General features: G+C 32.7%; 3 protein-coding genes across 3 annotated transcripts; 1 reads left to right on the top strand and 2 right to left on the bottom strand.

Annotated features, from left to right (window-relative positions):
- The first annotated feature begins 17646 nt into the window (after window positions 1–17646).
- Window positions 17647–26797, top strand: LOC127866489 (carbonic anhydrase 2-like). Its single transcript, XM_052407036.1, has 7 exons — window positions 17647–17747; window positions 18172–18345; window positions 20346–20494; window positions 21099–21191; window positions 22519–22582; window positions 24792–24949; window positions 26039–26797. The coding sequence occupies exons 1-7, from the start codon at window positions 17651–17653 to the stop codon at window positions 26291–26293; spliced, it is 990 nt and encodes a 329-aa protein (XP_052262996.1). The 5' UTR covers window positions 17647–17650; the 3' UTR covers window positions 26294–26797.
- A 14368-nt stretch (window positions 26798–41165) lies between these two features.
- On the bottom strand, window positions 41166–43494 carry LOC127866685 (uncharacterized). Its single transcript, XM_052407429.1, has 3 exons — window positions 43339–43494; window positions 42451–42567; window positions 41166–41822 (listed from the first exon to the last, which is right to left on the bottom strand). The coding sequence occupies exon 3, from the start codon at window positions 41814–41816 to the stop codon at window positions 41388–41390; it is 429 nt and encodes a 142-aa protein (XP_052263389.1). The 5' UTR covers window positions 41817–41822; window positions 42451–42567; window positions 43339–43494; the 3' UTR covers window positions 41166–41387.
- Window positions 43495–47434: 3940 nt separating this feature from the next.
- LOC127866841 (uncharacterized) lies at window positions 47435–49042 on the bottom strand. The gene is made up of 2 exons (XM_052407677.1): window positions 48539–49042; window positions 47435–48010 (listed from the first exon to the last, which is right to left on the bottom strand). Exons 1-2 carry the CDS (start codon window positions 48834–48836, stop codon window positions 47964–47966), a joined length of 345 nt encoding a protein of 114 aa, XP_052263637.1. The 5' UTR covers window positions 48837–49042; the 3' UTR covers window positions 47435–47963.
- Window positions 49043–59340: the final 10298 nt, after the last annotated feature.

Genomic DNA, 59340 nt, shown 5'->3' with positions numbered 1-59340 from the left:
GCCTCATTTATGCTTATCTTTAAAGGAATGAAATGTTACAAATCTTCATTTCATGTGCCTTTATGTAATGTAATATATTTTTTAACCCTACATATATGTTTACATATGTTTAAATTATTATTAATTTTTGCAATATGTATATTTATCACATGCTTTTCCCTGTTTCCCATGCAATGCAACCATTACCTACTTTTTTATATTACACATGTGTAATACAACTTTTGTAAGCGTTTTCATTGGCTTAGTTTTCGTTTATTGACCAATCGCATTGTTATTTTGCCGTCACGAAATGTAAACAACATTCGGGATTTATCATTATGTTTGCGTAAATATTTATTTAATTTGCACATTTAAAAGCGTGTGATCAAACAGATCTGACACTCTTTGTCAAATCATACCATATTTATTCAACTCGTCTAGGAAATTCGTTAGTAAGCTCGCCAAAGGCTCGCTTTCTAACAAAATTCCTGAACTCGTTTAATGAAATATGGTATGATATGACAACTCGTGCCAGATCCTATATATATTCCATACTTGGTGTAAAAAGCCGCCCTCTTTAGGTTAATTTTCCATGACAAGCATATTAATAACAATCGCTCTCAAGAATATGAAAATTAATTAATTATCCACGTATATGCAACAGAAAATGTTTGCAACATAAGCTCTTGTTAAATCTGAATATATTTTAACCGATCGAACGTTTCATGTCCTTTTTTTAACTTTACACGCGTTTTTTGATTTGCATTGAAGGTAAACCTCCGATTATAGCTCATTTGCCGACTGCATAAATTATATTGCCCTTTTTATGCTAGTTTTCAGTTATATCTCCATATCATTTTCGTGGACCTTAAGTTTAACTGTTGGCCTTAAGATGCATTACAGTGACCGGCAAGCTAATCTATACAACATTCGATGGCAAATTAAAAAAATCAACGAACGAATCTTTCTTGAACCATCACGGACAAAATAAGTTAATGATCGTTTGAAATACCCCAGTTTAACGCAGCGTGAAATTTATATGCATCATTTCATAAGTTCTTTTCAGCTTATACACAAATGCCTTATTGTCGTTCAAAAACAGCCATTCGCACGTATTGCCTTTAGGAAAACGTGTGTTAGATCAATCCGTCGATAGCCTAAGTAATATTGAAATTATCGTCATCTTCTTTCAGAGTAAGAGGGAGAGAGGGAAAGAGTTAAGGAGCGGTATAAGTGCATACTTGTATTTGTACATCGTGGATTATAAAGCAGATACAACATCGTATGAAACTTTAAATACTAATGAATCAGATAGTTATCTCTTGAGAGGTTTTGATTTTTAAATAGTACACAATATCACCGGCAGGCTGAGGATATTACACTGGAGTAAAGTTGAGGTCATGCGAAAGAAATTATTTTTTTCCTTAACTTTTGTTTTCATTGCTTTGATATTGGGAACAACTGGACAAATATAGTTTCATAAAACATATCTGTTTGCGGCTGCATGGAGAAGTGTTGAGGAAGTAGGTATTTGAGAAACATTCGCGGTCGGAAAGAACCTGAAGTAGAAACTGAACTAAGGACTTGCCTCTCATTGCTTTAAACATGACCGTTGTTCTTCTGCTGTGCATCATCGCGTCGCAATTGACCCTAGTGCTGTCCAGTGCAGGTATGTACAGTTTAAATTTTTACTACAATGAAGTCATAAATACATATTTTATACATTATGTTTGAACTTTATATATATACTTTGAACGTTTTCTCTTTTTGTATGACTTTTATAATGCATGTACATTTTACTGAATCTAAATACTAAAGCAGGAGTCAGCTTTTATGCACTTATACATATATTTTTAGTTTTTCATTTGCCACTCATAAGCAAAAATATCACAAACGATTTATATTCCTAATTCTGAAGCTCGTTCTGAGAATACTTATATTTGATAATAACGAATTCATTGATATCCAATGGACCTTAAACGTTAGTTTATATACATTATTCCATATTTGCTTATTTGACCATTCCTCGCATTGTTCTAGATCAATAAATAATGTATTTAGAAGAGGTTTAAGTAAAACTCCAAAATTAAGCACGAAGGAAATGTTAAACATCTAAGGGTTTTTGTTTGTTCTAAGTCGTAAGTCTCATAATATTTTGGTAAATACCGACCAGGCCTTAAGTAGCATTGTTTGCGTTATAATTATTGTGAGCATAGCATATGATAAGATGTTGTTTTTTCATAAGGGGACATATATAAAGTGAAAATTGCCTACTACGTTGTCCTCTGACTGCCGAGATGTTTCGGAAAGCTTTTTTTTCAATATTCAATGCCTCTGCGTCATTCCGACAACATGGAGGGCACTTTATATATTTGAATAAGAGTTATAGGGGTTACTTATTTAAATACAGCATCAAAACAATTTCAATTTTAAGACATCTTTTTTAAAGATTTTTTTAACTCAGCGTATTGATTTGATGCAAAAATCATTTTAAAACAAAAACAATTAAAATATGCAATTCGTTAGTTTCCGTGTTGTTTACAGTATGACTGTATTTTTATTGCGTCAATATTTAAGAAAGTAAATACAATTACTCTTAACTAGTGTATTGTTTTTAAAATCAAAATTAAAACAATCACTTTACACATGCATTATTTTAACAGACAAAACAAATTTAGTCAATTAAGGATATATATGAAATCCAAACATCCCGAAAATTAACTCTTGACGTCAATTTTGGCAAATTTGTAAATACTGACATACACGATAATCAAGTTGCCCTGAAGTTTTAGTTATTGATTGCCGTTTGAATTTAATGCGCTGTTTCAACAATATTGTTACCCTAATAGTCCTTTTTGTTAAATGTGATAACTGAAATATAAAGTATGTAATGTGATATTGAAATAATTATTTATAATTGTTCAAATTTATTATAATACTTTACAACTGGTGAGGTATTTACAGATTTTTTGTCTATCATCTTTTGCATTAATTCGCATTTGCAGTAAAGCGTTTTTATTACCACTTTTTAAACGTTTTATCAGGTTAACTTAACTTCCAGATCAGCATCAACGTAAGCCTAAACACATGTTCTACGTGTCAAATCGAATTTTCTAAACTAACAATGTGTCAATTATGAAAAGAAACATTTTCGTTCAAGGAATTTGTAATCGTGTGCGCAAACCGCGATAAGATAAAACATTATTAAGGATAGAACATCGTTTTGAAATATATTGATGAATAAGATGTAAATTTTATATATGGTAATACTTATTTCATTATTATTTATTTTCCTATATCGATGTATAATCTTTTACAACTTTATAACTGTTTAAGCCCATTGCAATAAGTTATAACAATCTACTCTTTAAACAAATTATTTATTGCTTTGCCAATTGATGGCTCAGATTTAATGCCCTAGTTTTTAAGAAGTTTTCCCAGTAAAGCATGTTTTGATGATTGCATCATAACGGAATTGTTGGTGTACGCATCTACAAGGTAGCTTACAAACGCTTAATGGACAGATAAAAGTACGTTAGAATAACATACCAATCAATCATAAATACCACTTTCATTTTTACTTTCAAAAGTTTCAACAAATTTGCTTACAATAAAAAATGAGGTTATATAATAATACAAAGTTAGCCTTTTAAGGTCCAATTTCGTGGATTTCAGTTAATTGTAAAGCTGAAAACTAATATATGTTAATCCACCAAATATTTGATTTTTAAATTTCCTTTAAATTCCATCAATGACAAAAGACGAAGCAAAAAAACAACATTTGCGAAAATAAAAAATTATGATGTAATGTTCAAAATAAAGAAAACAGAGAGCGTTTCAACGGGAAGAAAATATTTTTAAATATTGATCCCCTGTTTCGAAGGGGAAAAACGCTAAACCGAATAGAACATGATTGTATGCATGACACATTTGTTCGGCGAATGATAATGTAAGATAAGTTGATAAAAATAAGATTCACAAACGAATAAATTTATTTTTAAATACATTGCTTATGTTAAACATATGCTATCACAGAGTCGATCGGTCCTCGGACAATGAAGTTTGCATCTGCTTACAAGCAATGGGATGGATTGAAAGATTCGCACACACACACAAATTATATTTGTCATCGCGCATGCGCCGACTGACAAATATACGTTCGCGTGTAATTTAAATATGGAACGGCTCATGCAAAATCAATCAGCTAAAACTGACATATAGAAAATGTAAAACTGGCAAAATCATGGACATTGTTACACACACATTTTCCAAAATGATTTCATGTGCTGCCTCACCAAGCATTCCTTAAAAATATGTTACTATATATGAGGTCCATCGATGTACACAGGATGAATAATGAACTTCACAATATGAATCGGAACCGGAAACGATTGTACTGAATCGCAAAGTGAAGAGATTAACTTTCGAATTGCGCAAAAACAAACTACTTCCATTGTCCATAGCAAAAGCCGATCATAACAAAAAGATAATAATGTATATTATATCAAATCAACTCATACAACATCACTGCCAAGAAATAGTTCCAACTGACAAAATGTCTTAACTTAAATGTCCTTAGATAAAGCTCAAATTTTTATATTAACAACTATTGATAAAGAAAATAAAGGAAACGAAACATACTGACCGCGTTCGTTAGTGAAAAATCAATAGAAGAACGTGTCGACCATTATCACCCTTCCCTTTCTTAGTCAGCTGCTACCGTTATATACACAGTTGTCATTAAGAATCATATCATAAGATGCAATATACGTACAAGAACGCTCGAATGACAGTGGCCTGGGTTCAATAAGCCCAAGTCTCTAAAACGAGGGGTCAAATGGATAATCACCCCATTACATCTCTTTTTCAATGATTGTACGGAGGTCTAAGCCGTTTTGCGTGTTAAATATACATATTTCGACAGGCTATCGTATCAATGTCTTGTATCTAAATTGTCTCCACTTGATATAAGTGGCTCTCTTCTGGATTGTTGTTCCTCCCACATCCCTAGCTGGAAACAACGCGTTGCCTTTTCGAATACATGTTCTCCCTGGTTTTATCACTTCGGATGTCCCTCCAGGATCCATAGCTCTTTTTCGATATGTTGTCTACCAAAGCATTGAACAGTTTTCTGTCTCGAATCAATTCCTTGACAAATATAGTTTTACTTTTATTTTGATGTTTATTTTAAATAAGTAAGATCGCATTAGCATCTTGAAATTACCCTTTCAGATGATTACAAATGTGGAATTCGTATCTCCATTATGGCTTGCAAGGCTTGAAAAGGATTCTCCGTTCTTTTATCCGTTATTATATCGCGCACGTTAAGTGCGCATATATCTTCAATGAACCGAACAAATTGACGCTAAACAAAACGAGGCTGCAATGACTATACAGGGACAACCAAATGTTGTAGCCTTTACCGTCCTCTGGCTGATCTAAGAGAGAATCTATAACCAATTTTCGAAAATATGTTTTAAGATGAAAAATGATCTTAATCTAAATACATTTCAAACCTTACACCTGCCGATCTTTATTGCAGCTATTCGCTCCGCAGCAATAATGGCATTATTTACAAAAAAATCAGCAATAAGAGTCTGAAATTTCTGCCAAAGCCCACACAAAGCAATTACTCACGAACAGACACACTCGAGATCGCATATGCATAACAATATTGACAATCTGAAATCGGAGATCTTCCACATTCGCCTTCATCTAGATTATTGCACACTGAACTACGGATCATGTGCACATTTATATTATGTTATATATTTTGAACCTGCAAATATGTTTTAATATGTTTAAATTTAAACGAATTTAAATCGGAATTTTAAATCTATGCATATTTTGACATGGATACATTTTTGTGAATTTTTGTCATTATTGTTATTGTAATAAATCACACAACATTTTTGTGTTAATGGGGCCTTTTAACGTTTTGGTAAATTGACAAAATAAAAAAAAGTTGTTTCAGATTCGCAAAGTTTTATTTTAGTTATGATATTTGTGAGGAAACAGTAATACTACATGTATGAACACTTACCATGCTCTAAAATAGTCATTATATGCATCTTTTGACGATTTAAAAATCTGAAAATTGTAAAGCGTTGCAACGCGAAACGATTAAATAATTTGGAGAGTTCTGTTGTTGTCGTTATATTTTGTGAAACTACGAGGATTGCTTATATAAAGTATATTTACATCCTTCATTGTATGTTTACGGATGGCCGAGTGGTCTAAGTGATAGACTTTTACTCCAGGACTCCAGGGGTCAGTGGTCCCAGCCCTGTTGAGTGTTAGTGTTTAAAAAAAAATTATTCTTGATTTTTTTTCTGGAGCTTTTTAGATCCAATGATCAATATAAATCATTTCATGTCAAACTTTTATGCATGCCAAAATCTGCGAATGGGGCCCTTGTAGTATAGTGTTTCAATTTTTTGAACACATATAATTTATTCCATTCTTGGTTTTAAAAGGCTGCCCTCTTTAGGTCCTTTCCCATGGCAGGCAACTTTAATAACAGTCGCTCACTCGAATTAACAATAAATGCAATATCCACGTATATGCAGCAGAAAATGTTCGCAACATAAGCCCTTGTTAAATCAGAATAAATTTGAACCGATCGAATGTTTTGTGTCCTATTTATTTTTATCTTTGTAAACGTTTTTGATTTGCATTTGAGGTAAACCTTCGATTAATGCTCACTTGCCGACTGCATTTTAAATTGCCTTTTTATGTTAGTTTTCAGTTATATCTTCATATTATTTTCGTGGAACTTAAGTTTACTTTTTGGCCGTCACATGCATAACAGGTATCGGCAAGCTAAAATACACTCAGATTTGATGGAAATTTAAAAGTTCAACGAACGAATCGAGAACACTCTTGGACAAAATAATTTAATGATCGTAAGAAATACCCCAGTTTAACGCAGCGTGAAATGTATATGCACCATTTCATAAGTTCTTTTCGGCTAATAAACACATGGCTCATTGTCGTTCAAAAACAGCCATTCGAACGCATTGCCTTTAGGAAAACGTGTGTTAGATCAATCCGTCGATAGCCTAAGTAATATTGAAATTATCGTCTTCTTTTTTCAGAGTAAGAGGGAGAGAGGGAAAGAGATAGGGAGTGGTAAAAGTGAATACTTGTATTTGTGCATCGCGGTTTATATAACAGATAAAACATCGTATGATACTAATAATACTAAATGAATCAGAAGCGTTATCTCTTGAGAGGTTTTATTTTTTTTTAAGTACAAAATATCACCGGCAGGCTAAGGATATTAATCTGGAGTAAAGTTGAGGAACTGCAAAATAAATTTTTTTTTCTTAACTTTTGTTTAATTATTTTAATGTTGAAAACAAAAGGACAAATATTGTTTCTTAAAATATCTGTTTGCGACTGCTTAGATATGTTTTGAGGAAGTGGGTATTTGAGAAACCATTCACAGCCGGAAAGAACCTGAAGTAGAAACTGAACTAAGGACTTGCCTCTCATTGCTTTAAACATGACCGTTGTTCTTCTGCTGTGCATCATCGCTTCGCAATTGACCCTAGTGCTGTCCAGTGCAGGTATGTACAGTTTAAAAGTTTACTACAATGAAGTCATTAATACATATTTCATACATTATGTTTGAACTTTATATATAAACTTTGAACGTTTTCTCTTTGTGTATGATTTTTATAATGCATGCACATTTTACTGAATCTAAATACTAAAGCGTAAGTCAGCTTTTGTGTATTTTAAATTTAAAAAATATGTTTTTATTCTACATTTGCTACTCAGCAGCAATAATGTCATTCACGATTTGTATTCTTATGCTGAGGATACGTATACTTGAGAATAAGGAATTCGCTGATATACAATATACCTTAAAGTTCGTTTATATACATTCTACCATATTTGCTTATTTGACCATCCCTCGCAATGTTCTAGATCAACAAATAATGTATTAAGAAGTGGTTAAAGTAAAACTCCATTAAGCACGTAGAAAATGTAAAACATCTAAGGGTATTTAGTTTTTTCTTAATCGTAAGTCTCATACTATTTTGGTAAATACCAAACAGGCCTTAAGTAGCATTGTTTGCGTTATAATTATCGTGAGCGTTTATTTTCACCTTTTTAAAAATAAATAGATATTTGTATATCTAATTAATAACACTCTTAATTTATGCAGAGCCAATAGCATATGATAAAATGTTGTTTTTTCAAAAAGTTAAAATTTCATTATTTGTTGTCCCCTGACTGCCGAGAAGTTTCGGAAAGCTTTTTTCAATATTCAAGGCCTCGGCGTCATTCCGAAAAAAAATAAGGGTACTTTAAATATTTGAATAAAAGTTATGGGGTTACTTAATTAAATACAGCATCAATTGAAAACAATTTCAATTTTAAGACAATTATTTGTAGATTTTTTTAAACTCAGCGTAATAGATTGATGCAAAACCATCACTTCATAGACAATCCCAGAATTGATAAATTGACCGCCGCCATATTGGCTATCACGTGTCCCTGCCGCCATCTTGGGACTGAAGACTTTGACAGATAATAGCGTTCTACATGGGTGACATGTAGAACGCTGTTATCTGAAACATTCCACACGTCATGTTTAAGGCCGGATTTGCTGTATTTTTTTAAAAGAAATCCTTTCAGTTATGCCTTTGTTTAAAACACAATTATTTCTTTATTGAATTTTTTATTCGAAGATAATTATAAAGGTCATTTCCGCAGTCTGAAGTCAACTTTGTGATTTTTAGCGTTAATAATTCCGCAGATGTTTATAAGCGAAATTTTTAAATATTTATGACCGAGATATACAATTTCTTTGAAAATCAGATATCTGCCTTTGATTAAAACATTATTATTTCTTTATAAAAATTATATAGTTCCAGATATACCCAGTAAGAAATTGTATATGATTAAATAGCGAGACAGATTTTTTTTATTGCATAGTACATATCTTTGTTTTTCTAAAGATTTATTATTTCTTTATTTATATTTCTTATTAAAGTATCATTTAAAGGTAATGTAAAAGCTCTAGCAGAAATAAAATTTGTGATTTTAATTAAAATTGGTCCGGAAATATTTATAAGCGAAACTCTGTAAGATTTCATGTAGAGGCAAACTTTTCTTATTAAAAAGTATATGGTTTAGTCTAATACTGTGTTGTTTTTTATTAATATATTTTATTTACAAATCGCTTTCAAACAAACATCTCCAGCCGGAAAATAAATTTGTGATTTTAAATTAACTAGTCCCGGGGATATTCATTAACGAAAATGTGTAAGATGTCAGAACATGGCAGGTTTTTTAATTGAAACAACATGACACAAATGTCGTCATACGTAAACTTAAATAGTCCCAATAATGTTCGCTACATTCCGTCAACGTATTAATTTCTTTCTTAAATGTTCACGATATAGTTAAGATTTAAAATAAACTATTAAAACACGAACGCAGTGATGTTTTTTTTTCGGTAATTACGGATTGTCAATTAAATTAATTTAATTTAATTTATTAATGGTAAAAAACACCATCTGCGACTGAGGAACGAAAGCATTCCCTCAGTGGGAGACAATGTCCCAATGGTGGATTAAACGTGTTAATTGGTATGTCTGTGACACCATATATCTCCACATGTGTAGATGCTGTTATTAAGATAAGATACCATGCGTCACCTTCTAATAACATGTCAAATGACAATAAAGGCCTTATTCATGATTAGTTTTATCAGAGACGTAGATCTTTGTGTCTGGTTTTATGACTCTTAAACAATGTAGAGGGACCTGCTAACAATATTTATTTAAAAACAAAAACAAAGTCTTATATGATTATTGTACCGATACCAGAAACCATCTAAATTTTCAAATATATTTATTAAAATCGGGTCACTTCGTTTTATTGTTCAGGGACCTATACAAACATAAAGGTATCTGCATTGTTCTTCAGTACCAAGATGGCGGCGCGAGGGGCAATAATCCGGGAGTAATAGATTTCTGGGATTGTCTATACATGCATCATTTTAACAGGCAACACAGAATTAGTCAATTTATGATAAATATGATATCCGAAAATCCCGAAAAGATACCCTTGACATCAATTTTGGCAAATTTGTAAATACTGACATACACGATAATCAAGTTGCCCTGAAGTTTTTGTGATTGATTGCCGTTTGAATTTAATGTGCTGTTTCAACAACATTGTTATCCTTATAGTCCTTTTTGTAAAATGTAATAACTTCAATATAAAGTGTGTAATATGAAATAGAAATCGTTAATTGTCCAACTTTAATATTATACTTTACATCTGGTGTGATATGTTACAGATGTTTGCTATCATCTTTCACATTTATTCGCAATTTGCAGTAAAGCGTTTTTATTCGCACTTTTTCAACGTTTTATCAGATAAACTTTACTTTCAGATTGGCATCAACGTCAGCCTTAACATATGTTCTACGTGTCAAATCGAATTTTCTGAACTCAAAATGTGTCATTTATATAAAAGAAACTTTTTCGTTCAAGGCTTTTGTAATCGTTTGCGCCGACCGCCATGAAATAAAACATTATTAAGGATAGAACATCGTTTTGAAATATATTGACGAATAAGATGTAAATTTTCCATATGGTAATACTTATTTCATTATTATTTATTTTCCTCTATCTATGTATAATCTTTTACAACTTTATAACTGTTTAAGCGCATGGCAATCAGTTGAAACAACCTAATTTTTAAACAAATTATTTATTGATTTGCCGATTGACGGCTCAGATCTAATGCCCTAGTTTTTGAGAACTTTTCTCATTGTAATATGTTTTGATGATTGCATCATAAAGGAATTTTTGGTGCACGCATCTACAACGTAGCTTACATACGCTTTTTCGACAAATAAAGGTACGTTAGAATAAAACACCAATCAAACGTAAAGATTACTTTCATTTTTACTTTCAAAAGTTTCAACAAATTTGCTTTAAAAATGAGGTCATATAATTATTCAAAGTTAGCCTTTTAAGGTCCAATGTTGTGGATTTCAGTTAATTGAAAGCTGTTAACTAATATATGTTAATCCGCCTAATATTTGATTGTTTTAATTTCCTTTTAATTCCATCAATGATGAAAGACGAAGTAATAAAACAACTTTCGAAAATCGAAAATTATGATGTCATGCTCAAAATAAAGAACACAGAGAGCGTTTCAACGGGAAGAAAATACTTCTACATATTGCTCGTCTGTTTCGAAGGGGAAAATACTATAAACCGAATAGAACATGATTGTATACATGACACATTTGTTCGGCGAATGATAATGTTATTTAGGTGATAAACATAAAATTCACAAACGAATTAATTAAGTTTTGAAAACATTGCTTATGTTAAACATATGCTATCACAGAGTCGATCGGTCCTCGGTCAATGAAGTTTGCATCTGCGTACAAGCAATAGGATGGATTGAACGATTCGCACACACACACACACACACACACACACACAAATTAATGGTCTCAATCAAATCGCCTGAGTGTAGTTATTTCAACAATAAATAATAATGGTGTTATAATCGACACCTTTCAAGTTTCTTTGCGTCATTGTTTAAGGTTTCACAGAAATGTTAGAAGAAAATAGCCAAAACCAATAGTTGCCCTGGTATAGCTGGTTTTAATATTACTGATAAATAATAAGATATTTTACTATTTAACGTTCAGGTGAGTGTGACAAGAAAACGACTGTTATTTGAGTTATTCAATAACATGTCTTTCTATTTTACTTAGTCAATTATTGAGATGCAATTGATATGTGATATAAATTTCGAAATAATCAAGTTTAGCACCGTTGAAATGACATATAGCGCCTTAATAGAAATCAAGCACAATAACAAACACTCTTTACGATACACTTATTTGCTACAAATATGTTTGTCTTTTTATTCTAATGAAACCTTAATATGATTCGACCGATTAAACAATTTACGCATATTTCCTTTCATTGTGACAAAAGTTTTGGATTTGCATTGGAGAGAAACCTGAGATTATATCTATTTAGATTGCCTTACTGATAAGAGTATTATGTCAGGTTGTGTATTAGGTATGTGGCCTTCAGCAATAATCTTCAATTGCATAACGAACTTACTGTATACTCCGTATAGCCCTGTCGTAAAGGCATATAGCCCTGTCCGTCCGTACGCCCGGCATTCCGTTTCAAGAGTTTTTAGATACTTACCTGATTGGTTGTGTATGAGTCTACCTACATGACTTACAGATCATTTTCAAGTATCGTTCCGGTCCATTGATTTTTTATAAAGTGACGGTCTTATTCTTTGAATTAATTCCAAAACGCAATCATGTTTTATTAAACAATCTTTGAACTTTAAGTTTGGAAAGTCGATGAGGTTTACAAACATTCATTTATCTTCATAGTTATAATAATATAATTAGATCAAATAATACTGATACATGTTTTTTTAGATTTTCAGATAAAAGTACAAATAGAACCCCTTGACGATGTCATTACTTTCCTAAGATCGCTTTAATTGCAGCCGTGAAGACGTCTTTATTATTTTCTAAAAGATAATTTATCATCAATACTAATAAATTAATACGATTATGTATAGTTTACATTTCGAATATGATAAAGAACAGTAAAGGTTTACTCAGGTAAATGACGTGACGATCGGATGCTTTTTAAGTGGGCTAGTTAAATTTCATCTTGTTTTGACAAGAAAATGGTGAAACCGGATACAATTTAGTCAAATGTTTTCATTCTAAGTGGGTTCTTACATCACAAACGATATGACTTATGCGAATATTCAGGAGCGCTAATGTTGCACGCTACTTACCCGCTAAAACGTACGATCGTCACCGATGAATGAGTTTGTGCTTTCACAGAATGTTGTCAAATTGTGACTTTTATTATAAATTATAAATCAAAATCTGTGCTCATAACCGAGATATTAGATTTTTTTTAAGTATTGCGTTAGAATAGGTCCCATGTGTTTTCACATGTTATCTTGCATGCATTAGAACTATACATTATTTCAGTGCATCCATATTTATATTAAAGTGATATTATGCAGGGGGGGCCTGCGTATACGGGAGCTCACCGCGTTTAAGTGAGAACGTTGTTGCAAAACTTCAAAGATGGCGTCGTTTTAGTGTTTTTCGTGAAGGAGTAGCGGATATTTTCATCTGGTAAGCAAGTTTATATTTATATTTCTTTTGAATGAATAAGCCCCTTCGGCTCTACGGTGTTTGTGCTCCCCTCGGTTTTTTGTTTCAATACCGTAGACGTCGGAATAAAAAAGTTATTATAGCAAAACCGTCGACAAATTTGTTGTTTAATTTCTTGACCTTCGAGAGGTTGGATGTTCGAATATCATTTTCTCTCACAATAAACAGTATTTGTACATGTTTACAGTAAAATATAACATAAATCACGATTATTTTATTATCTCGACGCGTTTTTATGTCTATTAATTCATTTAATGCCGAATTATAACGGTTTAACCCCCCCTTTTTGGAACTAAACTTCCTTTTAAGCACATTTCGGTACCTGACTTCCAAATGATAAACAGCTATTTCCTATGTTAGAAGGTTTTATGCGAAATAACTTTCGTGTATGAATTCCGCATTGGTGCGAGTGTTTTGAAAATCATTTTCACTCGAGAAGTTATCAAGTTATCTTTTTTTATTAATTGTTATATTATTAGTTTTTATTATTGTATGTTTTATCGCGTACTTAAAGCTAACATTTAGTGTGTGTAAAATATAAGACATTCGACGGTATTATTAACACAGTGTTATCCTTACCTGTTTATTTTAACACATATGGACATACTTATGTTTGAATATGCATCAAACGGGATACTATGCCTACTAAACGGAATACAATGCTTACTATTTCCAGATATCAAGACGCCAGTTATATATGTCGAGGATACCAAGATTAAAAAAGACGGCGTAACGAAGTGTGTACCGCTCTAGAAAGCGAAAGGTACATGAAAACCCACCAATCAAACAAAAAAGATTACGTCGAAGTACCACGCCAAACAATCACATGTACGTGCAATATAAGTCTAATGAAAAACAGAAAAGAGTAAAGCCGTTTCGATACTAGTATAAGGTTGCTGTAACCAAATACTGCCATTGTTGCGATTCGGAATACATGAAGCAATTTGGAATACCTGACACCTGCTTAGAAGATGCATATCGGTGGATGCATTTTTTAAATGAAAACTTAAATATTAATTGTTTATTTAATATAACGACATTTGACAAGTTTTACCATAACGATACTGATACATGTATGTGACTTTGATGTGACAAATTTTGGACGACCTTCTTTTAAACCAGTTCTGAGTTGGTCACTATATTATAATCGCAAAAAGTGAATTTGTAGTGGATAGAAAGATTTGTGCAAATGCAATACACGATATGATTTCAGAAGAAGTGGTCAATATATACATGTATTTTTTTCTCTTTTATACATATGTGAATACATATTATTTAAGACTGTTGTATTGAGGGAATAAAGTATTGGTTCACATAGAAAGATTATTTCGTTTGTTCCTAACATTGCCTTCTAATCGTAAGTTAATATGTCAAATGCATAACGAATTCATTCCGACCCAAATCTTTTTTTTATCATGTATGTAAGTGCTGAATACAATTGAAAATGTATGCAGAGAAATCGTTGGAAGAAATGACGTAACACAGATAATGGTTTATTTTCATAAAAAAGTCAGAAACTAGCATGAAATATACGGAACAAAACGTGTAATTAAGTAGCACTCATAGCAATTATATGTCAGACTTGTCTATGTAGAAATAATAAAATTAAAAAAAAACAAAAACACACATAATACATCAGCTGTACATTTTTTGTTTGGTTCGTTTGTTTTATTTGCTGTTTAAGTCCGGCTCTGTTCAAATACTCTCTGTTGCATATTCTACATTTAAATTCGTGTGGTCCATGAATGGGGAATGGTATTCCAGTCCTCCGCTAATGTTAAATTCCTAATTACATAATTTTATACTGCAACGAAAGATGCACTTTATTATCGCCCTTTAACCTTCGTCATCTGAAAAGACAGTAAAAGAATGGCTTAAGAAAATTTCATATCAGAATAAGGTCGACACGTCATAAAATACGTTTAATTAATAAAAACATTACTGAAAAGGCTGATAAACATTATTATTATCTCGTACATTAGCCACCCCACAACCCATCTTCTTTAAAATCGGTGAGTTGATTCAGTTGGTCGGCAGGTTTTGTGTACAACATTTGTATAATTCTACAGTTAAATGATTAAGAAAACACTTATATTGCACCACATAAAATGCTATAAAACTATAATATTGAAGTACACATATGCACTTTATTTTAGATGGGTAGGTATTTTGTGTCAATCTCTTTCACATATGAAAGAGCTGTTGGTCATTTGGAAGTCATGTTATGCTGCTTTAAGTAAATATAGATGCATGACTTAATTTAGATTAAGCAAAATAAAACACTAGGTATTTGCCAAGATTCATAAGAGTCAAATATATACGAGAAGCAAGAGCGTAATCGTGCGCAGCGAGACTTGCTCATATAGAATTGAACCTCTCATGGCTTTCTTTCGAAATTATTTCATGTCTCCGAACTAATATGCTATACGCCCGGTGTTTTTTTAATATGCGGATAAATGCTCCGTTTTACATCAATAACTAATGCACGCATAAATATTTTCAAAAATTAATACCGGGTTAATGTTCACCGACATTTTTCATACAGATTTGATATAAATATTATAGAGCTGAACAAAAAAATACATTAAACCCTGTTTTCCCGGCACACGCGCTGGGCATACACCTTTATAAAAACGCTATACAAATTCCAGTACTTGTGCACTTTATAGATTGTAAAAAATGACGGTTGAAATCCGTACGTGGGAATTTTTCTGGTAACCAAGAGCAACGTCAACGTTCATGAAGCCTTTCATTCATAAATGCATATATGCGTCGGGTGTCAAAACCAGCATCACTGGATGTAAGATCTATTTTTGACCTGCATATTATCCGCTGCTGTGTGCACCCGCCAATTAGTTTAAAATGGATTCCGAACCGGTACGTAGTTAACAGAACATCAGGAAATAATATCCCTTCCAAAAAGGGCGCTATGCTGCTTAATAGTACATGTATATTGCAAAAACGTGAAGCTCCCCACGTATAATGTCGCAGTTTATAACAATACAAGTTATGTTTCATCGTTTGTAATGTAGCTTGAGTTTTCGTATCTTTGAAAAGTATGAAAGAGGTATACATTTAAACAGAGGAAACGTTCTTTAAAACATTTATATCAATGGTAAATTCAATCACGACAGAAAGTTCGTGTATTTGGAAGTCATGTTTCAAAATGTGCTTAAAAGGAAGTCAGTTCCAAAAAGAGGGGTTAAACCAATAGTTTTTGGCAATAAATTAGTTATAAGAGATAAAACGGCGTCGGGAAAATGAAATAATCATGGTTTTAGTTATATTTTACCGCACACGTGCATCAATACTGTGTATTATTAGAGAAAGTGATATTTGCACATCCCATTTCTCGAACGTCACGTAAGGAAACAACAGATTTAAGAAATAGCACGATACACAACTCGCATGACCCAGTTTACAATGATCATGCAGTCTTTAAGACTGAAATCTTCACGGAGTAAAGGGCATCTTCCCTACAAAGTTCATGTACATCGATACCATAATTCAATAAAACGCATGAAAAAATATTATTACCGTTCTTGTCGTTACATTATGCATCAAGACTAACTGTCCAGCGCCGTTTGAAACCTTTGTTTACATACATTTCAACTAACTGACATTTTAAACAAACGAGTGATTTCATTGGTCCAATGCGGAGGTGTGTCTTTACAACTGGAGATTTCATTCATAAAGACTGCATGATCATTGTCAACTGGGTCATGCGAGTTGTGCATCGTTTTATTTCTTAAAAGTTGATCCAGCATTTGTAAAAATATTGCAAGACAAATACATTTCCAGAAAGAAAATTTATTTCTGCGTTGAATAAGACCGAGATCGTGAAAATCGCTGCACAATTGATGAAGATATGGCTGTTCAAAGCGATGCACCCCGTTTTGGGGTGATTTTGAGTTGCATACCTTGTTATATATATTTGATAGTGATTTTTTTTCAGAAAAGATAATTTTTCGTTATAATATGATTATTTATCATTCAAAATGATGTTTTCACTAATTAATATCATAGCAACACGCTAACCACCTGTGGTACAGTCCTCTAAGCCGAGCGGAAGTGTCTTTGTATTAGGATCGGAGTTAGTGTTCGTGTGTCGTATGAACGAATCTGCACTAAAACAAAATTTAGATTCACATTGTACATCGAATCATTTCTGTCGTAAGTTTTCAAAACTTAAGAACGGTTGATATTCAAATACATTAGTTTTCTCTTTCCGGGATATTGTTTTTGTATGTTGATGCTGCATTATCAAATATAATTGTATATGAAGTGAAAACACTAAAAATAAACAACGGTTGCGAAAGACATATAAGCATAGCATATACTGTTAGATGCGCATAATATCACTTTAATATTCATCGTCATATCAATTATTTATTAATCAAAAGACGTATTTATTTGATACTTACCATTACTCATATTGTTTGGATGACGATAAACATGTATAGTTTAAGAAAACATACAATTTATGTTTTGTTCTGTTTTACTTGTTTCCTCGTTTTTGTAGGGAATTTCTGGACGTACAAAGGTTCACTGGGTAACTAAACATACTTTTTATTAGCAAGTAATTTTTAAATTTAAAAATACTACACATACAAGAAAAACGTTGCTTATTGTTAATAAAACTGACTGTGTTTTATTTTGTTTTGTGTCGTACTTTCATTCGTTTGTTTACGGATAATTTCTAGTGTGCGAATATTCGAATACATGCACTTCTGTATTGGTATACAACTAAACAGCGCAGAACTGTCAGACTTGTATGGAATTTATTTACCGTTTGAGCTGTGTAATGTATGTTCAATTGAGTTATTCTTTGTTAAGTTATACTGGTTAAACTAGCACTTATTTATATCATTTTCGCTATACAAAAGCTTTAGCAACTCGTTTACCTCGCTCTATCAACAATGAATGATTCCATAGCAACCCGTTTTACCACATTTTTTATAATCGAATACCTGCAGGCGCGGACCATTGGCACCTGGACTATCCGCACTGCGGAGGCATACGACAGTCTCCTATCGACCTGCAGACCCGAGATGTTGTCGTCGACCAGACTTACCTCTCACCACTTGTCTTCTCCGGATATGACCGGGTCTCTAACCTCTTTTTTAGGCTCGAGAATAACGGGCACACGGGTGAGTGTTTACCGTATAATGTATTTTATTCTGTGCTTTTATTCGTACTCAATCTGTACACATCGGAGATGTTGATAAGAGTTTTCGCATTGATATATCTTTTTGTTGCGTCATCAGAACTTAAAACTCGTGGAAACGATTTCAAACAACGCTTAAACCGGTGTTTCAAATATGTACTTATTCTTTTCATCGTAATTTATTCTATACATACTTGAACGAGCACACTTAAGTTTTCTTGCTTTGTTGCATCATTTATAATACTAGGAGCGGTAACGTCGTCCGCTGACAGTGCTTAAACAAATATGTATACAATTGTATTTCCTCCAAATACACGAAGAGACGAGTTAAAAAACTGACACAAGATTACATTAGTTAACCAAAAGCATAGGCATAATATGTATACATAGTACAACACACTTTGTCAGCGATCAAAAGAGTTAACATTTGAATTATAAACACAGTAAACCTACTATGTTTGAACTTTTATTTATAAGCATGGGGTTTAATAAAATTTATATTGTGTCAGGAAAATTACCCCCAAAGTGCAAACAACTATGCAAGGTTTTTGCGCTGTCAGCGTTGTTTTTGTTCTCATATTCCACCAGTTGAATTAATATCACGTGAGTTGGTCTAAAGGACGCTGGTTTGCAGTGATTTGATTAGCTTTATCCGCGGTGCTCGGAACCAAATGATTTTAGATAATTAATCAACGTTCACAATGTCTTAAGTAGAAGGTAAAAATTAAACTAGATGACCAAATTACGTGAAAACAATCTAACAAAAACGTTTTATCTACTAGCCTAGCAACGTCCAGGCATAGAAACAAAATAACATAACAATTAAGTCCATATGTAAAATTTCGCATATAAAGAGGAACAAACCTGGAGTTAGGCGAACAAATTGCGTCCGATGGCGAGTATGGTTGAACTATACGTTTTTTTCGCAGCAATATTTTCAGAAACAATATGTATTGTCCATTTCCAGATTTACATCAGTGCGAACATTCCATGTTGTTGTGGCAAATGCAACCGTTTAATATGCACATAGTTCAATAATGACAACAACCTCAGAGGTTTAAGAAAAATCATTGTTCTTAACTTTTTGACTTTGTAATTGTGTCAATCTGAGAAAGGGTTGCTAACTAATCAAATTAGCATACACTTTATAAATCTAGATTTACCAAACACATGTTCACTGAAATTATTATGATGCTAATAATATAATTTCTTCAAAACTATACTTCACAATAGTTTAGAGCATAATGCAATATACTCTTGACATAAAAATGAACGTGTACTATCGATTTATCAAGCATACATTGACATAATTTAAATTTAAAGCAATTTGTTCATGTTATACTTTTCCACACAAAATCATTCTCTAATCTGAAATGTACTGAACAACTAACTAACTTAATAATTGTATGAATAAATATACGACTAAACGAATGACTAACCAAAGATAGCAAAAGACGAAACAAACGACGAAAATGATACAATGTAAATACGGGACGTTTGATAATCATACACGGGTAAACATGTTTACAGAAACAAATGCTGTATTATGACGATGAAATGGCTTATCCAAAGACGTAGCTCTGTTAAATTGACATCTTTATCGAACGGCGTTCTTCACGATACACTGTTGATAATATTTTATAATTCATAACTCAACTTTTGCCATTTGTATACACTTTTAAAACGTATTATTATTGGCATCTCATGATAAACCTTAACAAAAAGACTCTGTCTGCTGTTCGCTTTTACGTCAAATACATCGTTGGAAAACATTTATCAGATCCACTTTCTGAAATTGTCAGATTGTATTTAAGCAAATTGATTATGAAACCATGTTCTATTATTTTTTCATAATATAAACCTAGGATTGGTGGTTATGATGTTTGACAGATAAGGGACTGGTCAATTAAACAATCGCAAAACACGTCATTCTGTTATAACTTTTGTCGAGCGAATCTGATGCGACCCTTGTGTCCTTTTCAGTGCAGGTGGGCCTAAACGACAAGACGATGGAGATTACCGGTGGCGGCCTGGGGGCCACGTTTGTCGCCGAGCAGTTCCATTTCCACTGGGGTGCAGTTGATGAGCGGGGCTCAGAGCACTCAGTCAATGGCCGTCACTTCCCCATGGAGGTGAGCAATTATGTTCTGTTTTCCTGTGCACGTATAAATAAACATTATTAAGTCATTTTTAACGTTAGTGCAAACGATTTCAAAACTTAATTTGATGTTTTAAATACTATGCTTTGTAAGCTTTTAAATAGAAAGCATTATGCTTATTAAAATTTGAAATAGACTATATTTTAAAATAATGTAATAAAACTTTAAACTAATTATTTGGCGCACAAAACTTTTTTTAGACTACGAGCAAAATTTGCACTTATAAGGAAATACGACAGAATTGGTTTGTTTAATAAAGACTAAATACAAACTTTTTTGTAAAATCTTTTTGCTGTTATATACACAGTGATTTCCCACTGATATAAGAAAACAGGTTTAATGATAAAAGTACTCCTCGTATACATATTTGTTATATTCTCACGTGTTTTTATTTTTATGTTAAAATAAATTTTGCTAATATGATCGAATGTTACGAAAATGCCGTCGACTTAACCTAGAATACTCACACATTATGAAGGATCTGCAGCAACATTTAGTATAATAGGAAACAAACTAGTCGCTAAGGCCATATAACCTTGTGTGAATTCATCAGTAATTAAGAATCTCTATTTTTCAGATGCACATCGTTCACTATAACAAGAAGTACGGTAACTTTTCCTCCTCCGTTGGCAAATTGGACGGCCTGGCAGTTCTTGGCTTCTTTTTTGAGGTAATTATGTTTATTAGCTTATAATTATGAAAACGATTTATCGACAAAGTATATCTGATTGTTCAAAAGGTTATAATACTTGGATATACAATGTTAAAAATTGTTAGAAACATGTGGCTTTGCTGATTGCTTTATAAATGGTGATACTCTTGATTGTAAAGCATTTCCACATATATTTAAACAAAGATTGATTGGAACTTATAAACAAGACTGGCATAGCTCTGTTGAAAGTAGTAGTGTATTAGATTTGTTACAAAATTGTAAAGATTCTCTGTCATATGAACTATATCTAGATGTATTGCCAATAAGTTTAAGGTTCTTTGTCACTAGAATAAGATTATCTGCACATTCTTTAAGAGTTCAAACTGGTAGATTCGGTAGAAATAAAATACCAAGAAATGAGCGATACTGTCAATGTTGTAATTCCCTTGATATTGAAGACGAGTACCATTTCACTCTTATTTGTCCTTGTTTTAGAAATATACGTAAGAAATATATTAAGAAACATTTTTATGAACGACCATCAATGTTCAAATTTATTGACCTATTGAAAACTGAAAACAGATCTGTATTGATTGAATTTGCAAAATATATTAAAGAAAGCTTGGAAATTAGAAACGAAATTATAAATGCTAACAAAAAGTGACCATCCTCTTTACATGCTGTGTTATGTTATATTGAAATGTCCATTAATTCGTGTTTATATATTATACTGATATACGTGATGTTATAAATTGTCATATAATAATATGTGTATATGATGATGTACTATGTACAAATCAAATAAAATATATGTTCTGTTCTGTTCTAATAAATCAAAACGATTAATTTTGTCATACATATTACAAGGGATATTTGCCGATTGACTTTAAAATAAACAAACAATATCGATACTAAATATAAACGAATTTGTTTTTGGTTGCAAAATAATTAAAATTATATAGAAAGTGTTCCTCTCATTGACACACTTGTTGTTGTTGTTAATGAAATGTTGTGATCTATTTCTGCTGCCGAACTTTCACGTTGTTAATATTTTTACACTTCAACGTTTACAATTATATTGCGTTGATTCAGCGTAGTACACCTACCATTAATATCGTTATATATTCTGTCTTTTGAGGCTGTAAGCGATAGAATACCGTGGTCGTATGTTATTGTGACTTGTTTAAGGTGCTGTCCAATGTTATACTTTCTTGTCATAAATAAAAGACCACTTTCCATTAAAAGGCTTAGGTCCTGCTGGTGCACTTTTTATATTTATTTTTTGGAAGGTTATAGTTAAACAGAAGTACTTTAATGACATTAATTATATCCTTGATATTTTCAGATTGGGCGATTCAATGAACATTTCCAAGAAATTATCGACCATTTTGGCGAAATCCAGTTCAAAAGTAAGCATAGGCCATGCTGAAAGCACCAACACGGTTTGATAAAACACGTAAATACTCAGAAACCGACATCTAATCAAGAGCTTTGCTTGAATTTGTTTTTGTTTCTACACGCGCGAACAATCTCTATTTTAACTGACTTTTTCACTTTTTAGCCGTTTGATTATATTGTTAATAACAGGTAGTATAATGTTCATACACGTCGTCATATTAATTAGACATTCTGACATTTACTGACTCGCTTTACCTAGTGTATATAACTGCATGTTCTTATCGTCACACGTTTTCTTATTTGTTCTGTAAACGACTAGCGACTTATTTTGTTTTAACTATATGAAGTTTTGTCTTCATTTTTTTATTTTGTATTCCAGCTCAATCAGGTAAGGGTTGTCGAAAATATAGAAGTTTGTAAAACAATTTCGTACATTGCTTAGACTTATCCTTTTATATAATGTGTGAATTGTTGCTAAGATACCGATTTAGCACTCGCGAGTATTGTATTTAAGCATGTTTGCTACGATTTGACTCTTTGAATATTATTTATATACATATACAACATAATATCACTAATTCATTAAAAATAAAAAATGCTTTATGTACATGTATACTTGTTTGGCATTTGAGACATTTTATACATTTTGATATGCACCTTTTAAGTATAAAACACTTTTGAGATAATGATATTCTGTATTCAGCAGTATTGGAAAGTCATTAATCAGTTATCATCGACTATCGCGTGCAATTCATTTACGACAATACAGTTTGCAGTTGTAATATTCCATGACATAGCTCCCGGTAGAGCAGAATAGAATAGCTGTTTATTGTTGATTAGTGATAATCCATTTATTAGTTTTAGATCCTTTTTCTCTCAACGATTCATAGAATAGCGATTAATCAGTCACTATTGATTTTCCTTGAATTTGTGATAGTTGGAGTACCATCATGTGATGTTAAATGCAAATATGTGTGTAAATTATGGGTGAGTTCTGTAATGATGTAGAACACTTGCACATGGCATCACACACACACACGCACGCACGTACGCCATCACGCACGCACGGACACACACTTAGTCTTTTTTCAGTTTAAAATATGCTTATTAATATGCATGTCAATGAACTGAAATTTGTTCTTATATCCTGTTGACTTAAAATACAATTAGCTGTCATGTGTAAATACTTCATATCAGCGTACATTTAAAAACTGTTGTTCGGTTGCTCGTGCATTGTTATCCCCCGCCATAGGCGGAGGAATATTGTATCGTGAAAAAATGCTTTTTAATATAAGCTTAGAGCTTTTTTTCCATTAACACATGAGCCAGAGCCATGAAAAAAAATGCCATAGTTGTTCTCAATCATCTGGCGGTGCTTCACATTCAACACCTTTAATCCTAGGGGCTAAGGTCAATATCACACATTGAGGTAAAAGGGCGTTGTCCATCCGTCCGGTCACACATTGCGGTCAAAAGGCGTTGTCCATCCGTCCTGAAAACTTTTGTGTCTAGAAGCACATTGGCGGGGGATATCAATTCAATGAATTTGCTTGTTGAACATTGAAGAACTGAATGCAAATACCTTGATGGGTTTTTTTTTTTTTACTTTTACAGTAATTAGTTTAATGGTAATTTAGATTGGTTCTTTCGTGGTAAATCATGAGCTCAGTGTTTAAGTGTCCATTTTCAATTAATCTTATTGTTATGTTCTTATTATTAGCTCTTGATAAAAGACACGAGGATGGTATTTGTACTAATAACGCTCCTGGAATTTCAATATTCCTATGTTTTTTTTGTAGTTTCTTCCCTTTTTCGTTTCCATAGAGCTTACACATTGATTGTGATTACATCGCTTTTTTAAAAAATAGACATTTCGTTTTAATTATTTTTTATAATGGTTTCCATTTGGATATATATTTTGTAGTTAATATTTTTAATTGTAAAAATTCGTCAGTTTCTATATTTCCCTAGCATAAAAAACGCAATATATTAAAAAGCTAATATGTTTGTTTCTATGACACACGTTTACAATTGAATACAATTATTCACATTTGAAAAAATAATCTTTTCCTGCAATTTCAACTATCTAGCATTATATAATATCTAATTTTAAGCATGCTCTCATTGCATTGACTGCACTTAAATCGTGTGTCTTTCTAACAAGTTTCCATGCATCCATCACAACACAAAACTGAATCTGATTATATTGTATTATTTCAGATCAGCATTTCGATATCAACTCTATCCCTATGATAGACCTGATGCCTGCCCGTCTTACCAACTACTACCGCTACCACGGCAGTCTGACCACACCCCCTTGCTTCGAAAGTGTCACTTGGACCATTTTCAATGAAACCATTGAAATAGCAGAGGAACAGGTTAACACAGATTTAATACTACACATTTGCAAAATGTGCCTCTTTTTGATTAAGTAGATGTCCATGTTTGAACATTACAACTTTACCCTTTGATATCAATCTAAACTAGCAACCATTACTATGTCTTTCAAGAGGGCGGACAAGATGTTCTTTCCTGCTTATATCTTAAGGGGGGGGGGGTATAATATGTTCTATTAAAAAGAATCGATTCGTAATATGTAATACGACGATATTCTTGGCTTAAATGATTATTCAACAGTCTAAATAGTAAAGATATACAACATATATGTATATATAGTAAACTATACTTGTAATTGTTTATATCTGTCTTTTTCAGTATGTTGTAATTTAAGGGACTTGTTCACAGATTTTGGTATGTTTTGAAGTTTGTAATGAAAATCTTTAAATTGATAAATGTGACACTCAGTATAAAAAATGAATACAATTTAAGAAAGGAAAATGTATTTTATACTTTATATAAGCACGTCGTGTAACGTCACAAAATATAAGGATAACAACAGAACTGTCAAAATTATTCAATCGTTTCGGGTTCGAAATGATTTATCATTTTAAGGTTTATAAATCATCAAAGTATGCATATAATGGATATTTGAGCGCATGGTAAATATTCAGTTTTACTGTTTCCTCGCAAAAATATATTTTTTTAATTGTGTCAACTTACCAAAACATGAACAGGTCACTTTAAGGTCGAAAGCAGATAACTTTCTGGTAAGAATATGCCTCTGCTGCTTGTAGTCAATACCTTTTTCTTCTGTTTTTTTTTTGTTGGAACATTGGTTGTTCAGTGTTTTAATTATAGATTTTGTGTCTGTATTAAACAAAGGAACGTTACATAAAATATCTATTTCGACTATATAGGTCTTTTTTTAAGCGTATACCTACTCAAAAACGTCAAAAATCATCGTTCAGACATTTTGTTATCCCAGCTTTATAACCTTTTTCATTTCCAAAGCTTAAATAAAAGACCGAAACATTGTTCAGAGATGATCTTGTACTGACTTCCTCTTAACTCAAATGAGCAACATTTTATTTGATTCAATTTAATTAGATTGCGGATATGCAATTCAGTTGGTAGAATTCCGTACAACCATCTTCGAGAACGACAAGAGCGACGGCGGCGTTTTCATGGATATTTCTGATGACTACCGGCCTGTTCAGTGCATGTTTCGACGCCGACTGTACGCCAGCCACCCATCCCTGAAATACGACATGGCGTCCCCACGAGAAAACGGAAATGACGGTGTCTCCATTCAGCCGACCCGTCTCCTCTTTTGCATGTTTTTGGTTTGCATATGGTGTATACTTCCGTTTTTCTCTTTCTAACAACAATTATACAGTTTCATTGTTAAACCGTTTTTCTATCTACGCTCATAGAACTTGAGAGTAATACTATTTAAAAATAGGATAACAATTGAAAGCTGTTTGCGTGAATAAAAGTTACCCATCCAAATTGCAGAGTACAAAAGTCATAACATCAATGTATCCCCCGAGCTTTTGCGCAAAAAGATGCCAGCAAATTACATGCAGTATACTAAATGTTTGCTTCGCATGGATATATTCTTTACTTTCATATGAGCGATAGTTTTTAATAAAAATAAGATTGAATTTATTTTGAATACGGATTGATTTAGTAACCTTTGAACACTCCGCTATGTTTAGTCCATTAAGCGTCATTAAAAAGATTATTGAGTTTTATAATTTACAAATATCTGTCAATAAGCATTATTATGTGTTTCAATGCACGTGAGTTAATTACACCTTTTTAATTGTCAAACTTATAATGTATTTACTTTTTTTTACAAAATCGGGATGGTTATTTTATGTGTTCAGAACATCTATATTTTCCATGTATTTTGCATGTGTGTACATGGTCTTTTTACAAACCTACTTGTTATTATACTTCATTGTTGTTGTTTTTAGAAACAAAACGTATTTGGAAATATCTTCAATTATGTTATGACTATGAAACTATGAATTTTCAATAGCTATACAATTTCCTGAACTTTTACCTGAAAAAGAAGCATAATGTTGTTACTATTTATATGTTTCATTCTCTAAAGTTTGTCGCATATTTCTGTTTAGGGTTTCTACCATCATTCAAAGTCACGTACACCATTTCCAGTGCTGCGTTCTGTCGTAATTCGTGTTTTATTATATGCATGTTTATGTTATATAAATACATGCCATTATTTTATCTTTGTATACGCGAGCATGTTCATTTATTTATATATCGAACATCTGAAATATCAATTATACCGTATAAATTATTTCAATTAAATGTATTTCAGAATTATTTTTTTAATTGTATAGCAATATTTCATTATATTTCTGACGTTTAAACTGTACACTAACAAGAATGTGAACGATTTGAATATGAATGTGTGAATGCGACAGCTAGTTAGTATTATCATGCCAATCTTAACAACGAAAACGGACCTTACATATCATGAAGTGACAAAACAAACAACCAATGGGTACCAATCTGAAAGAACGGGGAGAATACCAGCACACTATAAGTATATAGACAAGTGCTTAATACTCTTAAAAAAATGCGCACGTATGCACACACATACCAGAAAAAACAAAGCAATTAGAAAACGATATTATGAGTGACAATACAGTATACAAACTACATATCGCCCTTTTCGAATGTTGCTCAGTATCTCAAGGGCTGAAGCATACGTTTTTAGTTTGCGTTAATATGACACAGACCAAGTAAGGTTTATACTAACGTAAACCAGAGTTTGTCTGGGCACATTAATTTGATGTTTTCACATCTCAGAGCGTAATGTTAGGTCAGTCTGAGCGTTGGTTCCACGGCCATATAACGGATGACACGAAATAGTGGCGAAACAGGTCAATGTGGAAGAATGGAATGATATTCGTTTGTTTTTAATCCGTACTGTAGCTGTTGGAAGTCATAGAAGGGAGGAATAATCCCATTCAGCTTTCTCAGCCTTGATTGAAGTGGCGCTTGACAAGAGAGTCCAATCACATCTAGTGAATCATCTGACTTGTGTAATTGTTTTCCATTACACATATTGCGACACAACTAGCTGGTGGATGCAAAGTGAAATGTGGGGACCCAAAACATTGTTCCACTAAACGGTCTCCCATCTTGGTTTTGTAATGTCTATCTGACGGACAGCGTAACAGGTTCCGACCAGGTTTCATACGATGTTTGTTTACCGCAATTCCAGCTTGACCGATATGACACAATACGTTCATTCGGATTTAACAGTTTGAGATAACTTCACTCATCTGCAGTTAAACAGGAGTTTATTGCACCAAATTGATCTCGTCTAAATGTTCACATGTCATATTTTTTAATGAGTTCAATTTTATATGAGTCTTAATCCAAAGGTAGAATATATTTAATATATCGTACGAACACATCAGTTCTTTTAATCCTACGCATGTTTCGACAACTGCCTTCATCATGAGTCTTTACTTTCAAAAGTATGATACAATTTGTTAGATAGTAAATCCCATGCTTTGGTTTTTCATATCAGTATCTGAAAACTTCTTTCAAGACATCGAGCGTAATTTTACTATCTAAGAGTGTTTTGAAAAATATCAAACCCTTTAGATCAATGTCGTTTGACATAAATGACATAAAGTGAACACCGTATGACTCTCAATATCTCGTTCAAAGTATGTTTAGATTGCATCGTTATACACGCAGTTACCTCTTTATTGGAAAATAGTTTGCGGGTCTTGTTTTTTCAATGATATTTCAAGGATATTGCACAGGTGAATGTAACGTACCCTTGATAGTATATGGGTCCAGGAGCCAAATATATTAAAATAAATATATAGCATCATATTTAATGAGAGAAAAATTCGGCCGATAACCAAGCAATATTTCGAGCCCGTTTGTCCATGAGAATTAATCTTGGACAGACTTTCAAACAATATTTTTGAATTTTCTCCCCTTAAAGGGGCCTTTTCACAGATTTTGGCATTTTTTTTAACTTATTCATTAAATGCTTTATATTGATAAATGTAAACATTGGATCGTAAAAGCTCCAGTAAAAAATCATGAAAAAAATTAAAAAAAGGTAAAGAACATTGCCCGGAGCAGGTTTCGAACCAGTGACCCCTGGAGTCCTGCCAGAGTCCTGAAGTAAAAACGCTTTAGCCTACTGAGCTATTCCGCCGCGTACACATTCGTGCCGTATTTTATACCTTATATAAGCAATCTTCGTAGTTTCACAAAATTTAACGACAAAAACAGAACTCTCCAAATTATTCAATCGTTTCGCGTTGCAACGCTTTATAATTTTTAGGTTTTAAAATCGTCAAAAGATGCATATAATGGCATAATGAAATTATGCTATTCACAAGCTTTATACGACATAAGAAACCAAACATTTTCAGCAATATAACGTAATCAATTTGTGTGGATTTCTCGATTTTAATGGATTAATGATTTGCATATAACATAGCTGACCTATAATCTTTGAGATGTTAAAACTATCACTTTTTCGATGAATTGAACGAACGCCTTAAACGTAAGCTAAGGTGAAGTTTTAACTATCAAAGGATAAACCAGTATCGGTATATTACGGTGTAACTGCAAAGATTTGATGTGAAGGTCTTTGTCATCCAAAATATCTAAGATTAGTTGCACTGAGCGAGTACTCAAGTTTTACAGAAAGTACATTTCAACACTTTCCTAGAATAATGTTTAGCAAAAAGTACGTTGAGTTCTAGAACTGCAGTATATCCACTTTAATTCTCTTCTTCTTTGTTTGGAAAGGGACGGTCATGATCCGTGGTCCGTGTGCCCCAACCTCCCCCCAACCCGAAGAGCCTGTCTGCGCCGACTTCGAAAGCATAAGTGCTACTCCCTGATTGTGTGCTGTAACGCCTTGCTGATTACCGAGAACAACAGTAACTAATGGGAGGTCAGTCGCTTCTGTACAGAACAGGTCCGTCTTGATTCATTGATTTCTTGGATGGTGAGGTTGAACTTCCTCATCGCTGCAACTACGCATCCAGTCTTCCAATTCTCAGAAATGGTACTGACATTTCATGTACAGATGGTTGTTGTGGACCTCGATGAGATTAAGGTCTCTGGTCTGAAGGCTCAAGTTGACTATGGCTTTCACTGCCGTCGGCATACGTAATACTTCATGCATTTCATCTAAGGTCCGCGATGTCTGTTGTTATGCTGTTTGGCGTTTACAGCGACCTGGGCCGTATTCCAGTAGCTTCTTAAGTTAAAAAAAACTTAAGTTGAAATATTGCGCAATATTTTTTCTTATCTCCGCCATTTTTTCTTTAAACATAAGATTTCACTTAAGTTGAATTCTGGTAGCTTCATAAACTTAATAAATTTCTTAACTCTGTGTTTTTTTCTCATATATATAAAATTAAGTTAACTTCCTTTAACTCTTAAATGAATGTCTTAAAGAGAAATACTTAGCTTCTCATGTCTTGTTTTTGACATTTCAAATTTAACTTAAGAAATTTATTTAATTTTTTTTTAACTTAAGTGAAAATTTAAGAAGCTACTGGAATACGGCCCCAGGGTTTTATTTTCAGGGAAGGGTAGCTAACCCTACGTCCAACCCTTCTTCTTTTTCATCTCGGGCTTTGGCCGTCCTTTGCGAAGTGCTATCATGTTCAAGAATAAGATTATGTTTTGTGTAAATTTGACATACCATTTCAGCTTATTTACAACGCTGACAGTTTTGTCGGATTTTCGTTAAGTTCTTTAATTCTGTATACCAAACTTTGAATACTATGTGGTCATTGGCATATAATAACCACATTATTTTTTGTTGTTTGAGGTATTGCAAGTTGTACAAAATCACACAGTAAACTTAATATATCAATTGTTTGAGCTCTACATGATTATCACAAATCAATCCCCTTTGCATGACATTGACCAATGAGTAATGTTTTCTTCTTAATGATGTTTATGTTCATTTATTGTTTATACGATCATTTCATGTATATCATATTATGAATTATCCTACCTCGTTTATCCCGTTTAAAAAATATGAAAATAAATTCAACAAACCCTTATGAATGAGAAAACATAAAGAATAATCTTACGCAATTTCTATATTCCAACTACATGGACTTTATTTATGGACTTTATACACATAACGTCAGAGAAAACGAATGCAATGCAATCTAAATCCTTCTACCTAAGTAAAGTTAAATCCTATTTTTACTTGTGTGACACGCTGAAATACTTAAGACACGACATGCAATCACGTGTAGCATAGGGGAATTTGATAAGGCCGGTATTCTGGAATGGGAAAACAACACCCTTTAAAATTCACGTATATAATCGATTCTCAATAAGATATATTCTTCTAATATTTGACAGAACGATGACCCGCATTATATTGAGCAAACATTATCGGATATTTATTTATTAAGTGCATTTCAGTCGTGTTGTGTTGGAACTTAGCATTTATTGGTTGTATTTTGAATTGTAATTATGAACAAAAGAGCCTGGTGATTTAGTTAATATCCCCCTCTAAAGGCGGAGGGATATAGAATTGGCCTTGTCTGTCGTGCGCCAGTTCGTCCGCCCGTCTGTCACAAACAAAAGTTATGTGCGGGGGATATCAATTCAACGAATTTGCTTCTCTATGTTTTCTTATTTTTTGATAACCCACGAGCCATTTGGGTAAATTAGGATGAAATCTATATGCGGGAAGGTATTACAAGTTGAAATTAAGAAAGTGTTATTTTTTTAATTTTCCAAATAACTTTGTTGATATCCATTTGATGTGTTATGGCTTGAAATAAAATTTTAAATAGACACAATGAATTACATAATTTCCAACAGTTTCCTCACTTGTGTACTCAGTTTTGTTCGCGAGGTGAACTCACACGTTTAACTCAAAGCTCACAAAAACAAATAAGAACACCCACCACTCTCGATTTTTATTTCATTTTAATATCAGCAAAAGATGGATCTATCAAACCTTATGCTATATGTGATAAAAATAATTAAAACTACCGCGTACGTTCGTAAAATGTATTTTGTTTGAATATGTGAGTCATTGTAGATTTAAAAACAAATATTTTTTAAGTACTGTTAAATTACAGTGTCGCATCAACAACTAATAGATAATTGTAAAAACTCATTATAAATAATGAAGTTCATGTAGGTAGTGCATGATTGTTTTACATATACGTCACAATTGCCTTCTGTAGTATCTCTATTCACATGCAAACTTGTTTGTAGTATGTAAACTTTTTCCTAAATATGCAATACTTGTGTTAGATTATGTTTATTTCCTTCACAAACTGTAAAAATAAATTTGTTTTTATATATATTTTCCTAGCAATTCCAAATATATGGTACTGCGTTATATACATTAATTTACATTAATACATACAAACGAGATACCGTGAATTGGTAGTCATATCAAGAATCAAAATTAATACCGTTGAATATGCCCCTTTAATTGTAATGTATATGTATTGTTTTTAATTGAATACTTAATTACGCAAATGTAATGATCTCGATGAACATAATGTATCATTTGTATTTTTAAATATATTCAAATCTACATTTGCATACTAATATAAATTGGTAAAGTCATGTAAAACATTACAAAAAACTAGTGATATGCCCGTTGAAATGTATTCAATTATCATGTTTTTGTTTGGTTCCGTTTACACTTATATTTGTTTGATCTTGCTACACATAATTTGTGTTTTCACTTAAATTTAAATCTTCTATTGCATACATGAAAACATTGGTTAAGTCATATTAAGAATGACAACTAATACCGTCGATATGCCCCTTTAATGTTTTGTATATACCTTTTTTGGTTGGAAGCCGTATTAACCTACTTAAGGTAGCGCACCCCTAATGATTTCCCGCGATTTATTTTACGATCATTGCCGATTTTCAATGATCGGTTATTTCCGAGAGATGCATTTATTTTTCAAACTTCAAATTTTGATATATGTTTACCTAATTCGTTTAGAATACATTATTTTCACAATAAATATTGACTTTGATCCAAATATCATCTGAAAAATATGATTTCGCGATTCCTTCAAAGATCGAAGAGCCTTTTTACCTGTTTACTTATGGATATCTAATTTAAGCTTGCACTAATGCGAAGTTGTCGTGGCCGAGGTGTTAAGGCGATGGACTAAAAATCCTGTGGGATCTTCCCGCGTAGGTTTGAATCCTGCCGACGTCACATACTTTTTTCGACGCGTTTAATTTCTTTTCTAACGTAATTTGATTTAATATAGCATATAAGCTTTGTTTATTGTTAAATATGTTGAAATTTTTATGCATATCCTTCAATTTTTAAAATTAAAACAACGTTATGGCTAAATTGTGTGATTTACTGCTGAAAATACGAATAATGCATGTTGCATTTTTATTTTTATTTCAAAAAGTAAACGGTAAATCTGTCTATATCTTGGTATTTTTGCTGTATATAGTGTTCCCTATAAAAACTAATTTTAAAATATAACTTAAATGATACTATTTTGAATTTTATGACACTTTGTTTTTAACCGACCCATTTTTTACTTGGCTAAAATCACTTACATTTCATAGCGCTCTTCCATAGATAAAAAATTGTAAAAAATAAATGTCTGTAAAAGAATACTTATTTCATCTTGTTTAAACTTTAAACACCTTTACTGCATCTGTACACACCAACTGCATGCCCATTTTTGGAAATTTGAATGAATTATGGAACTTTTATATACCCCAGGGATGAAAATAAACTGGCTAAAAGCCGGGCGTGGGGTCGGTTTTGAAAAAAATGTTAATTTTTTTTAAAAAGCATGGAAAGCCTACCTATAAATTTGCATGTAGTTCAGTGAAATAATGCTGATTAAGAAAATAATTAATTAGATTATATTTGGATATGTACCCATTAGGGGTGCGCTACCTTAATAGTATAATAAAGACTGCACATTGTTTAATTCTTTTTATTACCCAGGTTTTAGCCAAACTCGTATATATTTACAATTGAAAATAACAAAACGAAATGAAAATCATTGACACCACCAATTAATTTAATTAAATTAATTAAATATGTCTTTTGGACAGCATATAAGAAGCCCCAACAAATCCAGAATGCCGTAATGTTATCGATTTGCTAACACAAAAAATAACTGTAATTCGGCATGTTCCGTACAGCTTTACGCATTCGTTTGCAGATACATGTAGATGTAAGTTGCGTAAGAAAATTGCAAGTTTAGTCGCAAATATTTGCATTTTCGCCAGCTTATATGAACTTTTGTTATGTTTTGTTCGCTGCTTTTCACATGGACTTTGAAATTCTCGGATAGTTCATTCCGACTGCCAACATTTTCCGTTATGAAAAAGTAGAAATTTGTTTTCGCAATTCGTTCTGCTTGTTAAGTTAGACATATTTATGTATGCTGTTTTGCACTGTTTTCTTTGTTGTGATTTTGATGCATGTTCAGTAAAAGATTTGAATCTGTGTATTAGATGTGCATTATTAGTAGTGCTAATATAAAGATTATGAGTTTATATTCAGCGTTAAGCGTATTTTATTATAATCATTAACAACTTGCTTTTAAAATTAACATATGTACATGAAAGTTTGCAACAAATATACATATATTGATATTGCGTATGTGTAATTATGGCGATGAAATTGCTGTTTCAGGATACAAAGATGACCATTATGTACAAAGTTTCTATCGACCATGGTAGAAATACGATTTTGTGCATGATACACTATATGTTGTTTTATAAATGATGCATGAACACAAGAAGAATGTTAATATCAGCAACATCTGCATGTCATTTTATGTATGATTGAATTCCATAAACCGTCATGACAATTCACGTGAATTTCCAAATAAAAATAAATAATTATATAAAACAGAGAAACAACTTCTTTGTTTTTTTTTAAATATCTATTCTCTCAACGTTTCGGTCAATTTAGACCATCATCAGGAGTAACATTTTGTTATTAAATAAAGGAAATGACGTCACAATCACATGACGTCAATTGCAACAACGTCAAAGTGTTACATAATATTTGGCGTTAAAATTAACATATAACCAAAATAATATATACATCATTATAAAAAGCATACAGTTCATATATGTTTATGTTATCTAATTAACTAGATTATTAAAGAAGGATCAGTTTTGATACAAAATTACTGGACAAATGCAGTTTGAATGCGAAAATGTTAAATGAACCAGTACAAACTACCAAAGCAGTATATTTTAAAAAGGGATTTTCCACAGAATCCCTTTTAAAATGGCCTTTTTCAATGATATTTCCTACAAATAAACCCATTTTTTTGTAATTTTTTATAACAATGTATACAAATGTTATGCTGGCAGTACAACCCTACAACTGAAAATGTGACGTTGGCGGTACAAACTCCCAATGGTTCTATAACATCAACAAATAATTAAACTTAACAGTTGCGCTGGCAGTATAAACTTTCAAAGTTTCATAATAATCACTTCGACAGAAGAATTAAACAGAAAATGTTATGCTGGCGGTACAAACTACCAAAGGTTCATCACATTCATTCCACTTTTAAATTAAACAAAAAATGGTACGCTGGCGTTACAAACTCTCAAAATTTCACAATAACATCAACAAAAGATTAATTTTAACTAACACAAAAATGTAACGCTGGCGGTACAAACTCCCAAAGGTTCATTCATATTATAACTCTACTTTAAAATGTTATGCTGGTGGTACAAACTCAGGTTCATAATCCTTTCAACAGAAAAATTAAACTGAAAATGTTACGCTGGCGGTACAAACTCTCAGTCACAATTAATGTTACACCTGCGGTACAAACTCTCAGAGGATAATCAGATAATTCTTGAAAATGTTACGCCGGCCGTACAAACTCTATAAATGACAGATAATTGTTTGGAAATGTTACGCCGGCGGTACAAACTTCCAGTAATGCATAATCACATAGACAGATATTTCTTTGAAAATGTTACGCCGGTGGTACAAACTCCCTAAGGTTCATAATCACACAGACAGATAATTCTTTGAAAATGTTACGCCGGCGGTACAAATTCCCCAAGGTTCATAATCACACAGACAGATAATTCTTTGAAAATGTTACGCCGGCGGTACAAACTCCCTAAGGTTCATAATCACACAGACAGATAATTCTTTGAAAATATTACGCTGGCGGTACAAATTCCCTAAGGTTCATTATCACACAGACAGATAATTCTTTGAAAATGCTACGCCGGCGGTACAAAATCGCTAAGGTTCATTCTAACATAGACAGATAATTCTTTGAAAATGTTACATTAGCGGTATAAACTTCCAGATATGCATAATCACACAGAAAAAATCACACTGCAAAAAATGGAAGGTAAACTACTTTTAAATGTATAATTATTAATTTATTTGTTAATTATAAAACATGTAATAATGAATACAAAACACACACAAAGGTACACCATTATGTTCGCAATCCACCACTTAGTAGGTCAGAACATTAATGAAATAGTGTGAATGATTCAATATTTTTTTATACATAACATTTTTTTCAACATGTGAAGTCATTTTAAAAATGAAATATTTCAATAAAACAATCTTAACATCAATTATAACCATTCAAAGTTCTTTAACACATGCAATTGCTGCAATTTGTATTTTCATTACTAAACAATTCTGCCACAAGTTTAGTATGTATTGTAAAAACAAAACTTTATTGTTTCTCCTGACATACAAACATATTATAGAACATAAAACAAGAGACGCTGCGTTGATACATGTTTTTTTACCTTTGACCTTGAAGGATGACCTTGACCTTTCACCACTTAAAATGTGCAGCTCCATGAGATACACATGCTTGCCAAATATCAAGTTATTATGTGAAGGGGCATAGAAGTTATGAGCATTTTTTGAAACATAAACGCGAAACCTTAACGCAAAGTGTGACGGAAAGACGGACAGTCCTATCATTATATGCCCTCCTTCGGGGCATAAAAATTAAACATTAGCAATCACAAATTCACAAAATTTTTTTTAACAAGGGCTGTTTGTAAAACATGCATGCCCCCCATATGGGCTGTCAGTTGTAGTGGCAGCCATTTTGTGAATTTGTTTTTGTCACTGTGACCTTGACCTAGTGACCTGAAAATCGATAGGGGCCATCTGCTAGTCATGATCAATGTACCAGTGAAGTTTCATGATCCTAGGCCTAATTATTCTTGAGTTATCACCAGGAAACCATTTTACTGTTTCGAGTCACTGTGACCTTGACCTAGTGACCTGACAATTAATCCCTGGGGTTATCTGCCAGTCATGATCAATGAACCTATGAATTTTCATGATCCTAGGTGTAAGTATTCTTGAGTTATCATCCGGAAACTATTTTACTGTTTCGAGTCACCGTGACCTTGACCTTGTGACCTGAAAATTAATAGGGTCATCTGCGAGTCATGATCAATTTACCTATGAAGTTTCATGATCCTATGCATAAGCGTTATTGAGCTATCATCCGGAAACCATTTTACGCATAAGAGTTATTGAGTAATCATCCGGAAATTATTTTACTATTTCGGGTCACCGTGACATTGACCTTTGACCTAGTGACCTGAAAATCAATAGCGGTCATCTGCAAGTCATGATCAATGTACCTATGAAGTTTCATGATCCTAGGCATGAGCGTTCTTGAGTTATCATCCGGAAACCATTTTACTATTTCGGGGCACTGTGACCTTGACCTTTCACCTAGTGACCTCAAAATCAATATGGGTCATCTGTGAGTCATGATCAATGTACCTATAAAGTTTCATGATCCTAGGCCTAAGTGTTCTTGAGTTATCATCTGGAAACCATCTGGTGGACAGACGGACATACGGACGGACGGACCGACATGAGCAAAACAATATACCCCCTCTTCTTCGAAGGGGGGGGGCATAATAAAGCATTTTTATGTGAAGACAAGTTCATACAAAACATTTCTAAACCGAAATCGAAAATTGGTAGAAAAATGCACATGAACAAATGCACAGTTACAATAGCTTATAAAGGACATATCACTCAATACTTTCGGGGGATTATAAAGACAACTGGCGAAATAAGGAACATTTGACTGAATACAAATTGTTAAACACTACACCTCAATAACAGTGTCTTATTTTTGCCCACCAGAGACGTATACTTGCTAAAACAAATTCAATTGACTGATCCAATTTCACCATAAAATGAAACTCTGGGTTCTAGTAAAGATTGACGCAGAAGTTCTTGCAATAACCTTAAAATAAGCAAAAAGGCAGCAGAACACATACAAAATGAGCAACAAGATGTGCATATACTGCATAAATGAAGTATGCAGGTCCATCAAGATTTTTATCCACAGATGTTTCTTCCTTTCTTGATCTGAAATCATGACCAGTCGTGATCTGCACAGTGTTTTGTCTAAAATAAAACAAACCACATATCAATGCCAAACAAAAACAAGAGCTTTCTCCATCAGACATATGCCCCCAAAAAACGCTTTTTCAAAACCTAAAGGCAGATTTTGAAACCTAAAAGCGGACCCTAAGTTTAATGTCAATGTCAAAGGGGTCAAAATGTGTGTGCGTATTGAAAGGCCTTGTCCATATACAAATGCACACCAATTATGAAGGTTATATCTGAAGCGACATAGAAGTTATGAGCATTTTTCGAAACCTTTAAGTGATATTATGGGCATTTTTCACTGTTGAATTGAGCTGAAAAGAATTAACAGGTCAAACGAGTTACTTAAAATGAGGTTACTGACCAATTATCTGCAACTCATCTTGCTACCAGTTGCTATTAAAATATATTTTATATTCGATATCTTACGTGACTCACCCAGTCCTCTAAGCCATCCGTAAAACAAAATTGTGTCCTTGTGTCGTATGAACGAATCTGCACTAAAACTAAATTTAGGTACACATCGTACAAGCATGATCAGTTGTCAAACGAAAGTACAGTTTATATTCAATTTAATTCAAATGCATTATTTTTCTCTTTCAGGGATATTGTTTTAGCATGTTGATGCTGCATTAACAAATCTAAGTATATATGAAGTGAAAACACCAAAAATAAACAACGGTTGCAATAGACACCTATAAACTGTTAGATGCCCATAATATCACTTAAACGCAAGTGTGACGGACAGACATATGGACGGACGGACAGTGCGATCACTTTATGCCGTCCTGTAACGGACTGAAAATCAAGCTTTAGAATAATATATTTTTATTTTAAATGCCTAATAGGCTAAGTCAACAATACTTCAAACAAAATGCATTTTAAAACCTTGAAAAGCTGAAAACGTGAGAATACAAGAAATGTTAACAAAACATATATAGGCTTAATTAATGCTTTAATATCTGTAGAACACTAGTTGCAGTATCGAGTCTATTTTGCGAGAAAATATCATTTTAGTTGTGTTCTATCAAGGTATGGGAATTCCGTTTATTATATAAATGGATGAAAGTAACCTGAACCTCTTCCACTAGATTAAGGCAACAGAAAGAGCGACACATGATTGAAAATATTTGTGCCAAGTTTAATAAAATTCACTCAATACATGACTAAGTTATGCTCTGGACACAAACAGGGTGTAAACATTGTACCATATATAGACATTTGACCTATAATAGTGACCTTGACCTTGGAGGTAGGGAACTAGTATTTTAGCATACACAGGCTAATGATGAGGATCTTTTGTACCAAGTTTAATGAAATTCGCGTTATAAATGACAAACTTATGCTCCTTGGGACAGATGGACGGTCTTGATTCCCATACCCCATTTACTCCAGGACTCTGGGGGTTACTGGTTCTAGCCCTGATGGGGGCTACCTTTTATCTTTTTTTAAAATTTTATTCTTGATTTTTTACTTGAGCTTTTTAGATCCAGTGTTTACATTTATCAATATAAAGCACTTAAAGACAAACTTCAAAACATACCAAAATCTGTGAAAAGGCCCCTTTAATATTAATCAGTTTTAATACTATTATTACTTATTTCTTATAAAAACCATCATATGTTTGCCAAACCCTTTCCCACCAGAAGTGTTATCATCTGAAATGTTTCAATGGAATATTTTCACATGGATTACACTCAAAATAACACAATAATTTTCTACAGATGGGTTTGAGAAGGATAAGAAGAAACATATTTTTAACTGAAATAATGTTCATAATTATTTAATTGTCACATTTTTACGATAAAACACATACTTAAACTGAAGTTTGTTCTTCCTGATCCTGTCAAATTCAAACTCAATACATAACAAATGAATTTCTACTCTATAACGAATTTTAAAAGATAACTTTAATGATATTTTCAAGATTTATGATAATAATAAATATCATATATATTTACTCTTCTTTTTGGCAACCCTGAGGTCAGAAGCTTCCTCTCCAGTTTTCTGCTTTTTCATCTTTGTACCTACAATTATACAAATTACACCTCAATATTGTGTTTTATTATTATACATGTATCTCATACTGTTTTACAAATTACATATTGTAAGGGTCCATCAGCCCATGTTTGAACGCAAATATCCAAGCTCTTGGCATTGTGGTTTCAGGGAAGAAGTTTTTACAATATACATATAAGAAAACATATGCAAAGCTTCAGGGTTGGGCCAATTTTGACCCTTAGGGGCATAACTTGAACAATATTGGTAGAGGTATTCCAGACGATGTTTAATGCCAAATATCAAAGCTTTAGTTTTAATATTTCAGAGAAGTTTTTTTTCACTTTTCACTATATACATTTAAGGAAAAAACATTTGTCCCCCGGTATGGGGCAAAATTCCGACCCAAGAGGCATAATTTTAACATTCTTGTTTACTGTTTAGGTTCATCAGATGATGTTTCATGCCAAATATTAAAGCTCTAAGCTCTAGATGTTACTATATACATATAAGGAAAACTATCCGTTTCCATGGTAATATGAGTTATGCAAGGAACATTCCTGTCAAGTTTCATCAAGATTAGCCGAGTGGTTGATTAAGATTTACAAACTCAACATGTATATTCTAAGAGTATATACCATATGCTAGAAATGCAAAATGGATGATTATCAGATCAGTTGGGGGGGGGGGGAATTTATACTCTGAAATGTAAAGAATGGGGCTGAATATCTCCCAATATTTAGGCAAAAATAAGCACTGTTACATATCTGACGCACGACAAGGACAAATACCAGTCACAATAACTCACCCTGAGCACGGTGAGCTCAGGTTAGCTAACACTATATGACCTTATTGTAGAAAAAGGTCACCAATGGCTGTCGGTTTTCCTTTTCAATCAGTTCACGAACTTCAGTAACCATTCCTTGTCCTGGTGGAAAGGACTGCCTTATAGGTTTTCTTGGAAGCAGTAATAAAGGAAATACTCCAGAATCTAAACTGTCCATGTTGGGATTGAGCGATTCGTAAAATTCTAGTCACTTTTGTGTACTGTCCTGCTTTTTGAAAATTAGTTTCAGAGCTTTAATTTGTTTAACATTTTTATCTATTTCAATTTTACTAAAATTTGGCTTCAATATTTCTGGCTTTCCACTTGGAGCATTATTCAAGAAGTTCCCATTAAGGGCTGACCAAGGCTGAGATTGTATTCCTTTATAAAATACTTTTACACCAACGTCCACAGAAACAAATTTAAAGTACAATGGTTGGGTGATGTGGTCAACTTTGTTCAAATCATCCTCAATCCATGACTTTACATCAAATAATTGTGTGATACGCTCTGCATTTTTCAAAACGTTTAAAAAGTCATCAAAATATTCAGCATCTTTAGTATTTAACAGCCTGGAAACCTCACTCAATTTTGCATCAATGTCTTCATGCGTGTGGCCAACAATAAGGAAGGACATATGAACCTGAAATATAATATATGATTATCAAATCCGACAAATCAAATACCTTCAGTAAATAAAGTCGACAATGGCTGAACAAGATAAATGCCTTTCCCAATTTTTATCATAATTTGATTTAAAAAAAATGCATAAACTACAAGATGGAATAATACTAAGAAAAACTATTCATTTAATAATCAAATATAAATAATTTATATGTTAAGGCTACACAAATGTTACCTGAAATAAAAGCCAAAAAGATGCAATTCTATAAATTTGAAAACAAACATTGCAAGATTCAAAACTATCATGTTTTTAGTGATATATATGATACACAGTAGTTGGCAACAATAACATGTCTAGACACATAGTGCACTTTTAAAGTTAATTAGTTATAGTAACTATCCTTTCCCTGATAGATACATGCTTTTACGATGCCTATCGATTCCCTGAATAGACATGTTTCCACGACGTTATCGATTACCTGATAAATAAGCATTTCTACTGAATCATGCTACAGAGGTTGAATAATTGTAAGTCGTGCACATGAATATTCAAATAATCAACTTAATGAAAATGAAATTATTTGAATGCTCATCTTAAGAAAGACTGTCGTAAAACTGACACTGTGATCTTTGAAATCAACACTCACCTCATGGAAAACCTGTTCTGCCACTAACAATTCCAGAAATGCAAATACATAACGGTTCTTATTTTCCCTCCAACAGTTGTCTGCTTCGATAAACAAATTTGGAGGCAGGAAGTTGTTCTGGAATAAAAACATCCACACAATTATTGCACAATAATGTTGTTCTCTAGAGTAAACAACAAGTAAAACTACAACACTGGGAAAACAATAAAAGTAAGATGGTCAGTGTTTATATCACATGATCATACACAAATAGAGCTAGTCTGGCGAAAATGTGTTATCATACTAATGCTTTTTGCATGACTCGTATTCTGATGTAATCTATCCTAATAACCAACCTAAGCAAGAATTTATGATCCTCTATACAAATTCATAAAACCAGGGGTCTCACTCTGGTTTGGGGGAACACTGAGGCGGGCGAAATCAGGCATCATTTTACATAGGAGAATTTCAACCAAAACATAAGAAACAATAAAATATTTGTTTTAATCACTTAATGTGTCCTTTTTACTACAATATATTAACAGTTAACACTTATCTATCAATTCTATTTAGTTTGAAACATTTTGAACTTAAACTTGACAATTCTGGATCTAGGGCATTCAAGTGTCTTGCTTTTTTGCTGAATTTTCTATCTGAAATGGGGGAACTATATACTTTTTTGCTGGGGAAATATGGCCTTATTTAAACCCACAAAACCAGAGCTTGAGACCCCTTAAAACACTGACTGTACTATCACTATCTTTACCAAAAAAAGCAATCATGTGGTATTTCATTAGTGTCAAGGGCTTTGGTTATTTTCAGAAATGTAGGTGCTTGAATGGCCTGCTTACATTTTTTTGTCTTCCAAGTATAATTATGTAAGATAACATGTACACAAACATTACTCACATTTGCCTTCGCTTGACGTAGTTGCTCTTTAAGTATGATGTTGATTGTCAGGTTGGGATCATGAGGATATTCATTAATGTCCACATAGGCATGAAACCCTCCATGCCCGTGACTTAGCACTTCAGTGACATGAGTATGCAAAAGATCCACTGCATGCAGATTATGTAATTTTTCACATAACAGTTACACAATCTTGCACAATACATCATTTAAATTTGGAAATCAAAAACATACAAAATACTGAATCTTGTTTGTGTATTTCGTATCCTAAAACTTAACAAGCATATTTGATTAATTGTTATCACCTGCCAAATAAAAAGCCTTTAGTTTCAATCAAACTCATAATTCTTGAGCTGAACTTAACAAATTTGCTAAGCGTACCACCACAATATGATACTAAGTAAGAACTTTTCACTATTTTTTATGTTTTTTAAGCGCCGCAAGTGTCCTAGAGACTAGAGACAACTTTAAATATAAATTAATAAATTTTACATAAATGGTTGAATGGCAAGATATGTATTTGAGGAACTCATTAAATAAATGCTTTTTAATGTATATATAGAATATTATGTAACTGTCGGATAGAGATCAAGTTTATCCTGCGAGGATGAGAAACATGTAGTGCTAGACTTTCAGAGCGCTACAAAATTTTTGAGCCGAGCATGATAAACTTGATCTCTTTCCAACACTCACATGATATTCTATTTATCCCATTATTTTGTGGTGTTTATCGTTCAAAAAGAGTAAAAATACTTTAATCTAAAACAATAACGCTGGTGTCCCAATTTTGCTTGAAGTATTTGTTTACTTCAAACATAATCATTTGCTATGACATCACATTGTAATATATATTGTTCCAAAAATAAAGATTGGAAACCATAGTCTAAAAATATTTATAGTTCACAGCTCATATTCATACGATCACTTGTTATACTATTGGTTTTCGTTTGGTAATAGGATAAACATTTATTTCAGACAAAAATATACCATACAAACTGTTTATATGCCCCTTTTATGGGTAACATTCTGTAAAGAAAATTGCAAGCTTAAGACACACAAAGTAAGACACACAGAGGTGTGAGCTAAAATAGATTACCACCGAAGGCACAAAACCTCCTTTATCCTACCTTTGGAATTCTCCCAGCAAAATGTGGCAAATTGGTCTTTGCTGTAAAAAATATAGAATAGATTTATGCAATAAAACTTTAAAAAACAATTGTTTGTATGTTTGTGATATAAAAAATTAAATCACATATTATGTAAAGCATTCCTTTTTGGTACCATTGTATCCTGTGTGCAACTGTGGATGTAGTAAAAATTAATAAGTCTGGACATGAAATTAAATTAATTACAGTATTTCATGCTTTTCAGTGAAAGAGCGTAAAAAAAACAAGAAAACAACAACATGATTTACTAATGACAAATCATAATACTATATATTTAAAAGTGTAAGATCGTAATATATATTTCATGGGTTGTAACAAAAACTCGTTATTTTCACTTGTGAAAATATTGTTTCGGTGACCACTCATGAAATATAATGCAATCTTACACGGAATCCAACAAATATCCTCTATGACATATATATATATATATATATATATATATATATATATATATATATATATAATATATATATATATATATATATATATATATATATATATATATATATATATATATATATATATGGAAAAAGTTAACCTGTATATATGCATGGGGAAAGAAATGCAAATTTAAAACTCTATATAGCCTATATTTAAAGGCTTTTTCTTCAAAATATTGGGAATTATTTTTTATAATGACATAATACGAAATGAAAGATTTTGTTCTGTTACAGTTTACACAGTCAACAAAAAATTCATTCATTGTAATGTTTAGAAATCCTAATTATGGTGCCCTTTTTTTAGAAATCGGGTCAGGACAAATAATTGTTTTGCCATTGTAACAAGGCCCCGTCAAAGGCAGAACACTGGAACTTCGGAAAATAGTTTTATGACTAGTTAGGATTTTCAAACTGCTCCTGTCAAAATTAAAGTGTATGGATCCAACCTTGATCCATACCATCGATAATTATGGACATGTGCTGGCTTGGATTGCGTTGTGCGTGGTCTTTTTTGTTGTAATAGTACTTCCTTTCTAACCTGGATATCATTAAATAAGAGCTTTGGATTTGCAAATAGTTAATAGTTTTACGTGCATCTGTTTCTTTTGAAATCAAACATTTAATAGGTAAAATTATATTAAATTTGAAAGATGTATATCATTTCTTTGTTTACCATCATTAATGGGCAGTATGCAGGAAACAAAAATATGCAGGATATAGCACCTTTCTACCTTTTTCATTTTGAATGTTTAAAAACAGTTATAAAACTACATATTTATGTTCAATAAGTTTGGTGAATTTAGGATATCAATACAAATGTAGGATTTATGGGGCTTAAAGGTCCTTTCAATTTAAGATAAAAATCAATGAGCTTGATTAACTGAATAACTTTTACTAATTACCAGTGGTTATATAAAATTAGCCTTAGGGAAAGATATAGAGCAAAATTGGAAGATATTGCACCCTGCACCTCTTTAGTAAGACAGTGTGTTTTTTTTACATTTTGTGAATGGGGCCTAGTCCCATTGAATTGGGAAAATTATCCGTTATTTTGCACTACATTTGGGAAAATGATTTTGCTTTTATGATGCTATCTTGGTAGAGTAAATTTACTAAATAACATTATAACTTTCCATAATCTATTTACAAGTCGAATTTTGGTAAATTTTCATCAAATTGTATTATACAATTTTTTTAAATGCTGTTAAACGACTACGGATTGGGAATTATTTTTTACTTCTATTTGGAAAAAAATGTATACATTTTGGCATTGGGAATTGGGCCCTTTTTTTTGGCCCAAGATAAGATAAAAACACCGAGTAAGAAAATGTCAATGTCAGTCCAAAATTTTCACCATGCACCTTTTTATAATTTTCAATCGAGCAGCACCCAGTAAATTTTATTGTTCAGTAATCTTTCCCTTTTAATACACAGTCTGATTTGCATTCTGAACTTTAGAAATGCTTCTTACCATGTTTGTAAGGGAGTAATTCATTAAAGATTTGGTCACAAAATGAAAAATAAAAGAAATGAAAATACATAAATTACATTTGACAAATATTATGCTCTTCTTTCTTTTTCTTGTAGATTGCACGCATCTCGAAAGAGGTGGTTTTGCTCATTAGCCTTTCTAATGTCACACAAGTTTTAGATTTGCTGAAGCTGTTGGTCTGAAACATGCATCGATCACTGCATATGTTACACAGCTTCAGATATCTGATTCATTTTTGTTGTTATTTAGAACCCATTTCAAAAATAAATTCCTGAAAATGAATTACCAATGCCTTTTTGGAGTATCCTTTCTGATACATCACAATGAAGGTTTTAAGTCTTAGAAAAGTCCATGAAAATTGTCGTTTTACACTGTAACAGTTTAACAGCTGAGAAAGAATGAAGAAAGGCCAGGCTCTTTCAAGATATAGAGGAAATGAAATGGCGTTTTCACCAGGGCTGGCATTCCAGAATGTTTTTAGAGAAAAACTTAAATTCTACTTTTTCTAGTAAATTTTTTGAAGCAATATCCTTTCTATGTATGCTTTTTGGGCCTATTATACATGTGTGCCTCATTCTATAACATATTTAAGTAATATAGTTAAGTTTTTGATTGTGTAGCATATTTTTTCATTTTTAAATTTTAACCAGATGTGTTTGTAAAACACTATGTCCCCCATATATTTGACCTTTGTCGTTGACCTCGAGTTAATCTGATTCAACTGTATATTATTATATCTAGTAACTGACAAAAAAAGGTTACATGTATATTGGTGTTAGACCTTGTAACAAATGCTGCAGACATTCAAAGGATATACTCATAACAAGATTCATTATGTGACAGCTGTTATAAAAACACATATAGCTATAGATTCTAACTTTACGATGCCAAATTACAAGTATTACAACTAACGCATTTACATGACTTTGTAGTTAAAAAACGTCATATCAGCATAAAATTGTTTGTAACCCACAAAAAACACATTATTTTACCTTTTTCGTTTTAACAAACTGGAAGTTGTCAATCCATTTCTTGTAGAACTGGCTTTTGCTCATTGGATTTTCCACATCAATTTTGTATTGTTCATAAATATGACTTTTCACTGTTCCATATGGCATCACAATCTCGTTTCGGTGAGGCATTCTTTCGCCATGAAATCTGAAGTAATCCTCCAGCCAAGCAATCAAAAGTAGAGTGCTCTTGTCCCAGTTACGTGGAGATTTCCCAGTTGGAGCTTCCTTGTTATTCATGCACATATCAGCAACTGTAGTTAATGTATTCTTGTTAACTCTCAATGCAGCCAAAAATGCTTTTGTACATAATTGTATTACTTGTTTTTTAGACTTATAAAAGTACCTGTATTTTCCGACTTTTTCAGATTTTTCATATGATGCTTTCAGCAGTGTTATCCTTGTCAATTTTGGATTATGCCAGAATTTTTCACGAATATCACGGACAGAATTATTATTCAACTGCATAATACACCGTTTTCCACAATAGCAGGGTGTGTTAAGTGCTGTCTTAATACTAAGAAACTTCAATGCTTTTAATTTCATTCTTCCTTCTGACCTCACCTGAAAACAAATGTTAAAACCAAGGCATAACAAATGGTTATTTTCTAGCATTAAGACTGGTGTTTTAGAATGTAAACAGAAAGACTAAGAATTTTTTTTACGTTCCTTAAATTAGTTTTAGCAATAACGTTGTTATGTGTGGGTTTATGGCACATTTTTGTATAAATCTGAAACATATTCTTATTAGTTATTTGATTGGGATAGTATTAATTATTTAATTTTAAGGGACTAGGGAAACAAAAATCTCGAAAATCCCCTGGCAATTTATTAAGTTAAAACAACTACTTAAGCAATGCTAATTTCTGACTCATTACTATTTCGGAAGCCTTAGATGTCGAATTCTACACTGACAATGAGAAAAAAACAACGCAAAGCGAGCATACAATTTCCCCTTATAACTTATGCAATAGTAAATGAGAAACAGCCCCAGACGGGAAAAAATGACAAAATACACTATTAAACAAAAGCACATGCTAAAATTTCAAAAAAAGCCTGGCAAAATTTCCCTCAAAGTTGTACTGTACTTACTTTGAATGTACTTGTTTTCTGTTTTCTTTTTCGGCTTAGCTAAAACCTGTTCGATGTCATGTTCAGAATTTGTAGAAGACAAAAACATTAAGCTTCCATCGCTATCCCAAATGTCTAAATATTCCTCATCACGCTGTACTTGTTCGCTATCTGTCACAGCACAGTCAGCAGATCCTGTAATGTCTTGTAATGTGGTCATAGAACAATTCACTGGGTCCCCAGAATCGTAGTCTGACCACCTTACTTGTACCAGTTCTTCATCGCTACTCCAGTTTACATGGATTAGCTCTGGCTGCATGAATACAACCGCACACAAACACTGAAATAAAAACAAAATTTAATTGTAACTGTTTCCCCCATAAATTATTTGTGATAATGTGAAGTTACAAGAATGAATACTGTGCACAACCTGTTAGGAATATAATTATATTAAATCACAATTTCAATTGCCCATCCTTACAACTTACTGCGTATCCGGACAAAACTCCTCCCAGACATAAACCCTTCTTTAAGCGAAAACTGTATGATAATAAAAACCAATGGTCGGGCAACCAAATCTTTCATTGAACAACCATTTAAATGTAAGTAGTTGACCGAAAGCCAACTGTAAATAAAATGCCAATTGGCAAATTTTAATCTTGAATTAAAATGTTTAATTTATGACGCAAGTTTATTCTGTTTACAAGTTGTCACTATACCTTTCTAAAAATAGATCACTGAGCAAAGTTAACTTTAAACTTTTTTATGATTGGTCGATTTGCTAACTCGAGCGCATGGGTTTCCGAAAAATAGTTCATACTTGTTTTTGTAAGCGTTGAACACACAGCAATCAGGGCTTGACACTAACTTTTTTACCTACTGACCCAAAGGACCACCAGCTTTCAGAAATTACTGGTCCTCCAAGATTTTAAGTGGTCCGACAATATCTATGTTATTTTACCTAAATTTCAATTAACTTTCCGGACTATCCACAATGTATTGTGCATTTATAAAAAGAAAACTATACTATCTACTAAACTATCTCTCGTCCTTTTCATATTTGCTGTACTTCAAGCTTCTCTTCATTAGTTTTAGGGTTTTTAGGCGGAGGTAACAGGTTCAACCACCCCCGGAATGAAATTCCACATCGTGAAAACTTGTTATCTTGAAAATACACACATTTATTCTCCGACAATATCAAAACATTATTCGGCGCTCTCCAGTGTAAATTCGCACGGTAAACAAAGTATATTCTGATGGTACTAAGATCGATAAAATGCTGATTATTTCTGCTTTTTCAAAATAATAAATACCATTTTGTTTATTTCTTAATCCAAACGCTTCGAATTTTATGTTAATTTGTGTATCGATCACGGCGAAGTCCAGAGACATTTGCGGAATGCAAATCGATTTTTTTATCCGACAACAGGTTTTTGTCATCCGGGCATCTAGAAAGATTGGAATTTCCAATATGTTGCTATTTTTCATCCCGATCTCGAGTCGGCCCATAAAATTATGATGAAATTATCGGTTCATTATGAACAAATAAAGTTGTTTTATAAATGAAAACGGCTTTCCACCAGTATTTCACAATAAGCCGGCCAGGATTTTTAACTGGTCCGACGGATCAACCAAATTTCTAGTTTCACTGGTCCTACCTATTTTTTACTGACCCCGGGTCAACGGACCACTGTTAGTGTTGAGCCCTGGCGTTAAAAAATTGAACTGCAGAATGCAATCGCAGATTGCAGAAATTAACTGTGCGCCAATTTAAAGACTTTAAAATGTGCGACTTCAATCAAAGGCCATGAGAAAAACAATGACTCAAATTGTAAACTACAAGGTTACATCCTCTAAAATAATTTAAAGGGATGGTAAACTACAGTCATTTGTAAATGTGACAGGGCTGGACAATTGGCGTTGTTTTTAAATAGTTGAAGGTAACCTTTTGTAACCTTTTTAAATAGCCTTTACTGTGAGGTGTGTTTTTATCTGCACGCGCCAAATTCTCATTTGTGCGCAATTGATGGTTGAGGACAGTCGAGTTGTCAGTTGACGGCAGTTGATGAATTATTACATCTAACATCACGTTCGGAGAGAAGTTGGGAGAGCGGTTTATGAGAGAAGTCAAATCCACAATTTGGTAAGAAATGTGTAATTGTGTATGTGATGATGTAATTGTTGTTTTATATGTGTTGTATTATGTATAATTGTCTATGTTATTTATAATATGTACTTAGTATGAAAGGATTGATTAGTTAATATCATTTCTTATTGTTACAGTGTTAATATATATGGGCCACTAGTATCAGCCTTTTATATTGCAAGTATAACATGTTTACTATATTAATCCTTGTTATATTTTCAGACTTAAATCCATCGTCTTACTCCAACATCTTGTATTTCAAGTCGTGACGTCTTCATTGAATTCGTCATCTCTATATGTTATAGAACGTTAATAAACTTAATATTTAAAGTTCGCTGTCTTACTATTAAAGTTTACACAAAATAGAACCCAAATACCCAAGAATTTACAATGGCGCCCAACGTGGTTTTGTGGGTTTAAACTTTCAAATTAATGACAGCAAGTGTTTTCTATTTCTTAACATTAAGTCGTTCAGAGTTTTATGAACAGTTACATAAGCCTTAAGAAAAGAATTTTCACGTTCATATTGTTGACAAGAATTGTTGACAACCACTGACGTCAACATCCGTTCCATAAGCATTATAGAGGATCGTCACATCACTTAGACAGGTGACATAGTTTCCAGCTGAACGGACAGTTTAGTCTGTCCAACTACATCAGTGTTGACATCGCGGGCATTCCAGGGCTCGCATTACGTTGTGTACATCAAATTCCTGCAGGACCTGGTGAAAAAACATTCTCATTGAGGACGCTGCTTCGCCAAGTCGGGAGGAGTGAGTGAGGAGGTTACGAACAATAAATCAGTGACAGTGACATGTGTGAATAAGAAACTTGATACTATACTAGTGGCCACAAATTGTTTCCATGAATGATATTGCAGAATCTGGTAAATGAGTGAGTCTATAAACAATTTAAGTAACTTCAATTGTTTATTCAGCTCATAAACAGCTTGAATTAACATTTCCCAAAAAAATTACAATTGCTGCAGTTTTTGTATAAAAATCTGTATGATATTGTAAAGTAAGAGAGTAGTCACTTTATAACTAATTTCCTTGGTTATGGGTTATTAACATCTAACAGTCTTTCCAAATAATAATTCAAATAAAACTTATCTGTTATCATCTAGACACAAGCTGCCATTTTATTAAATTACAATTTACATGTAGATTATACATTCCTTCTAAATATTTAAGTACAGCCCAATTATTTTGCCTCGGCTGTGTTTACTTTCTGTTTGTGTTCTGTGTTACAATATAGAACGTTGGTTCCCAGCTGTTACTGACCGGTTTTCATTTGGCTATTTTCATTGGTTGTGTTACTTGGCCATCTATTTATAGAGTGGTATTCCCCAAATTTCTGTGGTGTTTCCTGAATTTCATTGGTTGATGACATTAACTGACCATAACCAGTGACCTGTACTTTTTTTACATTCTAGAAATTGGAATTATTGCAATCACTTCAGTTGATCATTCATATTTAGTGTAGTTGATAACTAGAATTAGTTATAATAGTTTTAATAATAATGTTTAGTAGTTATTGCATTTGATTTCCCCTTAAACAAATTTCAGTAAAAGAAATGAAATACTTTTAAAGTTATCTCATCTAAAACTAATTTAGTTTTAGTGTTGTCAATGATTATTATTTTGTCTTGAATACTAAATAGTACTGTAACTTTATTTTAATTTAATAAATAACAGTGTAGTTAAATAATAATTGTTTCGAGTGGAATTATTATTTAATTAAACAATTATAGTTGGTTCTTGATATAAATCCGTATTTACACATTATAGTGTTTATTAAAGGGACATGTGTATTTAGTAATTGAAATAAACTTTAAAGGGACATTATCAATTTATCATTTTTACTTTAAGGGACACTATATATTTTTTTAAAGGGGCACTATAATTTTGTTTATTTTTTTTTTAAGCTGATAAATAAATACTTTATTTTCAATGTTAGTAATATTCTTGTTGTTGCTAACACTAATGATTGAATAGTACTTGGATATTTAAAGCTATTCATGTTCATCAATTGTTTGACTTGGTCATATATTTTTTTGACTCTGTGTCATAGCCCAGAAATTCTATGATACACATTTGAAATCCCTTCCAATTCAACCTTTGAATGAACTTATCAAGATTGAATGTGCAGATGGCAATCATTTGCCATATTCTGGCTTTATTAAAGCTGAACTACATGTCAAAGACGGGTTACCTAGAGCGGAACCACTTAAGTGTCTATTTCTAATTTGTAGAGATACTGATTATTCAGCAATAACACCAATTATTATTAATACAAATATTTTGTCATGTTTTCTTGACAATTGTAAAAGCCAGTTTGGTACACAGTATTTTCAGAAGGCAAACATGCATGTACCATGGTACCTAGCATTTAGGATCATGAATATCCGAGAAAAAGAATTGCAGAGAAATAATCATAGGATTGCTATTGTAAAATCTGCAAATCAGAACAAAATTATTTTAGGACCAAATGAGTCCAAGGATATTTATTGTTTCTCAGACAGAGAATTGAACATGCAACCTACCCCGGCTGTGACCACAGAGTCACCATTGACTGGCTGGCCTAAATTTGTTGACATAACACCAGGCTTAGTTAATTACTCCTTTTCAAAGGGTCAACTAGCTGTTGTCAACATTTCAAATTTAACTACCAATAGTGTAGTAATATCACCAAAGACTGTGATATGTGAGTTGCAGCCAGCAACAATTGAACAAAATATCCCCACTAGTAACCAAATTGATGCGAATGATGTGTTACAACAGATCTCCATTGATGCAAATAACATTTTAAACTCAGATCAGAAGAGTCAGATAGATCAATTGCTTGAAAAGCATAAAAATATATTTTCAAAAGGGGATCATGACATAGGACATTGTGATCAAATTAAACATAGGATTGATGTGATTGATGAAGTGCCATTTAAACAAAAACACAGAAGGATACCTCCTCATATGATAGATGAAGTACGCCAACATTTGCAACAATTATTAGACACAGGAATTATAAAGAAATCTAAATCCCCTTGGTGTAGCAACATTGTTTTAATTAGAAAAAAGAATGGACATTTAAGAATGTGTGTGGATTATAGGGAACTTAACAATAAATCAGTGAAAGATTCATTTGCTTTACCCAGGATAGAAGAAGTTTTTGATGTTTTAAATGGAGCTAAATATTTTTCAACAATATATATGAAAGCAGGGTACCATCAAGTGGCAATAGAAGAAACACACAAAGAAAGAACAGCCTTTACAGTTGTAGCTTTAGGTTTCTTTCAATACAACAAAATGCCGTTTGGGTTATCAAATAGTCCCGCAACCTATCAACGTCTCATGCAAGAATGTTTAGGAGAATTAAATATGAAAATATACGTCATATACTTAGATGATCTCATTATTTTTTCCGACTCCTACGAACAACATTTGGAAAGGCTTGATATGGTTTTAAAGCGACTTGCAGAATGTGGACTCAAATTAGCTCCAGAAAAATGTTTCTTTATTCAGAAAAAAATTAGCTTTCTGGGTCATGTTGTGTCGAGTGAAGGAATTGAGACTGATCCAAGCAAGATTGAAAAAATAAGAATTGGCCAACACCAACAAATTCTGATGACTTAAGATCCTTCATTGCTTTTGCAGGTTATTATAGGAGATTTATTTAAAAAAATTCTTCTATTACCAAACCATTAACTGATCTCCTTCCTCCAACTGCATGTAAGAAAGGATCCAAGAAAACAAAAAAGGAATTTAAGTGGACATTAGAAGAACAAAACATTTTTGATAAATTGAAAAATATTTTAACATCTCCGCCTATCTTTGCATATCCCAACTTCACCAAACCTTTTGAACTTCACACTGATGCCAGTGGCACTGGTATAGGTGCTGTATTGTACCAGGACAAAAGAGTGATTGCTTATGCCAGCAGATCTTTATCCAAGTCTGAAAAAAGTATTCTGCTTTCAAATTAGAATTCTTGGCATTGAAATAGGCAGTTACTGAAAAATTTAAAGATTACTTGTCTCTACAATATTTCAAGGTATTCACTGATAACAACCCGTTGATATACATACTGACAACTGCAAAGCTAGATGCTACTGGTCAACGCTGGGTTTCTGCCTTAAAGGAATTTAATTTTGACATCACTTACCGAGCTGGTCTTTAAAATGGTGATGCAGATGCCATGAGCAGGTACCCACATGAATGTGTAAGGTTGAAATAAAAGATTCTACAATTAAAGCAATTTGTTGCATCAATTGTACAGAACAGATACCTGCTATTGAAACATTACACTGTAACAACATTAACATAGTTAAAGTGACTGAAACACCTGGTAGTGTGATGGCTCAGATTGAGTTGAGAGAAATAAGATCTCACCAGAGAAATGATCCTTTGATAGAGAGATGGCGACGCATGGTTAATGATAACTATTTACCAGACGAGAACCAGATGATAAGTAAAGAAGACTTTATGATGAGAAAACATTTCCAGAATTTCAAGATCTTAAGAGGAATTTTATACATAGAAATGGTGCCTGAAAATTCTGAAAAGATTAGACAGTTAGTTTTACCAAAAGTATATAGGGATGAAATACTGAAGGGTTTACACAATGAGATTGGTCATCCTGGAAGGGACCGAACACTTTCTTTGATCAAAAGTAGGTATTTTTGGCCTAACATGTCTAGGGATGTTGAAAATTGGGTGACTAACTGTGATAGATGCCTGAAAAGAAAAACATCTACCAACAACAGAGCTGAATTGGTGAACATTCAATCCTCTTTCCCACTTGAATTAGTATCCATGGATTACTTGGCTCTTGAACCATCTAAAGGATGTGGTTATATCTTAGTGATCACTGACCACTTCACCAAATTTGCTGTTGCTATACCAACTCGCAATCAGACTGCCAAAACAACAGCAGATGCTTTATTCAATTATTTTATTGTACACTACGGAATCCCAGAAAAGCTTCATTCAGATCAGGGAGCAAATTTCGAGTCGAAATTAATCAAAGAATTGTGTGACTTAATGGGAATTAAGAAAAGCAGAACAACACCATATCATCCAATGGGAAACGGGTGTACAGAGCGAATGAATAGTACATGACTGAACATACTGGGCACTTTATAGACTGATAAAAAGTCTGACTGTAAAAATTACATCGCACCATTAGTCTTTGCCTATAACTGCACAAGGCATGAAACAACAAAAGTTAGCCCATTTGAAATAATGTTCGGGCGTACACCAAAACTACCAATAGATGCCATGTTTGAAGAACCAGAAACAAATAACAACAAATTAAATCAAGAGTATGTATGTGACTTGAAAGAAAGGATGAGTAAAGCAAGAGAGGTTGCCAGTAGATTTATTGAAAATGCCCAAACTAAACAAAAGAAATACTATGATAATAAGGCAAAAGCTACTAGATTGAATATAGGTGACAATGTCATGTTCTAGTGCATGTAGCGATACATATCTTATGTAAAGGCACTGAACACGTACATTAGTATACGACATTGGCTATATGGATCATCAAAATTTTATTTCAATAGGAATTTTATTGCTAGCCTTTTGTAATGGCTTGCGAGTATTTGAAAATGTTGCTTTTCCTCCAGACAGTTTTATTAATATTTGTTTTGGATTCCTTTTTTTGCTTGAAGAAATCTCTTCATGATATTGTCATTTAAGTGCATGTTAAATTGTTTTCAAAGCATTTTTTCATGCTCAAGGTACAAGTACATATAAAGACAGAATACATTTTACCCGATTACTATACAGTTTGTGACCAGAACATAAAGGATGAATATGATTTGGGATTGGGCATGTATTTAAACAACTTGGTAAATGCATTTTATTTCCTACATATTGTGTACTGTGTTTTAAGCTTTCAGAGATCAATTCATCAAGTATTTTTGTAAAAAGTATAGTTTTTCGAGTGAATATACTTAACATATTCGATGATGTAGATTAGTAGCATTTTTCGTCCCAGGTTAGTATTATCAAGAATATTTTTATTGAAATGATAGTGTTGAATTGGTCTCTTTTCAGTACTCGTTTTACATGAGCCGAATAGAGGACAGACTGTACATATAACCTCGAAGCGGGCATAAAACCCTATAGCTACAGACACCAACTCAGACACATTTCAATTTACAAGGTAACTAGTTTTCAACAACAATCATCAATAAGCTTTGATCCTATAACTTCATTACAGTGGCAATTGTAGTTAAGGCCAGCGTGACCGCACGTAAGTTTTTATGTAGTACTTTGCTTAAAAAGCTATTAAATTAAGAATAAGTACTGAACATAAGCCATATCATATATAGAATGACGTATGATACGTTTCAAATATGTTTTGGACACGACATTTATAGTCAAATTAGCAAGATGGTTCAATATGGACTTGGAAGCCGCCATCGTTTGGAAAAACAAGAGTGGGTTACAATTATTTTATCTACGAAACAAATGGTTAAAAAGTAATGTTGGAAATTACCGTTGTTAAACAAGTCTGCCATACAGTCTGAAGCCATTATCTGATCGAGCTGTTATTGTGGTAACAATCAGAAAATTGTATTGGTTTGACTGTTAATACATTTGTCAAGATTTGGCAATATAACACTTTAGCCCCCGCCAGAGGTGTGATTACATACTGAATGAACACAATGGGTTCATTCCGTGTGCATATCCACCCCTCTGACGGGGGCAAAAGTGGTTATATTTTATTATGTTTAGACTAAACTTCGATTATTGACGATTTTAACAGTGTAAGAATCAGTTTCCAATATTATATCTCTACTATACAGCATGTATAAAACAAATAAAAACTTCAAAATATCTCTTGCTTTAACAAAGTTGACTCAATGAAACAAATGTTATGATCGTAACATAATAGATATATAACAGTGTTCTATAACGTATGTTCATCAGAGAGGCAGGTAAGATGTGCATCAGCAGATACAGATGAACACTCAAGTTGCAACAATATAACAAGAAAGAGTCTCAGACTAAGTATGTATATGTGTATGTATATAACGATTTGTGGAACTAGTTTCATTTATATAAGCTAACAAATCAACTTTAAACTATAATATGACAATGTCATATTCTTTAAATTGAAAATATTTACTAACAATGAAACGCACATACTGAACCAATAGAATAATATCATTGTTTAACAATAACCGTAATAACTTAGCTGATGGCTATCAATAATCAAAATCATTCAGAACAATGCTAATCTTTATTGTAAGTAGTAAATAGAGTTAACAAATAACAACAACATACATGTCGCTGAGCGAGATGCAGATGTTGTACTATGCCAAACAGAACAGCTTGGCAGACAAACAAGAAAAGTTCTACGAAATAATCATAGCACTGACTGATATTCTCATAACACAAATAAAAAATGAGTGAGTACAAATGAGGTTATTACCAAAACATTGTTTCAAAAATATTATATATGCATTGAAATAATATATTTTGTTCACTTGTTGAATGGTTTTTCCAATGCTGGAAAACCCACATAAACAAACAAAGAACCAAACTATCAGTGTATGACTCAGCACAAATATAATGAAAACATTTATATTTAAACTGTTAATTTCCTAAGTAAAGGAATTTGCGACAATGGTATCTCTAACTCTTCTCCCATCCGATACAGTCTGAAACATATCTCCCTTGGCAACCTCTTCTAAAGGTTCCGGATCAACTGCTGGTCCCCCCCCCCACATCAACCGAAGAACAGCACAGGCAATGATGGTGCGCGTGACATTGGCAGGCTTCCTTCTAATCTGTTATAAAAAGAAGTTGGAGGAATAACATTGACAAATAATGTTACATCAAAAGTCATTGTTAAAAATGTTGTCAAATTTGTCCCCAATGTTTGATGAAGAGTAAATGGTAACAACTTCTTTTTGTCCCGAGTGTGACAATTAACTAATATCGTATGTATTTCTTATGAGATTTAACAAATACACAAAAACATATCTAAAAATGTTTAAATTGTTTTAGCTGGCATTCAGTAATGTATCAGTACTTCACAGTAATTCGAGACAGTTGTGTATAATGCTGTTACATTGACTTGTTCAAGATGTCAAAATGAGTTGCATTTATTCATATTTAGAATATTCAGCATATTTTTCCGTCTATAAGTAAGTTGAATTTAAGAACTTAGTGTGTCTATGGCATGCACAAATAATGTTAAGCTATTTAAAACTTTTTTCCAACTCTTAGACTTGATATGCCTAGAAATATATGATGTCAATTTCTATTAACCATCTGTGTTGATTAAATACATTTTTATAATCTTTAATAAATTTTATCATTAATAATATAAACAATATCCTTACATACCTCACCATAAAGGACATGAAAGGTTCTCTTCCAAACCCCGAAGGCCCTTTCACTACTGTTTCTGGTGCCTATGCGAGCAGTATTGTACTATTCCTGAGCTTCTGACTTTGTTAAAACAGTTAAAATATGTTGATAGTTTTAATACTGAACTATTTTATTGAAAAAGTGTTAGTACTTAGAGAATCAAGTAAAATCTATTTCATAATTATATGTGTTGATTATATGCTTAGCATACATGAAAATCGTTGTGTGTGTTTCGTTTTGTTTTGCAGTTTATGAAAAAAAAACATTTGTCATTTTAATATTTCCACTGA

This window comes from Dreissena polymorpha, chromosome 1 (genome assembly GCF_020536995.1).
Source record: "Dreissena polymorpha isolate Duluth1 chromosome 1, UMN_Dpol_1.0, whole genome shotgun sequence".
NCBI classification, from domain to species: domain Eukaryota; kingdom Metazoa; phylum Mollusca; class Bivalvia; order Myida; family Dreissenidae; genus Dreissena; species Dreissena polymorpha.
This window is presented reverse-complemented; position numbering and strand designations above follow the sequence as displayed.

Excerpts from the sequence above, each read along its gene's own strand:
- LOC127866489 (XM_052407036.1), top strand. The coding sequence starts at position 17,651 with ATGTATAGTTTAAGAAAACATACAATTTATGTTTTGTTCTGTTTTACT. Across the intron at positions 17,748-18,171 it reads GACGTACAAAGGTTCACTGG|GCGCGGACCATTGGCACCTG; the intron begins GTAACTAAACAT and ends GAATACCTGCAG. Across the intron at positions 22,583-24,791 it reads TGGCGAAATCCAGTTCAAAA|ATCAGCATTTCGATATCAAC; the intron begins GTAAGCATAGGC and ends GTATTATTTCAG.
- LOC127866685 (XM_052407429.1), bottom strand. The coding sequence starts at position 41,816 with ATGTCCTTCCTTATTGTTGGCCACACGCATGAAGACATTGATGCAAAA.
- LOC127866841 (XM_052407677.1), bottom strand. The coding sequence starts at position 48,836 with ATGCAGCCAGAGCTAATCCATGTAAACTGGAGTAGCGATGAAGAACTG. Across the intron at positions 48,011-48,538 it reads AGAAAACAAGTACATTCAAA|GTGAGGTCAGAAGGAAGAAT; the intron begins GTAAGTACAGTA and ends ATTTGTTTTCAG.